General features: G+C 40.8%; 1 long non-coding RNA gene across 3 annotated transcripts; it reads right to left on the bottom strand.

Moving 5' to 3' along the window:
- Positions 1-7,442: 7,442 nt before the first annotated feature.
- On the bottom strand, positions 7,443-29,306 carry LOC119141644. 3 transcript variants are annotated; one of them, XR_005102002.1, is made up of 5 exons: positions 29,183-29,306; positions 28,415-28,462; positions 26,864-26,926; positions 13,044-13,121; positions 7,443-9,136 (listed from the first exon to the last, which is right to left on the bottom strand). It is a non-coding gene; the product is annotated as an uncharacterized LOC119141644 (long non-coding RNA). The 3 variants fall into 3 exon arrangements; XR_005102003.1 differs by lacking the exon at positions 29,183-29,306 and adding an exon at positions 28,567-28,712; XR_005102001.1 differs by lacking the exon at positions 29,183-29,306 and having other exon boundaries at positions 28,415-28,710.
- Positions 29,307-60,948: the final 31,642 nt, after the last annotated feature.

Raw genomic sequence — 60,948 nt, 5'->3', positions numbered from 1 at the left:
TTTCCAAGTCGACCTCACCTCTCAAGCACATTTAGAACAGTGCAAAGCCCACTAAGGCAGTTGGGGAAGAATGAGTTTCAGAGAACCTGTGTTATGACTCCCTTCCCTGGGCCATAATCCTCAAGTCATTCCAAAATGATTCCCTGTCCAAATATTGCCCAAAAGCTGAGTAAGTGGGGTTTAGACTTACAGGTCCCAGAGCATCCCAGCAGAAGACGAGCTGTAGTTCATGTTGTTCGTTCACACCAGAGCAGTGCAGTCTCTGACGGGGGAACATCACAGTGCAGTCACCATGATAACAAAGGAAACCCATTAAAGATTACAGTGGTGGCCTCACTGAAAACACACGAAGACCTCTAATGTCTGGTCAGTAGCGGCCAAGCACCCCAGGAAGGAGAGAAAACTTGAGGTTTGTCTTTCAGCAGGCCAAGGCAGAGGGAAGAGCAGGGGCAGTCTATGCAGGCAGAGCCCCCCGAGGGAAGGTCACCTGCGATGACTGCAGTCATGCCCTCCTGCTCAGCACCTGTGGATCCATAAGGCATGGCCAGTGACACCATCCAGACTGAGAGCTGAGCTATGTAGTTTCAATCACTCAGCTGAAATCTGGGCTTCACAAGTACATCAAAAGATTTGGGTCAGCCCCATGAATCTGGTTTTGATCTTGTTTATCCAGTCTAGTAACTTCAGTGGAATTGTTCAGGATTTACAGTTGTATGTGATCAGATGGATGGCTGTTTCAACATCCCTGGTGCCTTGCTATGTAATTTAGGCACATAGTGATCTTGGATTCTCCTACATAATTTCTTGGAAATTAGGATAGATACCATTAATTATAGAAAAGGATTTGAATAAGGTCCCTGTTTTCTGTCACAGAGAGTGATTCCCTACCTTCCAGATCTTTGCCCATCTTGCTTTCATGGAGTGGAGTAATTGCACTCCTCTCAGTTGCCTTCAGAAAGCTTCTCCCCAGCTTCAGGACATTGTGTGCTATATTATCATGGATTATCAAACACACCTGGGGGCTGTGGTCAGTTATTTGACCCACACAACTGCTAGATATGGGCTCCTGTTGGCAAACCTTGCTTCTTGTGACCCTTTGGGCAGAGGGAAGTGGAGAGCCATAGCACTGGGCTTTGGTAAGATGGGAGGTGGGGTGTACAGCTGTGCACTCCTTTGCCAGTGCCTTGCTCCTCCCTTCTGACTTTAGATGTTCAGATCATTCAGTAAAAGGACAAACAGCAATTGAAACTCGGGGAAGGGTGCCCTGTTTTTTCCTCTGCTCTCATGTGTAATCTGGCAATGCTATAAGCTTTAACAGTTATAGCAAATTGCAAGTCTGCTAACTCAGGGCTCCCCACTGAAAAGAGCTTCCTCAAATTGCTGTATTTCAGAGTGAAAAGCATGAAATACAACTTTTCTCACTTTGTTGATCAAAGTGCACCTTTAAATAGTAGCAGTTTTGCACTTTACGTAACTGTTTCCTGCCATGGTTAGCTTTCCAGAATCCAACAGGAATGTTTCCTGCTGCTAAGTTAACTTACTGAGAACTTATGGCTATTTATTTACAAACACAATGTTCAGGCATCCTATTTATACCCTCCCCTCCTTTCATTTTTTGCAGTGTTTTTACCCCATGCAGCCTTGTCCTCACACAACCTTCCTGTGAGCAGCACTGCCAGCTTGGGTGGGCTACCAAGGAGACACCGAGAATTTGTTGGGCTTGAAAAGAAAGCATTAAATGGGCTGTGAATTTGTTGGAGGCTACAGGTGGTTTTGAATGGCCGACTGAAGTCTGTGCAGGAAACATTAGGGCTCCTGACCCTCCCAGGGGACCAGACAGGGCTCCAGAGTCACGCTGGTGACTCATGGGCAGAACCTCACCTCCAAGCAAATGCTAGTGAGGAAAAAAATGACCAAGCCAAAATGACTCACAGGGAAATGAAACCTCCAGAGACAAGGCTGCTTTGACAGTCTGCAAACACACTTAACTCCAGCAGCTATCAGTACAGTCAGCAACACAGCTGGTTGCGTAACCGGTGGGAAAGTAAATCTAGATGTAACTGTAAACCTGTGGCAGTCTGGTCCTAAGTGCAGCAGTCTCTAGGACTTGCTCTCCAGTAGTTTTGTTGTAGAAAGTTGGATGGTCAATGGTAAGTCTGAGTTGATGAGTACAGAGACTTTTGTTAGAAACTTAAAACATACTGAAATTTCCAGCTAAGCAATGCAGCTTTTGGAAAGGAGAGGTGTAGGTGTTGAAAGGAGAAATCATGACAGAAGGAGCTTTTTGTATTCTTATATTTGTTAATGGGAATTTCCTGAGATGAACTGAAGATTTGAGGCTGCAAAAAACACCTGAGAATACATGAAAAAGTGCATGAGAATCCTGCCTAGCACTTGCATCCTGAGGATGTGTCTTGGAAGAAAGAAGTCCCTACTGCTGTGACTTTGTGAAATTTTCAGGATCTGGTCTAAGTTATGTAAAGTAAATTTCCCAATAATACAATTATCTGTCTGGACAGATTCATGGGTTTAACTTTGGACACGTGCAATATGAATTTGAAACAGTGCTGTGCAAACAGGATACTCTTTCTTTGTATAAAACATCAGCTGTTGGGCCACATCTCTTCCTCTGGAATCAGCAGCTGGAAAATATTAGATGAGTCACAGGGAGTTGAGAGCTTTGAAAAGCAGTTGTGTGCGAAGTGACATACTGGATGAAGTCTTTAAACCCACAACTTAAAACACCAAATTGGAGCCTTTAGAGCAGGAATAGAATTAGGCTGCTCTGAAATGTTAACAAATTGACAAATGGGATCAAGCTAATATGCTCGGGCAACATCAGAAAGGGCAAAGTAGAAATGAATGCACAAAGAGCATAGGCATCCTTCTGCCGTTTTTTTGGTTTTTTTTAAAGCAGTGCTGATTTTGCAGTTACACTGCTTCCTGAGATGATTTACACCAGCCTACACAGCACTTTGAGCTCTGGCCATACCCTGACAGGCAGGTGGTAGCTCAGTGCTCTGGATGCACTTACAAAATGGCTCAGATGAATAGGTGCAGGCAGCCAGGACTGGCAGTATGCTAGTAGGTTACCTGAGGATTTTAGGTTATGTTTATGTAGCAATTAAACTATAAATGCAGGATGTATTTTCTTTGTTATTCTGCAGCATCAGTAGGCAGTATTTGAGTATCCAAATGTTGGACTCTTTCTTCAGGAGCATGTATACTATAGCATGTCTGCTTTGGTTTATTGTGTTCCTACACTTAGCCCAGTTACTGGAGACATGGGGTCTAACTGCGGTTGTGTGAATGTTCCCAGGCATGTCCACAGGCAGAGGCAGTACCAGGGTCTTGAGGTCCCAGCTGGGCTAAGCAGGCACAGCTTGAGGCATCAAGGCATGCCCCTGCTCCCCACACAGCTGGCCAAGAGTCTCACCTCCTGCTACATCTTTTCCCAGTGGGGCTGCCAGCCTGCCTCCTTGCCTGCAGCTCCCCACTCACAAAATGTGGGCAGAAAACTCATCAACAACTGTCCTCTATAGCTGTTTGCTTCCTGTGAGTTTTCAACAAGTTATTTCAGAGCTCTGCAACTGAGAAGGAAAATACCTATTGCAAACTAAGCATAACACTCATGTTTTGTCTCCGCAAACCATGCATTTCTTGAGCTCTAGCTCAGATAGGCACAACTTCTGAAATTCTTTTTTCCCCTTAACTGCTTGCTATATTCTCCTCATTTTTTTTTCTCCCATTCTTTCCTTTCTCTCAACTGGACTGTAAGTTACCCATCTATTTGTGACCATAACAGCAAAGCTCATGTAAGTTCCTGTATTTCAGTCTTTTACTTCACAAGAACTCCAATGAATCTGAGAAAACAGGGGTGTGAGGAACCACAAGAAAGGGTCTTGTGTCTTAGCACATAGAGCATAGCCCCCTTGCACTCAGTCTGCAGCATGAGTAAAAGGTGAGTGGGGAGTGCAAGTCTTGTGTGGATGGCTCTGGAAATGTACAGGGGCACACTGCGTTTGCCAGGAAAGATTTTGGGAAGCCATAAAAAGGCAGAAATTCCTAATTCTAGTCTATCATTAATTCATGATAGGATTGTCTGGCTTTGAGTTACAGGTAATACAAATAATAACAGATATTTGCCAAGATGTTCTGAAAGATCTCAGGTGAACATCGATGCCTACCCAAGCATATTCCTATCCTTCAACCTTTGAAAGTCTTTTCTGTATTTCTAGGATTACTTCAACCTCTTTTATGACAGTGAAGACTACTCTATCTCACTCTACACCCATGCAGAGCAGTTAATTAGCTTCACTTTGGACTAAACCAACCCGTTTCTGTCCGTCACTCCCCATCAGCCACGTTCTCTGCTATCGTTCACACTACATTTGCTGCATTCCCCTGGGCTCTTGCCACTGTGCACCAATCTACTCTGAGCTGCGGTGCTCAAGTAGGATGTCTTACTCTAGCTTTAGCCTTGCAATGCTGAGTAGTGCTCAGCTATTACCTCACTTAGTTTGCTGGTTGTACTCCAGGTTATTCCAGTATGATGTTTGCTCTTTTTTTTCCCCACAGGAACATGATGCTTTACATTTCCTTTTTGAGTTTGAACTTACCTGGAATACTGATAGGTTTTTTTCTTTTGTAATAAGGTAGTACAGCTTTGGTAATGGAAAATGAATTGGCGTCTATTTTGGGGTCTGGCATTAAAGTAATATTGATTTAAAACTTACTGTTCTTTTGCACAGGTTTTATATGCATGCAGACAGATTTTAGCTAACTTCCACTGAATAAACATATGAATAGAAATCAGGGTTTTTTAACTTACCTCCTTGGGATGTTTTTGGCAGCATAAACTCCAAGGTGTAAGGGTTAATGTTTTCTTAATTTGATAAATAACAATGCAGATTTTTTAGTACTGGAATTTAACTCATAACACATGCTGTTCTGCCCTACTTTTCATTTAAAATGTAATGCCTGGTGGTAACAATACCTAGTCCTTAATTACTGAATTTATCTGCATAACTTAAAATACTTTGTGAAAAGCAGTTATCCATTATTATTCCTAATTTGCAGAGTTAATCTTTGGCTTTTTCTTGTTTGATTTGCTGAGGATAAGGATTGATTTACCAGATACTCCACAACATGTTATTATAAGGATTGCAATTAGAACCAATATTTCTTGAATCAATCTGCTTGACCACAATGCTTTAAAAATACTCTTACTAGTCTTTCTGTTGCACAAATAATTATTTAACGAGGGGGTTAAAAAGGCAGCTCATCATTCTGTATTGCATCAACTGACTGTGAGACACATTCACTGCTTTTTTATCCCAATTGTTTTAATTGACTTCCCAGCTCCAGGAAGCCTCCACACCAACCTGAGACATGCCGACCTGCTCCATTCCCAACTCTTGCCTACCACCACCTCTCTGGATCGGCTTTATGCTGCTGACTCTCCAATCCAGCTCAAGGTATTTTTGGGCCATAAGCAAAATCAGCTGTTGTCATCTCAAGGATGAGATGAGTAGACCTTCTCTCACCTTTGCTCTCAATGTAGCAAAGTTCCGTTATGCTGTGGCTGTGCCGAGCATACAGCTGGGAGAGACTCCCAGCCTCCTCCCCCGGCTCCCCGACCCAAGCCCTGATGCAGGAGCACAAGTTACACTGCTCACCCCAACCTCTCATGTGCGTGAGGGGTTATCTGTGCACCAGGCACGAGCAAACATACGATGCGTGCAGCTAACGTCTCAGACAGTTGAACTGTATAGTTTCTTCAAAACATGCCTAGTAATGATGATCCACAGAGCATTACAGGGAAGACATGTATGAAATCCTAGGGGCATTCCTTAAAGTGGCCATACCATTGTATTTTTAGGTGTGGTCACTCTTAACTTTTCTCTTTTTTTTTTAGTCTTATGAAGCTGATGGTACATATGTGCCACAACCACTATTGGTAATGCGAAAGAGCATGTCATCTTTGCCTGTTTAGGAAGCCTCTATTAATCATAACGTATATGAAATAATCTTTGGCAAATTTCAGTCTCTAGAGTGTTAGTGTATTAAAAGTTGTTCTATACAGTAAAGAGTCCTTTGTGTTTATTATTAATAAAAAGTCCTGTTACTTGTGGTATTCAAGAATGACTTTTCAGTTTTTCCAGTTTGATCACAGACCCTAATTCATAAGATACTTATGTCTTTATTAAAACATGGCATGTTGCTGTGAAGATTAAAAACCGGTGCCAAAGGTCAAGCAGCCATTATTTCAGCAGCGGCAAGTTCCAAAGGAGTGTGTAACCCTTTTAAATATTTCAGCTAAAAAGCTTTTCTTGTGTAGCAAATTTAAATATTACTAACAATAGGACTGGGATTTAAAGGCCTTTTAATCACCTTTCATATCTCTTTTAGAAATGGTTTGCTTAATTCCCAAAGCCAGTGGACCACAGGCTAAAAAAATAAGATTAATTAATCAATTAATGATTGCTCTAATTCTGTTAACTCTTTCTCATCACTGACGTATCTATATAGATAGGTGGGTGTGGGTATGTATATATAATGTTTATATCTATGCACATATACTAGAGCTAGAGAAGATAAAACTGCTTTCTAACCAGAGAGCTGGCTCTAGCCCAAATTACACTGCTGTCTGTTGTGTCTCCGATGGTGAGATTGGTGGCCATTTGGATCAGGTACTCAGTTTTCTGTGATACAACCTAAGTCATGAAACCAAACTCAATCCCTGTGTAAATTTACTTGGTGGGATGTCAGGACATATGGAATTGCACTTGTTTGGTCTCATTACTGGAAAAAGTCAGGGGAATTTCAGACCTACTAGACACACACACATACACACACACATATATATATACACACACAATAGATATATATCTACCAGATATTAATTGGTAGATCACTGCTTGTGGTATTTTTTTTTTTTAATCCTCTTTCTGTTTTACACGCTAACATGAAATCAATATATATTTTAAAACTTAGAAACACGGATATTATTTTTTCCCCAGTAAAAGTATTTTTAGAGAGGACTGTGTCAGCGTTCTTTGAAATTATATTACACATGCTAGGAAAACAGCCTTTTAAGTTAATCAGAGGTAGATAATGAAATATACTGTATTTGCCATGCACAGCCCCAAGGTCTCCTCCTGGGATTACTAAAAATGGCATCAAATGTCGCATCTGACCCAGCCACTCAGCAGTCTTGAAAGCAAAGTACTCGACTACCATTGTCCAGCAGCTATCATTTTCCAGATCCAGGTCTGGCATTTAGGTTATCTCAATAGCTATTGTTTAGCAGACAACAAAAAGAATCACCTTTAACTTCACCAGATATTCCTGAAAAAACCTCAGAAGTCATGTAAAGAACAGGTGCTAACAAAGAGAAAAGGAGCCCTCCTCTTACAATAATAAGAAATAGACACCACAGCTACCCTTAGAGCTTGCATATTTATTGAACAAATCCTACTAAAATAGCTAAAATACATTGGGTACTTGTAGTGCATTATTAAAGATCACATCATTACAAAAGCCTGCATTTTCAGCAGTACACAACTGCAACTATACATAAATGCCACAACTGCTGAATATTACTTCTTGCTTTATATACAGCACAGTAGACATATCTAATCTATCGGAAAATAAAATGTACAAGAAGAGGGATACAGAAGGTGGGAAAAGGAAAGAAATCTAGGAACTGCGGTGCATGCATTTGTATTTAACAGTCAGAAGCTAAAACAGTTCAGAACAAGGCCTGCCCTGTAAAAGGAAGAGCTAAAAGACAGAATTATATAAAAAATTAAGGTGGGCTTTCAGACTGTGTCTAACACAACAACACTCCATGAGCAGATGATACTGTTTAATTTTGTGTTTTGTGTTGTTTTGTATTGATAGTAGTCTGGGAGCAAGAACAAAAATGTAAAGTCCACATGTTGACAGTACTGTGGAAATGTACTCTTTCCCCTTTAGAACTTCTCCTCCCAGAAATTTGCTGTGTTTTTTTTATTATATCCCCTATTTTATGGTTTTGAAGAAGACATTAAATTTGTCCCTTCTTTAAAAAAGGCTATTTAAAAAAAAGGCAAAAAGCAAAAGAGATTTTGAGAGGTTGGTGGAAAATTATTGCTCATCTTTCTCCATTAGGTGGATAGGAGTCAGAAAGGAGATTTTACGTAAATTACAGTTTTGTGATTGCTCCCACTATAACTGCATGTTTGTGAGTGGACCCTGATAGGGAATCAGTTCCTCACTTGTACACTATAAGTAGTTACTCACCTACCACACTGAATAAGAAAGCCACACTGAAGACACAAGTAAACAAGTCAGTCCAGTCTAAAGAACAACATTCAGAAAAACAAAGTACCAACACCTTCTCAGAACATGGAAAGAAAAAAATAACTCCATCAGAGCTACCTTGCCAAGGAGCATATTTAAAGTCCAAAATAGCACCATTCATCAGTGTCTCAAATCCCGTGGCAGCATCACAATCACTTACCACAAGGAAACCATGAGTTTCATACTACTTCTATACATCAAAAGAGTACATGGATAAAATATAGAGATATACAGACAATCAATGAAAATAAACCACTAGGCTTGCTACATCTAAATGAAAAAAAGGGGGACTCTCAGCCTCTGCAAGAAGCAGTTTGGGATGGTGGTAATGGAGAGAGCAGTTTACCGGTTGTGTGTGTGTGAGCAGTGGAGTTTGAGTAGTGGAATAAGACATTGCTGTGGTAGAACCAGGCCTGAGGGCCCACCTGTAATGTTTGTAAACATGGATTCACAGTGTGAAATTCTGAGAGCTTTCATTTGAGTCTGAATGCTAAAAAATATTTTTATGGTACACGTTTATCCACTGTTATTCTCTAAAGCAAGGCTCAGAGTCCCATAGTTTCTTCTTACACTTGATGATTTACACAGAAACAATTCCCGATACATGACACCATGACCTCATCAAACCCATACACCATATGTAATACAAATGGAAAAATTATGACTAAAAAGAGTAGAGGTAATCGATTTTGGTGAAATGGAGTCCATCGCCATTTACTGGAACCAGGCATGCCCCTTCTGCCTCACTTTTCTTCTTGCGATTTACTTCCTTCGAGATGGGGAGACTTCCCTGCAGAAAGGAAAAACGGTGTTAGCTGTGTATTAGCTGTGCTTTGGAGAAGTCTGTTCGGTGGGGTCCTCCCTGCTGTTATCCTATGTTTTCCACAGTGCCCTAGCTGAATTCAGAAGTAAACACCTACTAAACTTGTCTGGATCCACTATAAACACTAATGCCACAGAGAGCAAAGGATTGTTCAAAAACCAGGCAGCATCTGAGGAAGAGTCTTTGCTTGGGGATGAATGAGCGTCCCCCAGCAGACAAAACGCAAAATAAACAATCCTCCACAGCTGAAATGGGGAATCCAGATGCTTGTTGCAGCTGGAGAGATCCCAGTCATCCCAGAAAAGTTACAGGGGAAGAAGCCATGGAGTCACAACCCTTCCTGCAGTTTGCCACCAGCCGTACATCCTTACCCTATTCCTCAAAATTACTTTTCTCACTCCTGCCAAACCAAGCCATTTCTGTGCCCTTCATAATAGCTGGGACAGCTCAGGTGTAAAACTGTACCTGCACATGCTGTGTGTGCAGTAGTTCTGGCACACAAATTGGGCTGAAAAGGGGCAATTACCTGCTTTGCACACGTGAAGCGCAGAAGGCAAGCACAGTGTCCCAGTGTCATGAATGCAAAACTTGTGTCCACAAATTGACAGACAGCACCAAATGCCTCTGAAATGTAACTCAGTACCAACTCGGGTAACCAAAAAACAAATGTTAATTGTATTATCTAGCAATAATTAATTTGTTTGCTTGCTTTTTTTAAACCCCAAGCTTACTTGGCCTCCAACATAAAAAGTGTATCTTGGCTATGAAAGATCGTCTTATTATTAAGAGACCCTTTTACAGCTTAGACTGCTCACCGTTTAAACACCTTACAGCTTAAGCAGCTAGCATACACTAATAAGTGACTTTCTTATAGTACTTCATTGAAATGAGTACTCTGAAGACATTGTAGTGTGTTACCTGTCCCTGAACAAGTAAGGAGGTGGTGTGCCGTACCAGCCAGCTGCCTTAGACAGATTTTTTCACTGGCTGAAGTCTATGCCTATGCAGCAAAGTGTCCAAATACATGTTTCAGTTTAAGTCTCAGAAGGAAGCCTAAAGGCTGAGCACTAGCTTAAAGTACTTTATTCATGACATCTCACTGAGGGATCTTAAAGAATGTTTAGCTAGTAATAAATGTAAATCCTGGAAAAAATCTGTAGTTTCTCTGTTTAAGAAGTGTTTTATTGTTTTTATTGCTTAGGACGTGTTTGTTGTACAAGCAGAATGCTTTTAGCTTATTTAAGAAATTGAAGCTATCTTCTCCAAGTTGATTTTTTTCTGATGTGAGAGTTGTGAATTTCTGAATTAAACACATAGCAGTTGCACAACTGAAAGTGCAATTTTCAGCAGTTTTCCTTTCCTGGCTCCTCAAAGCCCTAATTTCCACTGGAATGTCCATATTTGCTATATTTACTTGTGCTGGGAAGGAAGCCACCCCATGGCTCTCCCACTGTCTTTATCATAGTTTACAGGATAAATTCTGCTTTCAGGTAGATTAATTCCCCTGGGGCTCTGCACTGCACACAGCCAGGAGCAGTTTTCAGGCTGGACAGGGTAAAATTCTTTCCTAGGGGCAAATGGTGCCATCTCCCTTTGGGGCATCAAAACAATGGAGAAACTGAGCACACTTCAGCCAGTACATGTGCAGAAGGGCTCTGCAAGCCAGGGGAAGAAACATACCTTGCCTTTGCTAGAGCCAAACTGGGGGTTTTGCAAAAGACAATTTCAGACTGACAAAATAACTTTTAAATTTCAGTGACTGCACAAACCTGCTTCCTCAGAGGACTCTAGAAAATTCCATCTTTGTGATAGTGTTTTTGCTTTTTAGTTGAGTAGATTTGCTACTTGTGTATCATTACAGGATATGAGAAGAAAACTAGAAACTCACACATGCTAACAGGCACACCACACAGACCAAAGGTCTGGGCAAATTTCCAAAAGCATTGTGTTGGGTAGTTCCTTTTCAGCTGTGAAAACAATCTCAGCCCTGAAATTCTGCCATACAATCATAAGATAAAAAGTCCCATATGACCCTTCTAGGTCTGGAAATAAATTGTCTTTAAGAAATGTATCCTTTTATATTTGTTGGTTGCATGAAAACAAAAAAGCACTTTTCTTTGAAATATCTTTCAAAAAATATATTAATTTTAATTTGTTCTTTCAGTAGTTCAAGCTGTTTAACATTGAGTACATAAAACTGTTGAGCTGAAGGACAGAGCACTTTCTGCAGTCTTCCTCAGCAATTTACCCTGATTAATTTTATAGGATAGATGAAAAACATTAGATTCCAAAGACACCCAGTTTCTGTTAAGGGTGGTACTCTGCTAGAAGGTGGATTGTGTGCAGCTAACAGTCAAGGTGCTTTTAAAGATCAATTGTGATATAAAATTTGGAGCTAGTTCTAAAACCTGGTCCTTTTAAGCATACACTAAATATATTTTGAAGAACTACATAAAGGCTACAAAAAATGCATTCTATTTAAAAAGCAGGAATGCAATCACTTCCGAGGAAAAAAACTATAATAATTTTTGACTAGCTGAGAAACAATTGTCCCTTTTGATAAACTTTTTTAAAGTTACATACAGCATAAAACCATGGCTATTCATAAATCCGATATAATGCAGCATTGTTACTACACTGCACGTAGCTCACAGCTTCATTCCTGTGTTTCAGGAGCAACTTTGTTTAATGATGAATGACAACTTACTAAAAGCTGCTAACAAAATTTGTAATAAAAATCATCTAGTTAACACACAGCTGATTCATAAAATTTGCCAATTCATTTAATATAAGTATGACCATATATATATATCTATATATCTCACATTCATCATAATCTGGCGTTGCTATCAGCCTACTCAGCTGAACTTTTGAAATACTTTGAATGTTAAGAATGGCAGTACTGCCATATATGTTAATTTAAAGACTGGCATGCTGGCACAGGAGTCTGCAAATAGCAGACTGCAAATAGCCCAGCCATAAATTTTAGAGGTTACTTTATAAAGAAATAGTGTGGAAAATACAGTGTTATCTAGATAGAATAGCAGAGTTTTGTTAACAGGGAGCTGGAGTCTAGATAAGAATTGAAACAATCAAAACAGTTTTCCATGTGCTCTCTACTTACCTATTTTTTTTTTTTTTTGCCAGATTTTGAGTCAGTAATGAAAGGGGATATGAAAATAAAACATGTACATTCTGTGGTTCTGAGTAACTGTTGTATTTTCCTACTCAAATTTCATATTGTTTCACATTTATGAAACCAGCAATGGTAACAGAATAAAATCTCACAAATCTTGTCTGACAAGCCACATCTGCATTTATGTTGGGGTACTGCTTGTCAAACTCAGATAAAAACTGCCATGCTTTGTATGCCTGTTACTCAAGCCAAGTAAAGCACAAACAAAAAACACAAAAGAAAAAGAAAAGCAACACCACCACCTTCCTCCTCCTGCATAATCATTGACTTCTTCATCTGCATTGCTAAGAGACAATTGCCAAAATCATGCATTCAAAACTCAGATGCTAAGCCTGTAAAATCAGGAGACAGGCTTAAGAAACAGAGCTCTTGAAAATTAGTATGTTTTCCTTCCAGTATGTAGCCAGCAAGAGTCCCTGTTTTCTGCAAGCCTGAAGGGTAAAAACATAATTTTAAAATGAAAGCTGAAATCTTCAGTTAACTGCCTGGGTCAAGGAGCCAAGGCTTTAAGAAAAACAGAATACCATGAGACTCGTGATGAAATCATGAGAGCTGGCTACTCTCTTGAAGCAGTCATAAAATAAAACCCATTGAACTTTCAATTTTTTTTTTTTCCCAGAAAACTCTCATCTTATTAAACTGTTTATTAGATGAAACAAATTACATGAGTAACTTTACCTTTGGAAATCCCCCATCTTCTTGGCTGGTTGGAAAAATCTTCTGGCTTACCCAAATGGTTAACCTTGGTTGATAAACCTGTAGTAACATAAATATATACAATTTCTTACTAACAAAGAGAGATTCATTGAATGCAATCAAGTGGTGTTCATGTGACAGACTACATTGCTAAACCCAAGAGTCTAACGTCAGTTGAGCTTGGCCCAGCGACCTAGCTGCCTTTTTTGCTCAGTACATATTTTTGACTACACACGACAACAAGATCTGTCCCTTGAGTATTTCAACTATATTGTTTATGGCATTTTATTATTATGCATTCAACAAGCTTTTTAAAAACAGCATAGCATGGATTTTTTTTGCAATGTCTGTAAGAAATCCTGTATAAGAGGATATCCATATTAATAAACTTACTGAAGATACTGTGAGACCACACATCCACTCTCTTCTGCCACAAGGCACGGGCAAAAGGCAATTTAATGAAGTTTATTGCCTTTATTGATGACTGCAGAGACAAGGGCAACACACCTTTGATAATCCTTTCACAATGAACTGTGAACTAGAATTTATTACTATCTAAGATCATTGACACAGCTTTAATTTTATGTTAGCACCCTGTATTTTAGACATTAAAGGAATTCCAACACATTATAAAGACATACCATAAAATAGCTGGCAGCAGGGTTTAACGGTTAAGGTGCTGGCCTATGACTGTGACAGGAAAATATTCCTATGGAAAATGCATCAGATCCAAAGCCAGCCACTGACTACAGCGGGAGGCTAGAGTGAATAAATGCCAGGCTAATGTATCTCGGTTACAGCGAATCTGAGCTGGAAACCTCCTGTGCTTCAGTTCCTCAACTTTGGGATGAAGATAAGAGCATTTCTTCGTCTCGCTCTCATTAAACACTGAAGTGGTGAGGTACAAGCTGCACACAACAGTGAAGATCTTATTTTCCTGCTGGGTCTGCCTCCTGGGCCTCTGGGGTTTTGTGAATTGAACTCTTTCCGCACAATGCCTGAATGTCAGATTGTCAATGTTTTGAGTTGAGTTTGTTTGCACTTTGGGAACCAAAACTTGCCCTGTCACTTAAACTCCTGGTGGGCAAGCTTTACGTACCTGCTTACTATGGTATTTATATTGAAACCTGAGGAAGGTTTTCATTTCTGTGGAGTTGCATGTTGGCTATTAGTCGTCACAACCAGACTAGATGTAGCTTGGAGAAATTACCAGAAGTTTCCTTGAATTATCTTTCCAAGAGAAAATTCTGAACTCTACTATAAAGTAGGAAACAGAGGAGGGAAATTTAAAACACAGAGCCTAAGGCAGTGCCTGCTCTGACACATTCTCCCATGATTTTCCGCAGTACAAACCACAGTGCTTTCTACTGTTTAAAGAATCAGATTTTATTTCATATTTTAGATTACTGTATATATGATCTCAGACAATCCAGTTGAGCTCTCTGGGTATGGCCAACATAGAATAACTAATGCACAGCGCAGGGTACTCTGTGAGTTCATCAGTTAATGTTCACATTAATAATTTCAGACACTGGAATGAAAGACACAAAATAACCCCTGAGCTCTCCTGTTGGTATTTATAATCACTGATTACCCATCCTGCAACTATGACTTGATTTTGCTGTGTAGTCATATTTTCTGTATGAAAACTCATGGTGGCAAACAGTGATAGCAGTTCAGCTCTACCACAGGACATGCATGTTCAAACCAGAAAAGTATACAAAAATGTGTATTTTCAGTTTTCCTATAGGAGGATGGAATAAACGTCAGAGTACAGTATTATTAATCATGATGAATATGAGTTTCTCTATTTTCCATGGAGTGTAAGATGTGTTCAGGTTAGCCTATAAGCCTTGTCATCTCTATTAATATTTTAACAGGAATAAAATAAGCACCTGCAGTTAAATGACAAAGAAAGGATCCTCAAATTCATAAGAACTTAAAGGGACTGCAGTTTGAGGGTAGGAGGGGTGGGAGGCAGGCATAAAAAGAGGTAAATTGTAAGATATACTCAACTATGCTCCAGAGTTTAAAACAAAAAAAAGCAAAATAAAAATCCACTAAAACCTACACTACCACCACCAAAAAACCCTACACACACAGAGAGCTACCTTCCACAGTAATTTTCTATGGGAAAAAACCTAATAATCCTGTTTTCTTAATATCTCTTCAAAAACAACTACTGTGGCCAATATTGGTAGATAACCACATGGACTAATCTACAGACAGTAACTGTTCTGCTGTAACTGTACCAAACTCCTGAATGGGCAGCCAAAGGACTTCAAGAATCTGCCTTGTGAGCAATGCTAAAAGGCTGGAGAATCATGGTTTGGATCCTGGATAAGTGGAGGAAGATTCAGGAATGGGAAAAATGATGCTGGTGTAGAAGAGTCTACTAAGGACTTACTACAATCCACCAGGAGGAAAAAGAAAAAAGAAAAAAAAAAGATGTCTGCTGTGCTATATGTTTTATAAAATACAGAAACTACTTAGATATTCAAATATAGTGATAACTAGGGTGTTAGAAAAACAGCAAGAACTTTTCATCAATTACAGCAGCTCAAAACAACTGGCATTAATGTTGCAAGATGAGCTATAGAGAGAGAAAAAGTGCAAAGCAATGCTCCATTACAGAGTACGATGTAAGGCTTACAACATTCCAGCTGTTAGCATGAAGAAAACATTTCTAGATAACTGCTTCCATTGATACACACTGTATTTTCATTTCTTAGTATTTCCTGTGTGACTATTATGCGAGTACAGGCTTGGCTTAAATAACCAATGTATGGGATTCAGAACAGAAATACTGAACTTTAGGATGGACTGATAACTAAAGTTACTGTGAGTCTATACAATGCATATAAATCATATGCTGACTCAAATTAATAGCCTTAGTATTTGATAAACCTTAGGAAAAAAATCAAGCCAGAAAACTTCATCCATAAATTATCAGTGGATTACCCCTAAACATCTGACTAACAGCATTACTACCCTTGGAAGTCTGCCTTCCTGGCAGAACATGTGATACACAAAACCATTCACTCTCACTTTGAGAAGTCAGGGGGAAAGAAACCTAGTGATCTGGGAAGTGCTCTCTGAGACAGTGTTCTACAACAACAAGCAATTCTGCCCGCCAAGTCAAGCCCTGCTTGAAATAGGAAATGATGATCTATGAAGAATATTTTCTCAATCCTTCAGCCTCCATCCTCTTGAAAAGATAAACATAATAAAAACTAAGATTAAAAATCAGGAAAAGCAAAAATGTTTTATTTACCAGCCCTTACAACATTCAGACTCCAGAACTACTTACTGCTACTTTTTTTTTTTTTTTTCTCAAAACCAGAGGGATTTCTAGAGTAGATTTTTCTTTTCTCCTCTGCCCAACAAACTGAGAAACTTTTTCGGTATTGCAAAAGATCTGTTTAACCAGCATTTCAAAATCTAATGCCTATTCTTCCATTGTAAGCCATGCCCTCTTTAAGGAACAGTAGGTGAGCACAAATATTTGTCCAGCTTTAAAACTGATAGCTGGACTAAATCTACTGTGTAAGTCACATTAAAATGCTAAAATTAATTTCATGCTACCCACTCTTCATTCCTACTCACTAAGAGCATCTTTCAAACATTCAGATGTATCCATCAAAAGGAAAAAAAAAAACCCAAACAGATTTAAGGCATGCTAAACTTAGCGAAATGAGCACACTCCTGTTAAGCATTCCCAAGGTTTTTACAGTTAAGAAACAAGCAAGAAAGGCCACAGGGTTTTTTTGGTTGGTTGGTGGATTGGTATGGTTTTTTTCTTTTGTTTTTTCTTCATGGGGACCACAAATCAATTCCTGTTCATCAAATCTCATTTGAGACTTACAGGAGTTGAATTTGACTGCAGTCTGGATTTCCAAACCACCAGCTTAAAGAAGAAGACCAAGTGCTCTGACTACATCATCAAGCACCTTTTCAGAAGTTTCAGATAATTTCTGTATCATATAAACCAGTTCTGTTGAGGGGGAGGAATGAAAAAGAAAGAAAAAAAAAAAAAGAAGAAGAAGAAATTATGACAAATACTCCAGAAATTCCTAATTCCACATAAAAGATGGTCTTCTCTCATAATTCTAAACTAGCCTACCTAAGAGAGGAAAAGGAAAAAGTAGAAGGGAAAGCTTTACCACACAGATTAACAGTCTAATAGCAGACACAAGATGGCCATGTGCTGAGGAAATGAGTAAAATGGTAGAGGTGTGTGTTGAAGAGAAGGAAAGGATGGGGCATGCTCTTCCCTGACTCAGCATGAAAACTGCGCTTGTGCAGCTGTGAGGACTGAGGGCCCTGTGGGCCAGGACTGGGAGAGGACATCTACCTACCATGCCTCCTCAGGAGACGGGCTGTACAGCTGGAAAGGAACGCCACTCCTTATTTCTGTACCTATATTGCTTTAGTTCGGGGATTTTTCACCATCATTGCTCTGTGTTGCAATGACATCAATCAATAGTATCGGGGTCATAGAGGAAAAGTTGTAGATGGTTTCCTTTGTGGCTGGTCTCAGCATCACCGAAACTGTCTAGCAGATTGTCTTTCTAAATTGAGTCCCAAAGCACTTTCTTTTGCAATAAAAATTATAACATAGTTGCATGCTAAGTTGAAACAGTTATAACTTTGCAGGTTTTTTTGAAGTTTCTTAGTTACCAGCTGGTTGGAGCTGTAGTGACCTTTCCCAGAACATTCTACCATGCGCTTCTCAATCGCCCAAATGCCTCCCACTGCAGTAAAAAGTTCTCTTTGTAACCAACAGCCTACCATCACAATCCAGATGCACAAACAGAACATCTTACCGCACCACTGATTGAACACCACATAAATAATTCTGTTAAAAAAACTAATTAATTTTAAAAAACACTGGAAGGATAGCTGGTGCTAGGATCAATGTATTTACTTAAGTGCAAGTGGTGAACTAATGCTCCCATCTGCAGTAGTTTATTTTTAACACTGTAAGAAGACCATTACAAAGGCATATAATATTCATGTCCACCATGTTCCAAACCTAGCACACAGGGTTTAATACATACAGCAACTGTCAGGTGAATGGTCGCTGCTTCTCAAGAGTTTAGCTGGGTCACAGTCTGCTATCCATCACCTTTGTCCTCTGAATCTTCTGGAGAGGGCAATGACAGGGCTACATCAACAGTGCTCATGGCTACTCCTTATTTCAAAGAGTCAGTGAAGTTTTGATGAACCTTTGCTGTATTCAAGAAGTTGTACTTGTGATCAAATGGGATGCTGCTGTTGCGATAGGCTGGCTCTGAAACTGGCTCAGTGAAGAATTTTCCCTATTGAAACATCAGAAAACCCAACTTGCCCAAGTTAAAATGCAACTTAATTACCTTTGCTTAATTCTTTAAAAATACTGTCAATGTGGTTCAGCAGGTGTGAGGCCTGCCAGTTTTGTGAACTTGATCATCACAAGTCTGAGCCTCTGGTTGAGGTACAGCTGGTAACCCCAATAACCTAACTCCACATTTTCAGTATACTGTCAGGGCAGACGGCTTCTGTATCATCAGTGCTGTGAATATTCAAAAATCGGGGGGGGGGGGGGGGGGGGGGGGGGGAATAATTTTCAATCCTTTAACTTGGTTAATGCCACACAGCAGATAAAGATAGATAAACGGTTTGAGAGAACTGTTGAAGAACTGTATGATCATTCTCCTCCTGGCTGGGATTGCTCCAGGTGGCCTACCTTTTTGGTGAGACTTGATCTGCCATTACAGTAATAATGAATACATGGCAGTATCTCAGCAGGACATGGCAGGACAACTGCACACCTGAACTTGCCTTTGACTTCTCTGCACCAGCATCATTTGCTGGCTCTGCCTTTTCATGGGGAAGATATTACTGCTGCTTTTTATTCCTCCCCATCTGATGACTCAAACTCACAGCCACATAGAGATGAAAAAGACTAAATGAGACAAGTATGCTTTTCCTTGCATCCCCCTCTTCATGCTGCACATGAATTAGCAACTTTATTCATTAGAATTTTTTCGCAGTTCTTGTTCATCACTTCTTCAATTTCTGTCAATTTCACAGAATAGGATGTCATCTGCTCCTTCCCTACACAACATAAGTAAGTGACCTTGGAAGCAGTTTTTCTAGATTTTAAGTACAAATTGTCTCCTATAAACCCATATTAATTCATTGTTTCTTTCATTGTTCTCAAAACATCTAGTTTCCAGGCTGCACTGAAGTGTCCGCCCCTCTGTAGTCTCCTACCTTGGCTCATCTGTATCAGCTTCTTCAAAGAATTTGCTCCTATCCTCACCCACACTATACAAGTTGCATCTTTTACATATGTACTTAGAGCATCCCATGACACATATAAGAAAATTAACTGAGTGACTGTGCAAAATTTGCTAAAACATGCTTTTAAGACTAATGGGTTCTACTGCTGCAGAGCCTTTTGCTGCAGGAAAGGATGCTGGTAGCTAACCACTTAGAGCGGGCACATTGTTCCAAGTCTCTTACATGACTACTGGCCTCCAAAACTGAGTGAGTATGGTGTTGAGGAGGGGGAAAACACAAGCTAATCTAGCTTGAGTATATAGTCACCACACTCTGGCCAAATTCTTTAGCTGATAAGAACACTCAACAGAAACTTGAGCTGTTTTCTGACATACGTGATTGAATGAGGTTAGTTATAGAAAACACTTCCTTTTTCCCTGGAGAGGAATCCTCCCCACACCTACCTAAGTGTAACGCAACTTTTAGACAGATCAGTTTGCACTTTTCTGCACTAGTAAGGATGAATCCAGCTTGTGTGCTACAAGTGCTCTCATGCTGCTTTTTTACTTCATTAATATGCAAAAAACATTGCAAAGCATTGTTAATATTTACCACACATATGAAGAGTAAGAGAAAAAGAAATCAAGTGGTACATTGTGAATGCTGTCATAAATGCTCACCCAACTTCTGACTGAATTCATTATTTTAACAAAGACACTCATTACCAGAGTATCACACTACTTGAAAGGAAAATAAATGCAATTATTCCAGAACAATAATAAACAAATGTATATTATATGGAAAGCTCCATTAACCCATATAATGGCTGCAAACTACTTTATTCCACCAGTAAATTTCTGTGCATGAACTCTGAAACTAAAACATTACAGAAATTGAAATAACCAAACGATGCCTCCAGAAAACCAAACTCAGAACCCAGTGCAACCCAGCACCTTTTCCGCTTCATTTCGTTTGCCTCTGCAGTACAATGGTAGCTTTTGTTGTTTTACTTAACATGCACACACAGAAAAACAACAGTTACAAGCCTGAAAATTAAAATAGTATTTGAGTTTTCAGTCAATTACAAAGGAGTTTGTAATTTGCTCTTCAGTGCAATAAGGTAATGAAAAGTTTAATTAATAACTATTTGTATCTACACCTAATGGTAACTGCAGAGCAAGATGCAGAACCAAGCCTCTTGTTACAAAGTCAGGTGAACGTACAGCATGGCAGCAAAATTCAGTACCAAAAAGGCCCCACAGTTAATTTCTTCAGTAGTTTCATACCCAATAGCGACAAATTACTGGATCAACAGACGTGGAAGAAAAGCAGCATGCTCACAGACTGACCGAAAAGTCCATTTAGCCCAGTCTCGCCCTCCATTGAGTTTTGCTCTTAAGGGAAAGACCAACAAGAACAGTGGTCAGTAGGCAGACCCTGAAGAGAGAATAGCGACAGCCCAAAACAGTGCTTCTCCTGTGTGCTCTCCCAGTTCTCTCCTTCCAATTTTGGGATATACAAAATGTTTACACCAAGCTGACTCTGCAAAAGTGTTTCATTTTTAAAGTTCATACAGTTTTTCTAAATGAATGGCCTGAATACTGTAACTTACAGAAGACTTAACACACTGCTTCGGACTAAAACGGTTTTGTTTGTTAAGTTTTGTTTACATTTCTCACACATACCAGAAAGATGACCAGAAATCCAACAACCGATGTTCTCCAAGTGGTGGCAAGCTCACTGCCTCTGCCGACTGCTTTCCTGCAGAGCCCAAACACAAAAGCCTTTCCTCTCATGAGATGCCAACCTCTTGCCCAACCAGCATATTTCAGACAAGTATTAAAAGCCCCAGTGGTACACTTGGAAATGGGAGACAAATCCACATTGTACAGCCAGTACTTACCTCATTAGAAGAGATGCAATGGCCACAGCTGATGATAGTATAACAGGTGCTTGAAAGCATTATGGTACATTTACCTGCAGTCACCATATTACCAGCATCTAGTATCATTTAATGTAGCTTAACTGCTACTCCAAATACAAAACCACAAACTATCATGTAAGTTCTGTCGGCTCAAAGCAATAAAAATCCATCGGTTCTGGGACTTATCTGATGAGGAGTCACACAGGAAAAGAACTTTCCCTGCCAAGTATTGTTTCTAGGTTTTGTTCATGTTACCTTATACAATTACTTAGCTGAGAAAGTAAGGGTAAGGACATTTACCAATGTTTCCACAGGATTTTCTTCTGCCAGCAGGAATAGAATTGTTTAAACTCATATTCTTTCATGATGGAGATTTATCACAGATATAGTCATGTTCAAACAAAGAAGGAAGATAAAGAAGGATGATTTGTTCCCTTCTCTAACTTAAATCTTTTTGAGTAGCTCTATGATGCCAATGCATGTCTTCTAAACATGAGTGCTGTAAGAATTCAGGAGTTCTTTCTGATAATATACATATTAAGCCAAGGCTTATACCACCTCCACTGAGAACACACAAATTTACTTTAACTTTTTTCAACTTACTCCCACACAGGTATGCTACTCTAGTAGACAATAAGGTTAGTATTAACAAAATTAATCCAGAAACATTTCTTCCTGCAGGATGAGAAAACACTACCTGTTCTGAGGGTGGTGTAAGTTTTTTTGTTTGGTTTTTTTTTTTAATGCAGTATTTACAGAAAGAAACATCAGGGATCCTCCCAGGAACATCTACATAGGGATTCATTCAGTAGTGCTACTGTGAATTTGCCACACCAGCAGTCTAAATTGAATTTCATGTAGCACTCAATGATTCATAGTATTATTCTACACTAAACATTTGAAAAGAACATTTTTGCACCTTTCCAGATTGCACTGTCGACCAATATGGCTTCATGAGGTGAAAAGATATTTGAAATAAAAACAAAATACAAATATTTAAAAATATTTTTATTAAAATATCCTGTCCCAGACAATGATAACTACTGGGTTATGTTTATGAAGTTGTTTGAGGGCTATTTAATGTAGTCCCTCTGCCCTCTCTTTAGCCATACACACAAGGATCAGAACTCAGGTGTGGGGCAGCAGTATTCCCATGTGAAAAAAAGAAGAGATTGTTGGGGAAGCCTTTGGATCCCAAGACTTAAAAATCAATAAATCAATGTCATGACTGTAGTATTACAAGGTGTATATTAATTCTTATTGCTGACTTTCCAAGACACCACCATTTGTTAAAAAACATTCAGTGAAGATTTGTCCTGGACAAAGTATTACATAAACTTCCGATCTCATGTGTCCACACAGTTCTGTTCAGATAAAGTATGCTGGTGCATAGTCACAAAAATTTAGCATTCAAAGCATGCATGTTTGTGTCTGGGTAGAAACACATACATACAGAGCTTTTCTCTTTTACTGTGTATAAGAACTGTACCACAGAAATATCCACAGCATCTACATCTTGGGACAAAAATCACTTTTTCTGGAACCCCACTTCAAATTTCTCTAGTCATAATCAAGTAAAGGTGTTTTTTTGTGCAGTTGAACTGCTGACTTGACAGAAGTATGGCAAAAAGTGAGTTTGTATTTCTCTATCTTCTAAGCTGGAAAGGTTTTAATTCTCCTAAAGTTTTCAGGAATCAAGTGGCTTTGAGCAAACTGCACCCAATATATTCTTCATGCACAACACATAAGCATAATAAACAAGCACAATATGCACATTCAGGCGGCCAAAACTGCTTAGCTTTCATCCCTCTCAATTACTTGTCTTGACCAAATTCTGCCCATGGCTACACATGAACAGAAGAGGATCTGATATAGTCCTGCAGCTCCTATGCCATTCTGAACTGCATAAAGGAGAGCCCAGTTCCAGTACCAGACTTGGAAATAATCAACAAAGTATGAGTTTTCTCATGCCAGATCAGGAACTGCATTTGTCCACTGTCTGTCTAGTATTAGGCTGGATATAATGTCTCATCCTAATATCTAATTCTTCTTATTCCTCAGAGCACATAAAAGGTTCAAAATTATGCCTGCCTCTGCCAGAACAATCCCAGGCTCCGTTCTCCACAGATAATCCTGAAGTTATGAACAATTGTTCCAACTAAGGTGAAGTAATTTTATAGGCACAGGAAATTTCAGAACGTGTAAAGATATCTGCATATAACTCACTGGAAAAAGGCTATACTGTACAACACGTAGCCGAGAGATTTCACACCACTAGTGCTTAAGAAAGCCATCTAATTGTGGTAAATCAGAATTAAATGAATGAGCTGCTTTAGAATATCTTTTTTTTATTTTCAAGTATGTGAAAACTAAAGGCTGCCCAGGCAGATGGTGGAATTACCATCCCTGGAGGTGTTTATAAAATGCATAGATATGGTGCTTAGGGACATGGTTTGGTGATGGACTTGGCAGTCCTGGGTTAAGGTTGGCCTTGATCTCAAAGTTCTTTTCCAACCTAAATGATTCTATGATTCTACAAAAGCTTCAATACGAGTAGGAGAAAAGGACACCCCTGAGTGCTTCAGAAGCAAACAAATGCACCACTTTGTCCAGTGTCTAAAATGCCTGCTTGATTTTTCTTTAAAAACATTTACCATTAGAAAAAGCCTTTCCTGGTTTTGCTAGAAGTCTCTTCTGAGGTCACAGGAAACTGGTATTAAGACTTCCTTGCCCTCACTCTTCTGACAAGATCCTTTATTCCAATGACGGAATTACAGAGGCCAAGCATATTTTTTTCTTAACTAGCACTAAAATCTAAATTTGTATTTTATGACATGCAGCACTTCCCATGGAGGTGATGTGCAGAAATTCTAGGAATTGCAATAAAAAGAGCAATTAAAATCACTTCAGGATTTTATACACTGCACATAAATACAAAAGGTTCTTTCTTCCTTTAGGTGGTCACTTAAAGAAATACAATACACAAGGACAGATCCTCAAATGGCAGGTGTTCTTGTGTAAGATGGCTCAAAATGTCCATGAGTTAAAATTATAATAATAGAAAGTACATTTTTCTGCCTTTCAATTTCTCTTTAAATTATTGATGATGTTATTAAACAGCTCCAAGAAAGATTAATTAGCCAGGTATGAGGAAATCCTAATTCAAACACTAGGAAAAGGAGAAGCAGCATTGAAAACTAACCTTCTACGTTATTTGCTTTTACTTGTAAGCAATTTTAAGAACAGTTTTATGGCATAAGAACACGAACAAACTAACAAGGTAAGACAGTGAAGTTAAACCAGGAATTAATTTGTTCTCACTCAGCAAGTTTATTCTGTTCACTCTGAATTTTACTGTAAGCTTAACTAAATAATTAATGAACTTTCAGTTTAGCAAAGGAATAAGCAGGCTGTTTTCCCCTGTTTTCTAAGGTTTAGTTCAGCCTGGTGAAATGTAACAGCTAAACTTTCACTGACTGGTGACAGCAGGATAGAGCCTTTGCATATGCTGTTAGATTAAAAACAATGTAAGCACTTTTACAATCACATATTTCAGTGTAGAAAGTGTTGCTCTGTAAAGAATTCTTCCTGCAAATTAGAATGGCTAAGGAAACACTTGCAATAAATACAATATGCCAAAGCCAAGTGTGTCCACTACTGCAAGGAAAGTATGTCAGTGGTCTGACTTAAAATTACATTCATTGTTACTGTGCCAAAAATGAAAGAAAAGGAAAGAAAAGGTGGTGGTAGGGGATAAGACTGCCAAGTATCACATTTTAAGCAACCTTGCAAGCTGGGGCAAAACCTAGTCTTTCCTACACTGAAATTCTGATCAACAGTCATGAAAAAGTAGAATTAGGCCTTTTCATAACAAATAAAAGAACTTGTCAAAAACAGCCAAATGAGATTTTTTTATGTTACACTGCAGAACTAACAATAGGACTAGACAGGTGGGTAACTACATTTTATTTTTTTTTCTGCATTTCAAAAGTCCTAAGTTGTATTTTATATTCTGGCCTGGAGACTGGCTTTACAAAACTGATTTCATTGACTACTACTGGAACCTTGCTAGATTTATAGAACCATCTGCTGGTAAAAATCAGTGGCTCTTTTATGCCTAACTAAACTTAAAATAATCTTTTGTTCCATAGATAGGCATATATTGCACATAACAGCCTGCATTCCATCTAAAAATGTGGGCTGATTGTCACCTTGGTGTTGGTAGGAAAACAGTTGCCTTATCCAATATTCCACAGTTGTGTGAACAAAATGTATTTTAACATGATTTCCATTCACAGTTTAAGTGAATCATTTCCCTTTTAATTCCCCACCCCCAACTATTCATTTATACACAGATGAGCAAAGCACTTTGATGAAAGTAGGTTCCAGAATAGACTAAAACTCCAGAATTTGCAAGTTTATTTTTGCAGATAAAACAACAAGCCAAAAAAAAAAAAAGCCTTTATAACATTACATATTTGCTTATTTGAAACATCCTTTGATCATCCCTCCTCCCCCACATCAAAACAACCCCACAGAACCAGAGAAGGATACTTCATGCAATTATTTTAAACCAATCTTAATATGTCCCCGAGAACCTCACATTTTGGAGAATATTCTCTACTAATGTACACTCCATGCAATGCTACTTCAGACAAGCCACTGCCCCATACAAATTAACCAGTTTTTGACCACGGTATCATCACGTAGCCCCCAAAACACGTTTATGTCTGTACATGTATTCAGACATCCTTCAGTGATAACTGCATGGTCAATCAAGAACGCTATATGACTACACAGCACCTACACCAATTCTGCCTACTTATATACTTTTTTCTGTAAAAAAAAAAATTTCTTTGTTCTGCTGATTCTCAGACAATCCTTTTTAGAGAATGTCATATTTAGAGAATATTTAGACGTATACCATTTCACCCTTAAAATTAGGTGTTTGTCAGCAGTAATATCTCAGAATATAACAAATTTGCTTTAATCAGTAAAAATATAAATACAACTTGCACTGAAGGAAACAGGTTACTGTGGAACATTGTTCAACAAATACAGTCCAGCTAAGTGCCTCTAGGTTCAGTTAGGCTGAGGCCTAGCCATTTTTTCTGGAACAGATCTGTATCACAAAGAAAGGCTAACCTTCCAAAAAAAATTACCAAGTAAGAAAATCCAGTTTGCATCTTCCATAGTTCCCTGACAGACTAACATTAAATCTGCTTCACTTACTAAAAGCAATGACCTATTTCTTCTTTTTGGGAGGAAGGTGGCAGGGCTGAAGTTATTGGATATTGTTTTCTCTGCAAGTATTCCCACATGTGTTATGATGTATATTTTTCATAGTAACCTAAACACTTCTTGTTTCAATTAAATAAGCCTTACTGCACAAAGAGGGATTTCAGATTTTTATTCAAAAAATGCAAGAAAATCAAAGATCCAACATACGGAGGTTTTCAGAGTACATCAGTCATCATATGGCAATTCCCCACAGCCTCAAAAAGTATGTCTTATAAAGGTTGTATTTATAAATAAGTACTGGGTATGGGGAAAGAAGGTTTGTATTTATACAAAAAATTATTGATTCTTTGCTAAAGCAACCAATTCTTACCATTTTTAGATTCTGTTAAGTCTTGGGATTGCAGTTTCTCTCAAGTAGCACAAGGAGAACAATCTGAAAACAATTTAAAAAAATTAAAAATGAAAAAAAAAAGTAATTCCAACTGTCACAATATTTAATAGGGTTTTTTTTGCCAGCATAGCAGTGGCCATGTTATACATAACAGAGACATGTATAAGCTTCAGTGGCTAAGATTAAAGTCACGCAAATTATTCTAACCACATGTATGCTTATATATCATGCATGTCTGTACTTTAGTGGTCTGTAGGCTTAAATATAGGACAAAGGAATCCCTGGTACCAGGAACTGCAGAACCCCACACTATTCTTAGCACTTGGTACATCTGTGAAACTCGAGTACTATACCTAAGGGTTAACACACCTAAAAATCAGTTAAGACGATAAAAACCCCTATGCTTACTGTAAAGGTGGTCCATTGTTCCCAGGCATACTGCAAAGTGTGGGTTTTTTGCAATCAAGAAACAAGTAAAACAGTGTCAGGTTTTCACGATGTAATGGCCCAGAGAGTAGGTATTTTTGGAAATGGCACTGCATTACATAACCTCCAGCTTTTTCTCCCTCTCTATTCCACTACCCCCCCCCATTTTAAATAGGGAGAGATAAAAAAAGAGAGTAGGTCCTACCTCATTTAAACGGTACCTTAAATTACCACTCTCTTAACTGACTGAAACTGTAGCATACCTGCTTTATCAGTTTTCATATAGTGACCAAAATTAAAGTTCTCTTCTATCGATTATCTATTTCTTACCTATAGTGTATATGTATGAAATGTAATTAGGCATGAGTCATATGTTTACACACAGACACACACATACACGTTGGATTTAAAACTGCAAACTCGTATATCTATAAATGTACACAGAAACGTTTGGAAAAAAAGCACAACAGTAAATGTTCACCAAAATACGGTTGCTTTGGGGGTTTTTTTCTCTCAGAAGAACCACCCAAAATTTAACTGCTGCACATGCAAAAATGCAGAAGGCTGTTGCAGGAATGACTGCTTTCTAAAAATAAACGCCGGCAGCCTGAGAGGAATCCAGTGTCAGGGCGGAGAAGAGGGAGATTCGTTTTATAAGGGAGAAGAAAAGAGATGAAAACCCAATCCGAGAGCCTTGCATGCACGCTAAAAAAGCTAAATGCATTAGGTTAAAAAATGCATTTTGGTGTTTGTGGAGTGCAAAAGCAAGAAAAAGGAAACAGTTTTAGAAAACCATTTCTCATCTCCCTTTGCATGTGTGCAGAAAAAGCCCCAACCTAGAAATCCACCCTTAAAACATAAAGACAAAGAGTTAAATACATATACTGCACGTTTTCTCATCTTTAAGAAAGCCTGTTTGGAAATGTGCACCGAGAGGGGGAAAGGCAAGCTGCAGCAAAGTCCACCTAAGGACAAAGGGAAATTAAAAGAAACAAATTGAGAGAGAGAGAGAGAGAGAGAGAGAGAGAGACTGAGAGAGAGAGAGAGAGAGAGGATTAATTAAAAAAAATAAAATTCTGTTGGATTGGAATTGCATATACTTACAGACAAAAGCCCCCGCTCCCTGTTCCCTTTCTGTCCCTTCTACATGATCTGAAACACAAATGTGGATTTTAAAAGGGCAGCATGCTACAGAAGGGAATTTATAGTTGGGGGAGTGGAGAGAGGGTAGGGGGTGTGGGGAAGAATGACTGCACCTCTTCCAAAGTGCAGCCTTGGAGAAAAAAGAAAAAGGGGTGGGGGTGGCTGGGGGAAAGTCTCTCTCAGGCTGGATTTTGGTTGCCAGTACTGGTTATATTGAACAATGAGCTAATTCTGATGGTAGCTGGCTGCCCGCCAGCTCTCCCCCCTCCCCTCCCGTCCCCTCCTTACACATACACACTCCCCCTGCCTTGCCCGCCCGCTCCCGCCCGCCTCCCCCCGCCCGCTGCTGCAGCGCCAGACTGCTTAGTCTGCAATAATCCGCAGCCCCACGTCCCCCCGCTGTCTGGGAGCCAGGGCAGCGGCCGCTCCGCCGCCGGCCGCGCTCCGCCGGGGGCGGGGGGCAGCGCCGGGCCCCCCCGGCCGCCCGCGGCGCTGAGGGGAGCGGCGGGGCGGGCGGCAGCCGTGTGCCGCTCGCGCGCGGCCGTTGGAGTCCCCGCGCCGGGCCGCCCCTCGCGCGCGGGGCCCGGCACCCCCCGGCAGCAGCAGCGGCGCGGGCCGGGGCGGCGTCCAGGCGCGGAGCGGGGCCAAGGCGCTGCGCAGCGGCGGCGCCCGGCCAGCGGCGCGGAGCGGCGCGGAGGGGAGGGGGAGGGAGCGGGAGCAGCCACATACTGTAATAATAACCCTGCAGCGGCAGCAAAGGGCATCTGAGGAGAAGGGGAGGGAGACGGAGGCAGCCGCTTCGCCTCGCCTGCGGCTGTGCCTGTGCCCGCGCCCGTGCCCGCGCCCGTGCCCGTCTGGGAGGGAAGAAAATGGTGGGCGGGGAAGGAGGGGGCGCCGCGCCGTGACACGGGCGGGCGGGGGCCGCCGCGGGGAGCGGGCCCGGCCCCGGCGGCGAGGGCGGGCGCGGAGGGGGCCGGCGTCTCGCTCGCTGCCCCGGTGACCCGCTGGCTGCGGGAGCGCCGCCGTGCCGGCCGGTCCTGCGGCTCCGCCGGGTGCCGAGGGGGCGCGGGGCCGCCCGCGGCCGGGGCGCGGTGAGGGAGCGGCGGGCGCGGCCGGGCCCCGCGGCGGGGCTGGCTCCGGCGGGGGCGTCAGGCGGTGACACCGCGCGAGCGGAGCACGGGCTCGTCCCGCAGTGCAGGCGCACACCGGCACGGCAAGGATGGGCGCCCCGCCGGCCGCGTACCGGCAGGACGGGCAGAGGCACAGCCCGGCGGCGTCCCGCCAGCGCCGTGAGCCGGGCCGGGCGCAGCCTGCCAGGGAGGAGCCCGCGGGCCCCGCAGGAGCGATGTAAGTTCGCACGTTACCAGGAGCGGGCCCCGTTCGGAGCGCCGGGCGCAGGACGAGGGGCCCAGACCGCAGCGCAGCGTCGCGACACGGCCGGCTGCTGCAAAGGCACCGGAGGAAGCTGAGCGGTGTAGGCTCAGCGCATTGATGAAGAGTGCCTGCACAGTACCTCTCCCTAAAACGCTATACGGGGATATATATGGCCAAAAAGCTGAGAAACAAGTGGTAAGGAGCTGATGCCCTGTTACCCTGCAGCCTGGCTGGGTGCCTCCCTCAAGGTTAAAGTATCTGAGGCAAGGGTGATTAAAATGGTGTGAAATCATACATGCTGCAGCGTAACAGAAGACTCAGCCGACTCTTATTAGGTTAGGTCTTGAGCAACTAACCTTGTTTTTCAAATCCACTTTCATTTGACTCCCCATGAAACTGCATTTTTCTGTGCTTCACATAGCATTGCCATTTGTTGAGTGGAATCAGCTTGCTATCACGTCTCTGCACCTTCCTGAATAGTTACTACATCTCTGGGAATGCTTTGCCAGCCTGTCAGCTTAAGGAAGATTCGGCAGCTGGAAAGGGGGAAATGTGGGACACAAGCAGCCCCTGGTATTTAAATCCCTGGCAACCTATGACAGTAACTCTTATCTTCAGCATTAGGGTCAGATCATTATCCACAGAAATACATAGTTACTACCGCTTGCCTCTGTTTTGCCTGCCTCCACAGGTTGTCGCTGATCAACTGTTGAGACTGAAGCACATTAGAGTTTGTACATTGAAACTTTTGAGATAGTCATATTCTTTTGCTGAATAGCAAATGCTAGCTACCTAGTGGCACTCAGATAAGAGTAATGGGGTCCCTTTGGCCTTTTTGACCTGGGGAGTGTGTCCCCTACCTGGTGAAGTGTCAGAGATTCACCACTTACAAAGATTTGGCACTGGGGAATGAAACTACATACCAAAGACGTCACAAGGTGGAAAGCTTGCATTAACAAAGCCCCTAAGAAGCTGAAGTGGACAACCAACACTGAGGGGACAGGTAGGTTCTTTTAGGTATCTTTGGCAGAATGATGACAGCATGAAATCATAGTTACAATTCAAGCTTTATATTCTTAACAGAATATTATGACTAGTATAGCATTGAATTTATGATTTGAATGGCAAAAGGTTTCTCTAAGCAGAATCAACATAGTACAATCTACAAGTAGCATCAAACAGAATTTATAATACAACCTAACTTATAATTTCTCATCTCCTAGATTCTAACTTATGACTTCTAATCACCTGGACCCTCTGCAGATCAGGTCAGATCTTAATACCTGGTTTGCTGTATCAGTATAACAATTATAATCTAGACTCAAAAGTCATATAAAAGAATACATGTCAGTCTGTGGAGGAAGCAGAGGACGGTGGAGGTGTCCCTGGCTGCCAGAGGGACCCGGGTCTCGCTGTCCAGCAGCAGCTCAGCTCCAGGTTCCCGCTTAGGACTCATAACTGCTTGATTTTATAGACAGTGTTCTGGGTGGTTACGCCTCCTGGTCTGTGATGGGGCCATCACCACCACTGGCTTGGCCTGGGGCCTGGGGCCTTCAAGGCTGTTAGGGAAGGGGTAACATCTCTGGTGCCCAGGAGCCTTGAGGGAGGGGAAAAAGAAATCTGTTTGGTTTTTCTGCTTTGTTCACAGGACATTCAGGGCCTGATAATGAGGGAAAGCAAACGAATACGTGACCCCTTGGTCAGAAAGAATACCTGCTTGCCTTATAAAACAGTGTTGGTTATGCTAATGGCATTACCAGGGTTCAGGAGCAGGGAGTACTGGTCACAAATGCTGAAGTGGACTGAACATGCCAAAGCTGGTGTAAAGCATGCTGGATATTATGTGGCATTTTCTGAAAGGTTGTGAGGAGACAGACGAGCTCCCAGCTAGAGCTGTGGTGTCTTTCTGCCTCTCCTGCTGCCTCAAAACCCTGTGGGCCCAGCTATGTAGTCCTTTCTCCATATATACCCACCACCACTCTGCACCCCATTTAAGAACCTATCCACAGCCTAAAGTTCCTGTTGGAACAACCAAGAATGGTTGTGGACTTATGGAAACCTCCATCCAAGCCCTTAAAGCCTTCCTTTTCTTCCCAGTGACTTGGTTTCTTACCCCAGGTACGCAACATGGTTTGCTGCACTGTTTGTGGTTGACTGTGTCTGGAAAGTCCTACCTGTGTTTTTTGCCTGTGACAAGCCAAGTTGCTAGGATTTTTCAATAGCAAAAATCAAAGCTCAAAGTCTGCACTATCTAGTTCGGTTGTAGTGTCTTGAATTTCCTTTCCCTTAGCCAGCTTCCATTAGCAGCTCTGATGCAAACTGGGAAATGAAGGTTTAGCTGGTAAGAGGAGTAAGAGGGCAAAAGCCTGCGTGGGAGAATAGAAGGAGGCAGTCTGGCCCCACTGTGGGACAGGAGAGGTTCTGCCACCACTGGTTCTGGAAATGTAATTACATGTCCAAGATTTACAAGACCAAACCCTAACATGGAAGATGTTGATCCCAGAAAATGAGGTGGAAACTGAGAAAGGTTAACAGCCAAGTCAAGCAAACTGTTAATCTCTGGAAAACACTTTTCTGAAGTTATTATCATGGAATCATAGAATGGTTTGGGTTGGAAGGGAGCTTAAAGATCATCTATTTCCAGCCCCGCTGCCATGGGCAGGGACACCTTCCATTAGACCAGGTTGCTCAAAGTCCCATCCAGCCTGGCCTTCAACAGTCCCAGGGATGGGGCATCCACAGCTGCTCTGGGCGACATGTTCCATTCCAGTGCCTCACTGCCCTCGCAGTAAAGAATTTCTTCCTCATATCTAATCTAAATCTACCCTCTTTAAAGCTGTTCACACTTGTCCTATCACTACATGCCCTTGAAAAAAGTCCCTCTCTGGCTTTTTTATAGGCTGCCTTTAGGTACTGACTGGCTGCTATAAGGTCTCCTCAGAGCCTTCTCCAGGCTGAACAACCCCAACTCTCTCAGCCTGTCTCCATAGCAGAGGTGCTCCAGTCCCCTGATCATCTTTGTGGCCCTCCTCTGGACTCACTCCAGCAGGTCCATGACTTTCTTGTACTGGGGGCCCCAGAGCTGAATGCAGCACTCCAGGTGGGGTCTCATGAGAGCAGAGAGAGGGGGAGAATCACCTCCCTCAGCCTGCTGGCCATGTTTCTTGTGATGCAGCCCAGGGTACAGTTGGCTTTCTGGCCAGCAAGCGCACATTGCAATGTGCCACAAGGTCACATTGAGCTTTTCATCAACCAACACCCCCAAGTCTTTGTCCTCAGGACTGCTCCCAACCCATTCTCTGCTCACCCCATATCCATGTTTGGGATTGCCCCAACCCACATGCAGGATTAGTTAAGAAATACATGAAAAGAAACACATTTTTTGATCATGTCTTTGTTAAAGTGGTAAAGAGCATTAGGATGCTGAGAAACATCAGTAGGTGACCAGCCTATTAGGGGGAAACATAGCCCTTTCTAAAATGTTACATTGTGAGGAAGTGGAAAAGTTTCTGCACCTGCAGCTGGGACCTTCAACCCGACTGTGAGTCCAATGACAGCCTTCCCTCTTTTAGTCTCTAACCACTCATATAAAACTTCATTAGTACAAATGTGGCATTCAGGAAAACAGGTTTAACTCCAAGCCTGATTTTTATACCCTGTGGTTACCCAAACCAGCCTCATTTTGTTCTGCAGTCCATTATAGATGTGAAGGAGAAGTTTGTTCCTTTTGCTATCTCTCATCTGTGACCATTTGCTTTGATTGTTTTTCCCTTTATTTCTCTCTTTGGTCTGACTTATAAACCCTAAAATGGATAAAGCCCTGATCTACGAAAGCATTATGATTATACAAATAGCCTAAAATGAGCTTGCAAAGCACAACAGGCCCTTAAGGCTGAGGAGAAGGTAAAAGCAGCAGAACAAAGATTTGCTGTTCATAAATCAGCAGCTGGGAAACGCCATATGTTGCAAAGAATTGGCATAGAATAGTCACCAGAGAATCACTCTGAAGTTGTCCCTCCCAGTTCTGACAGGGAGCAGAGAAGCTGTGTCCTACACTATGGGCCACAGTTCCCACTCATCTTCTCACCTCCATCTTTCAGCCATCCAATTCCAGCATTGTGCACAACACACAAAACTAACAAGGCTCTGGTCTGGAAATGGGTCGGATTCAAGCCTGCCAGAGGCAGTGTAGTGCTGCCTGGTCATGTAATGAATTGGTTGTGGGTTGCCTGAAATAAGGCGAGAGGAAGGAACATGAGTTGTTTGGTTGTTTGGCAACTGGAGACAGGTCATGCATGTAACTCATTGTAAAGCCATCCAAACCCCCAAATTCAGTTATATTTGTTTGCAGCTTTTGTGAATACGCAGCTTCCGTTAGTAATATCTGCATCATTGCAGCACTTTTCATGGATGTATCCTAAAAGCACCATGTAACACCACAAAAAACTGAACATGCAGGCATAAAAATACACCATATGATGAGTTTTCATTTGTTGCAAATTCTTCTGCCTCTTGTGCTATTCCTACTCTTAAGTTCTATTGATCAATAAATTAACTCAAAGAAGGAAGTGGGTAATTGCATTGCTGCATTAAAAAAAAACTTCAACAGATTTTCATTGCCATAAATGGGACAATGTAGATTACAAGCTAGCTATAAGAAATTACATGCAATGTTTTTGTGGCAACTAGAGTGAAGCTGACTAGGGGAAGACTATCCATTAACTGACTTTTTAAGAAGACATAAACTCCAGCTTCTATTTCCAGTTTAGTTTTCTGGGGGCTGGGATGTAGAGGGTTTATTTTTTCCTGCTATCTTCAGATCTATGAGAATTTTGTTTTCATTTATTTTTATTACCAAACAAAATGAGCTATGCATAAATAACTGATGAAACCAAGTTATCTGGAAGATTTCCAATTAGGATTAGTTTGTCATTAAATAAACCAAATGTTAAGGATTTTTACTGGTGCTTCAACAGAGGACAGCTTGGATGGAAGAACTACACATCAGCTGCTATGTGAACATGTTCACTTTTAAAAAACTGAAGTTCCTCACACTTCCAGAATGGATTATTAGTTCACCTGGTGCAGCTTCTCTGCAATAATGACTGATCTTGAACACATGGCAGGAAAATGTAAAATATGCAAAATACTTCAAAAATACACCAAAGGAAGGAAAATTGTGGCAAAGCCTGTACAGTTAGATTAGTCCTCTGGAGTTCAGTGAAGCCACCTACATATATACAGTTAAGTACCCTGTTGAGGTTAAGCATATTGAAGTTAAAGTGAAATTCTAGAACAACTAAAATTCTAGGGAATTTTGCTACGGACTGGGATAAAGTGTTGTTTCCCTTAGACCAGTCAGAAATAATTTGAGAATGTTGTAGAAGAAAAGGCAGTATGATTTGTGGCTACAGAGAGAAAAAAATGTAAAAACGGAGCAAATTTCAGTCCTGGAACATGGTGAAGTGAACAGAGCTCCAAAAGCAACAATAAATGGTCAAAAAAGGGAAGAAAAAGATACCGATACTGAGTGTGCTCATTTCATTTCAGTCAATAGCAATGCATGATTTCTAGTTTTGCAGTCATGCACTTGCAAAACAGCAGCCACAGTACAGGCATGGGCCTAAGAGTTCAGTAAAGGTCCTGTTTTGCATTTGCCGAACAAGGAGCAGAAAAAAGGGGGCACAGTGGCTTGCTTGCCTAGTACTCTTCCCATGCATACACTCTTCCTGGATCCTAATTGAAGGATGCTCCCTTGAGACACATTGCCTCTGTGATCTGGTTAACTCCAGCAAGCCCTAGTCATGTTTAAATTACAGCAGTTGTCAGACTGTCTCTTGAAAATTGTGGCTACTTGTGCTATATGGGGGCGGGGAAAAGATGTCTTTTTTATATATCCTACCTGACAAGTCCATTGATTATCTCCTATTTCTTATGTTTGAGTAAAACAGAATAATGGTTCCCTAATCAGGGTTCACAATTCCCATAGGTTTTACAGGAAGTTAGGGTTTCTATTGTAGAGTCAGACACAAAATACAGAAATGGACAATTACCTGAATTAGTGAATCATCTAATAAAACCTAGAACCTGGTGGTCTGACTCATCTTTTCAGAGCATATGGATTATACTTCTGGGACACCTTGATTTATTTGTTATCAGCTCCATTCATAAAAATATTTGTACCAAAATTCTAAACACTTATAGAACAAGAGATTTATTCGTGGACAGCAGATTAAATTTTGAAGAAACTTTGCATATTAACCAAGAATTGCATGACTGAATGTTTAGAACTTGGCTTGATCTTGACCTCATTTTTTTCCTTAAATCACTAAGTCCTTCAGCTGTGCAGAGGGATTGCCAAAATATCCAAAGCAGTATCTTCATGTAGGGAGCATGGAATCTCCTGAGTTCAAAAGAAGAGCCTTAGTTATGGTCACTTTCAAGCAGATTGCTTGCTTTCTTTTATGACATTGCCATTTTAGTGACTAAATGTTACAGAGACACCATTAACTGAAGTTCTGTGGAGCTGGGTATATGTACCTTAACTGCCTAGTTTTCCTGTAAGGAAATGATGATAAATTACTTGAACAAGACAAAGACTCAGAAACTTGGAAAATAATTGACAGCTTGGGTTGGACTCATTGCAAACTCGGGTGCTTTACTGTGGAAAACAACGGCAAACCATGTAATTCTGATTGACTAGGAAGTACTAGTTCCAGCTAGGATAAAGGATTAGCATGTCCTTCCTGGAGAGGGAGATGGAGAGCAGGCAAGGAAGACAGCAGAGAAAGTTTTAGACATTATCAAACTTCAGAAGGAAGTTAAAATGCAAGTCATGGGGTTTGTTGTTAGTAAGTAGACAACTGAATTGCATCCAAAGCAGACAGCAGTTTGAACAGTGCCTGTGCGTGCTTCACTCAAACCAGCCTGAGGCGTTTCCTAGCTTACATTGACACTCTGTGAAGTCATGTGATATATATACTACAATGTTGCCATTGTTTAAGAGACATGCGTTGAAGGCCAACTCTGTAACTCTCATTTCTGAAGTAGCATTTATTCACACTGGTGGTTGCACAGAAGACAGTGTGTTAAATGCTCTTTCAAGTAACATTTCAGCAGATGAGCCTTTCTATTCAAGTCAATTAAATAAAAACAATATGCTTCGTTTAAATTCATGAGAATTCATTTAATTAAAAATGCAAACTACATTTTTTCTATTACGGACCATGCATTCAATTATGCTCAGCAATTCAGTGAAAACCTGCAAGATGACCTTAGTCAATATTTGATGAGTTTAAGCCCAATTTTAAGTTTAGCTATAAAGGTGAGTTTAAGATTCAATGTAATTTGACTGGAATGCAAGAACGGAGAATCAGTTGTTGGTTGTTCATTAATTCTTGAAAAGCAAGATTAGAAGAAAGTATTTTGATTCGAATCAATTCTGTCATCTTATTTTCAAGTATCTGGATTTTGATTTCTTTTTTTTCCTCACTACAGTGGAAGGAAATACATTCAATCAAGGAAATTTCATTCTAGATTAAGTACAAAAGCACTGAGGTTCACCACTGCAAATCAGGCTGACAGTTTTGAAAATCTGAGCACTCTGTATTACAACAACTTTATCATTATATTAGAAAACAATTAAATATCCTTGAAATTTCTGCACTGAGACCTGGAAAGCAGGGTCTGTAAAACTAATCATAAAAGCGAACACAGTTTGGGTCAGACACAAACATAAATATTTGTGCTTGGGGAATATATAAAGGGGGAAAAATCAGCCAATGTACCCAACAGTACATAGGGAATAAGTGAAATTGCTATAGCTCAGGGACCCCTTAATCCTGTATTGTAGGCCATAACATTTCCTTTAGAGTATTCAGGACTTGTGTCAAGAATATGTGAGACTGTGGAAGGGATGGGTATGGAATTAATTAAATTTTTCTGGCTAGCTTCATAGGCTTAAACCCAAAAATTAAATTTTCCTTTTAACGGTAATGAGTTATAAATTCCTCAATACAGAAAGAGATGGTCAGAATTTAATTGCCTCACAATTCTCCTTTTTTCATTTTTTTTTTCCAAAGAATTGCACTGTACTTTCTATCACAAGCTGTATCTCATTTACTTTTCTGCTCTTTCAGATGCCTGCAGGGTATATCTAGAACTTCACTTAAAGCTATATTGTTTTACTCTGCAAGGAAGAGTCATGACTGTTCACTGACAACACATCTCCCATTCATTTTGAAGAAAGTAAGCTTCAGTCCATTATCTTTCATCTAATAATTCTCTCTTTTTCTTGCTATTTCTTATAATAGCGACCAAAGAACCAGGCAGTAAAAGATTACAGTTAAAAGAAAAAGTTAAAAGATTCCTTTTAAAGTCATGAACAGAGCTCTGTGTGTGCATGTGTGATAAAAAGAAATTATGCATTTTTAACAAAAAAAAAAAAGAAAATTCCTAATGACAAAGTCTTCCTAGATTTATCAGATGAGATCAGTTACGCCATATTTTATACTGATTAATGAAAATCCAATTCTGGCACTGGAGAGGTAATTACCACACCTGGCACCTGCCAAATATCCTATGTAGAATATCAGACATGCTTAATTTTAACTGCATACTGTTTTTATCAAGGATAATCATGGTTAGTTCTTACAACTGGTGCTTCCTCCTCTTGAACAGCTGCAACTTAAGTATTTAAACTGTGTGTAGGAGATGGAGGGCTGGGGGCAGAAGGTCATTGTATGTGTAGGTAGTCGTACATGAGAATCCAGAATGTAGTCACCTCTGCAGATGGCAATGCTAACTTGCTATCAATATCTTAACAATGCATTTCAAGTGGCTTTTGGTGGAAGCTTTCTTGGTTTGTATTTGGCACTACTTAAAAGGAGCTTTGTTCATGATGGTCCTTTTGGTGTTGTCTTTTTTAACTCAGCAAGTGTACTCTGCCATCACATAGAGCTGTTCTAGAAGCCAATCTAATATTCTGTGGAATAGTACTTGACAAGCAGTAGGAAAGATTGAGGTTAAATGCTAGATGTTAATGATTTTAGATTTCCTCCTCTGGCCCTACTCAATCACTCATGCATAGCATATCTGACAAGTGTCCTGTCTTCATGAATGCTCTATGATCCTATCACAGAGTTTGCATCATTTGCAAAAACGTAGAGTCAGAGCAGAACCCTCTCCAGAAGCAATAGTGAAGGGTTCCAGAATTTTAAAGTTCTACTGAGTGTTATTTCTATGAAGAACTAATTTTTATTATTAACTAATGTGTTTCTTATGCATTTGAAAACTATAAGCCCTTTAAAAAAAACAAAACTTTAAAAATATTAGACTTTCTCCCAAATAAGAAACATACTTCCTTTCAAAGTCCTAAATCTCAAAAACATCTTGTCAAATTAATTTCCAACTTTTCTTGGGGAAATGCATCTTGGGTCAGAGACTGCACATGAGAAAAAATGAACAATGGAATTTTTTTAAAGGTGGCACAGTCAACATCAGGCTTGCCATGAAAAACAATTACTAATCTCTGCTGAGAGGTTAACTGCAGAATTTTCAGTCCAGCTGTGGACTCCATGAAGCTGTGTTCCCCTTCAGTTTGGTTTTGTAAATGGGTAGTTTTAATCATAATTTATAGTCTAAAAGACCAAGGCAGAGCCATGCAGATGCAAGCTGGCAATTAAGAGTGGAAGTTTTCTTGTCATGGATTTCCCTGTGGTACCCAAAGGCTTGCTCTTGATTTCTGTGCTGCTGCCGAAGGGACACAGGCAGCACACAGGGTCTTGAAGCAGTGGAGACGTGCCAGAAGCAATGGGCATGGCTGCCATCAGCCTCTCCTTGAAGGCCTGTGCAGACCCAGACAAGCTTCTCTGCTAAAAGGCCATCATGGGAACAGCTGGTTAGACTTAAGAGCAATTTTCACAAGTGAAGTAACTGGTGGAGACAACAGTGGGAGGGTCTGGAGTTATACATGTACTAAATTACTTGATTTGTAAAGTCAATGAACACATCCCATCCTTCTTCACTTCATTTTCTGTCTTTGAAAACTGGTGCACATCTTTATTCATTTGTGCCTGATGAAGGATTTAAGATCCTGATTCTATTTAACAGCTGGGCACTTTTCTAAATGGGCACATTTCTAAAACAGACATGACTGACACTCACTTCAAGGTCTATTTACATTTACTGGAGAGGTGAACTGTTATCTTGCATATGGTAACTTGATACGGTTGTTTGACTGAGACTACAAGTTTGGCTGACGAAGCAAATAAAGTTGATGCAATGACTGCTGTTTGGCATTTGACTTGGCGCTCATAATGTTTTGATTAAAAAGTGAGAGAAATTCAAAATCCCCATGGTTTGGATGAAACCCCAGCTAACTGTAATTGTGCACAAATAAATGCCTGTGTACTGAAAGGTGATGTGGCTATTGGCCTTTCACTGCTTAACAGAGATTTTGTGTCTAGAAGAGCTGCTATTGAAGTTTGCAGGGTCTGGTGCATATTGCAGGGGAAGCATCAGCCAAGCAGAGTGGTCCGTGCTGCAAATCATCAGTACCCAGTGATATATCTTTAGTTGACAAAGAGATACAGGATTAAGCCACTTTGATGGCAGTCACTGCCCTGTCTAAACCGTAGTCAGGAGAGTCTCAAGGAAGGTGCTGGCATCCAAGCAGCTGGAGAGCATTCTTTTTAAATATTAGTGTGGGTCGATTTGAAAGACTTCACCTCCGAGGGCTTAGCTGCTGACAGACCTGGTTTACACAGAGAAGCTCACCATCTACTCTTAAAATGCCTGTTGGAAGCATAAAACTTGCAGTACAGCTGACCAAGGTGGTGGTGGTGGGATTCCAAATTCACCATGCCTACCAGAACACAGCAAGTGCTGAAGGGAAGAGAAGGCAGCTTTCCACTAGGCTGTTCTGTCATGTTGATGAGAAGAAATCTAAGGAAATCTGGAGGAGGGGGGAAAGAAGCCCTGCTTACCTCTCCTTACATGACTGGTAAGGCCACTCTCCCCCATAGCAGACCGGCTAACCAAACCTCGTCCCAGCATCTGGTGTGCAAGTTGCTTTGCTATAGCCCAGGAATCTAGTTACGAATGTAAATGTGGCACTCATTCAGTCAGGTCCTATAGCCTGTGTAATATAAGAGGTTCATATCGTTGACCATAATAGTTCTTTCTGCTCCTATTTATTTGTCTCCTTTAAACCAATTTTTCTATCATCTTTCTTCTGTCCCTAGGGCACCAACTGATTCCATGAATGACCATTTATTTATTTTAGGACCTTGGAATGCCGTATATAATCTTGGACACTCTATAACTTAATACTGAGCTGGCTACTTAGTGAGGACCCTGTCATATCTTTTTGTTATTTGCTGATTTTCATTTGTTTCCCCTCTCTTTTAAAATTTGATCTCCAGCTGTCAAAAAAGACCCCCAATATCTGATGAGCTCTTTCTTGACACTACAATGCAGAAGTATGAGAAACAATGTGAAGAGTAAACTATTAATATCATATTGAAAAGTGTTTACATGTTTATTTCTAAACACAGTAGTGCTCTTAATTTTTCTCTGTAATTATATCAGTAATGCAGTTTATTTTGAGAGTGCAGTTCTGGCACTGTGCTCATGCTCTACTGTAGTAATGTCCCTTAGAGTAGCGTGTTTTGCTTTTTGTTGTCTAACTTACTGCATTTTCATTATTTTCTTCAAAGAAAGCATGTGGTAACAGAACTTGCTGCTGAAATACTTTGAAAAGTATTTCCAACTGATCAAGCTGATCTTTTGATAGAATACTGGCACAATAGAATTGAATCTGAAGAATTCTGGCTCAGTGCCTTTACTGGGATAAAGAATGGGTGGTGACTGCTGAAGTGAATAAGCAAAGCTGGGGTTTGAAGGGTTACATTCGGTCACATTTACTCATAGTATCATGTAATATTACATTGTTCTGTAATATTATACTGTTTAACATGCTCATTAATTAGCTGGGTGGTGGGGCAGAGTGTACCCCCAGCAAGCTTGCAGGTGACGCCAAGCAGGGAGGAGGGGCTGAGGGTCCTGCTGGCACCCAGAGGGAGCTGGGCAGGCTGGATGTATGGGCTGACTGGAACCTCGTGCAGTTCAGCAAGGGGAAGCACAAAGTCCTGCAGATGGGCAGGAACAACCCCCGGCACCAGTACGCGCTGGGGGCTGCCCAACTGGAAAGCAGCTCAGCAGAAAAGGCCCTGGGGGTCCTGGTGGGCACCAAGGTGAACACAGGCCAGCAGTGTGGCCTTGCTGCAAAGAAGACCAAGAGTGTCCTGGGCTGCACAAGGAGGAGGGTTGCCAGCAGGTAGAGGAGGTCATCCTGCTGCGCTACTCAGCACTGGTGAGGCCACACCTGGAGCGCTGGGTCCAGAGCTGGGCTCCCCAGCACAAGGCAGACATGGACCTGCGGGAGAGAGTCCCACGAAGGACCACAAAGGTGACAAAGGGACCGGAGCGTCTCTCTATGAGAAAGGCTGAGAGAGCTGGTGCTGTTCAGCCTGGAGAAGAGAAGGCTCAGGGGGACCTCACCAGTGTATATAAATACCTGCAGGGAGGGTGCGAAGACACAGCCAGGCTCTTTTCAGTGGTGCCCAGTGCCAGGGCCAGAGGCAATGGGCACCCAGGAAACACTGGAGGTCCCCTCTGAACACTAGGAAACACTTTTTGACTGCAGATTGCTGAAGGGGGCTGTGGGGTCTCCATTGTTGGAGGTATCCCTTCTGTGATTTTGTGATATATTACGCCAAGGCAGAATGTAAGGATTATATTGAAGAGCTGCTACTGAATATTTTGAGTTGTTTCAATACCTTTTATATGATTAAAGGTTTCTGTGTTAATTTAATTGGATAATTTTCTATCTGACCTGAAAAGCAGTGTAGATAGTGACTCTATTTATCCACATGATATCTGGCACTTCTGATTTGATACAGGTCTGCAAATCAGTACAGACTAGTAAGAATGTACAAGTCTCCCTTTGCTTGACCTATGAGAAATTAACTGTACATCTGCATTTTGTCAGGTTTGTATCTAAGGCCAAAGTGCCACATTTTAAAGGAAATTTTGTGCTTCTGGGAAAAAAGAGAAAGTTTGAAAGGCAAGGAGGGTGAAGAGAGAGAAGGAAGAATAAATCAACCAAGCAGTGAAGTCCAGTATTTAACCATAGGTTATGGAGATCTTCAGTAGATTACTCTTCTTGAATCTAGCCAGACTATTATCTGACATAAAGTTAACAACTGTGTGTGAAAGTCTTGGTGGATCAGCTTAGTTCATAATTGATATTATTTCACTCAGTACTTGCAATCAGGAGTAAATGGCATTCTCATTTTCTGACACAGTAAGAAGATGGTGGACGGAAAAGCAATGCAGACAAACTGAGAAATCCCTTCAGGTCAGTGGTGTGATACTCCATCAAGAGTATGGAGGGACATGTAACCACGTGCCTTTTGGTTTTGTATTGTCTTTCATAGTGGATCCTGACTGTCTCATTACGCCCTTCTGCTACTCCACTGTGTACTAGGAAATGTTATATTATCACAGTAAGGGCATTGCTTCCAAACTTTAAATTAAACAGAGAATGCATACGATTGCATATTTTCCTTTCACTTTTACTGCTGATACTTGTTTTTAAAGAAGTGCTTTCCATCAATGTTCAGATTGTGCTGCTTTTCCTGTGGTGAAGTCATGATCTTGATTTTACATCATCATAGTCTGTTGCCTTGGAAATGGCTAATGGTAAAGTTCAGATTTTGTACTCCCACACAACAGCAATTTGAAGATAGATTGTATGGATTAAAATCTCATTTTCTTCATTTAACAGCCATGTTTTCTCCATTAAACCTTTTTAAGATGACCAAGAAAAATAGTGTTAAGACATAGATTTATAAGGAGCATTCAGACCTCAAACCTATCACAACATAAAAATTATCATTTAATTACTTTAGTTCCCAAGTTAAAACTGAGTTGCAATTTGTGTATTTTCTAAGTTCAGCTTGAAAGTAGTAACAGTATAGTTATGGTTTTTTGAGAGTCAGGTTCTTTCTAGGATTGCTCAGAGATTCTGGGTAATATTTTTCAAATTGCTTGGCAAAATTCTATTTAAAAAAAAAACAAAAAAACTCCATGCATTTTTATTTGAAACATTCTGTATCTAAGAAAATAGTGTGAAAAAAGAAACAGTAAAGAGTATCTTAATACTTTTATTTTTAAACAAACTAACCAAACTGTTAACTTTTCCATCTGATTTTTGTCCTTACAGTTGTAATCATATAGATTAAGACCTCACAAGAGCACTTTTTTCCCAAAATACAGCACAATTCATACCGATTAAGCACAGACCGATTTGTCACAAATGCACCCGTCATATTCCTCATTTAATCTGGATTTAAATATATGACTGTGGGAAAAGTACTGAGTAGCTTGGCCTACAGTACTTTTATTATGGTGACAGTCTTGTCTGGCAGCTTGATTCACCAACAGTGGAACTTAGTGGAGCTTTCAATCAAGCCTTTAGTCTCATCTTCAGGAAAAGAATTCAAGGTCTCTGCTTTCCAACTGCCTGAAAATGACAGGTGTTCAGCTGCAAGCTGCTTAGCTCAAATCCACTCTCTATAAAATGGAAGACGTGCAACCCGATAGCTAGGGTGATGTATATCTGCCCAGCTAATGAAGGGCTGATTATTCTTATCTCAGAGCAGTCTGCAGACCCAGGATTTTACTAGAATAATAACTATAGCTTGAATTTGAAGGTAACCATGGTGACTCTAGATGCCTCACTCTATTTATGAGCCAAGACTGCCTTATCCATAAATGGCCACCTTAGTGCACTTCCACAGCTCTGTCTCATTGGAATGCAATCTATTCTGCCATTAATTAGATTTTGAAAAGAACTGAAGGCTTTGGACAATGTTTACCACAGCAGTTCACCTCTTGCCTGGAATGGACTTCTGAGTTTCTCCACTTCTTAGATTCAGTGGCCTGTATGTCCTTCTAGATGTTATAACTCACAAATCTGAATTTCTGTAAGATCTGAATTTCTGCAAGTTTTGATTCCTTCATTCCTTGCATACGCGTTTCTTGCCTGTAAGGTGAGGAGCAAGGGGTGTTTGCTCTTGTCCTAGAAGAAAAATATTCACAAGCAGACTGTGTATTCATAACAGAATTGTCATGCCATGCACACTGCTTTACTTCATATCTGGATGGCACCTTCATGTGTCCATCAGGGCATGGTGTGAGGCACTTCTAATTAAACATTGTCGTGGTTTAACCCTGGCCTGGCGACCAGGCACCACGCAGCTGCTCGGTCACTCTCTGCCCCCCAGTGGGATGGGGGAGAGAATCGGAAGAGTAAAAATGAGAAAACTCATGGGTTGAGATAAACACATTTTAATGGATAAAGCAAAAGCCACACACACAAGCAAGGCAAAATAAGGAATTCATTCACCGCTTCCCACGGGCAGGCAGGTGCTCAGCCATCCCCAGGGAAGCCGGGCTCCGTCACGTGTAACGGTTACCTGGGAACACAAATGCCATCACCCTGAACATCCCCCCCCTTCCTGCTTCTTCCTGCAGCTAATATACTCAACATGATGCCACATGGTATGTAATGTGCCCCTGCCCAGCCCAGGTGATCTGCCCTGGCCATGTCCCTCTCACAATCTCCCACCCCACTCCAGCCCTCTTGCTGGCAGGGCCTGAGAAACTGAAAAGTCTTTGACCCAGTACACACACTACCCAGCAATAACCAAAAACATCAGTTTGTCATCAACACCGCTCCCACACCAAATCAAAAATATTTTTTTAGCATTGCACCAGCTGCTAAGAAGAAAATTAACTCTATTCCAGCCAAAACCAGGAGAAACATTTTATCTTACCAGCCTGGCAGAGAGAGGAGATCCATTTGCTGATAGCAGGTGATCCTTTCATGGCTGTGAAATTGTGGCAACCTCTGGTTATTCTTATATCAGATCACATAATTGAAAAATAATTCAGGCTGGAAGGGACCTCAAGAGGTCTCTAGTCCATCTTTCTGCTCAAAGCAGGGTCAACCATCTGAGGTCAGAAAGGATTGCTCAGGGCATTGTCCAGCTGGGGCTTGAAACCATCCCAGGACAGACACTGCAAAACCTCTCTGGGCAAGATCTGCCACTGCTTGACTGTCCTCATGGGGAAAAGTTCTTTCTTCAATCTGAACTGCTCGTTTCAACTCATGCCAGCTGTCTCTCATCTTCTTCCCATGCACCACTGGGAAGAACCTGGCTCCATCTTCCTATTTGATTGTTTACATGGCCCTAAGACGTCATATACATTTTATAATGGGCAAAGGAAAACAACCGTGTCAGAATCATAGTTCCAGAGTGGTAGCAGCAGGAGAACTCACACTTCTATCAGCTGATAAAATGAAAAAATATTTTGTCAAGCAGTATTACAGCATGCCATAAATTTTACTACTAGGCTTTTACTAACTCATGTTATCTGAAGACGATGTGGTCTGTAAGCTTCTCAATCATTTTTAGTCAACTTCAGGACTTTCAGTTATTTGTGTTGTTTCAAGACTGTGGACTGTGGACTTCAGCAACAAACCCATCACACTGCTGAAGAGACAGACACTAGTTTTCAAGACAGAAGAGTTATCAAGTATCAAGACTGATAATTTTGGATCTCCTTTAGACAAAAAATGAAAAATCAAACCCTGCTAGATAGCATTAGCCATCTCTAAGCAGGTGGAAGAGAAAGGCAATTTTCAGAGTTGTTTCCACAGGTTAAATACATTTTCTGAAAAACTCACTGTTGTGACTTGAAAGAGTAAGCAGCTACTAATGGGAGAGCTCACCTTCAGAATGAGCCAAGATCAGAGTTGCAGAGACAGAGAGAGCAGAAGACAGGAGGCTGTTTGCATCTAAGGATGGCATTTTCACCCCGGCAGGGAAGTGCTGCTTGCAGCTGCTCTGCTTGGCACTATCTGGGGTGGCAAGTGGCAAACTGGAGAAGTTGTAGCCAGAGATGTGCTAGGAACGAACATGAGTTTCTGAAACAACCTCTGCCACAGAAGTGGTGAGAGTAAAGGGCATCACCAACATTTAATACAGGATTTGATACGTTTCTAAAAGAAATTACCTGTTGTGATCCCTGTTACAGCAAAAGGCTAGACTCAATAACTTTGTAGGTTCATTTATCTGCCGTTTTCCTCTGCTCCTTTTTCTCCCAGTTTCTCTCTTAATTCCTTGTCTTAAACTTTTCAGGAAACTGGAACACTGTTGATTTCTCTGTTTCTTATTATCAACTGACAGAGATATTTAAGGGCAGGATGGAAAAGCATGAGAGAGTGGGAAAGCGTCCTGTAGAAAATGGGAAGGATGCCACAGCTGGCAAGTGTTATTTCTGAGGCATCCACTACAACACGGCCTGCCTGCCTTCCAGAGCTGAAAGAGAAGTTTTCACAATTTATCAGTCTCTGCTACTCTCTGGTTTGCTCTTTACAGAATGCAAAAATAGGACAGGGAAGCCTCACAGGTTACAGATTGGACTCAAATGGCCAAGAGGTGGTGGTGAACAGAAGGTTGAAAACATTTCCAGCTGTGCACTGGAGTGAAAGACAAAAATCATGCACTGAGTAGACTTTTTCCAGAAAAATCAATGAAAAGATATATAAGAGTTTCTGTGTAAAACAGGGTACTTGAGTTTTTAGGGAGCATAAAAAGTCTCAACCATAATTGATGATTTATATGAAGCCACTCTACATATGTGTAAGTATATATTATACTTGTGTTTCCTTGAAGTAAATTTCTGTTTCTTTTCCTCTTCTCTGAGAACTAATCAGGTCTAAGTGAAACAATGAAGAAAATCTCAAGTGTTTATTACATACCATTTCTGGCAGCAGTATTGGTGTTGGGGTAAACCAACCAGTACTGTAGGAATACACAGCAACTATGGTACCTTCCCCAGGTGTACACATGAAGGTACTTAGTAAAACTGTGGACCTTTTCAGTTAGTGAGTCATGTATGTTTCACCTTGAACCTAATTCAAAACTCATTTAAGCCAGCCAAATTCTTGCCTTCAATAACTTGGGGCGAGATGTAGCAATCATTGCATTCTATGTACCTGAGAGAGCTCTTCTCTTACAGAATTGCAAGCAAAATAAACTGATTTCCAAAACAGGTTATCGAAGCAGATGAAAAACCTACTGGAAAATAGTGCAGGCTGAGGAAAATAATGATTCCTTTATCAATGATATTTTTGAAGTAAGGCTTTGTAAGAACTTTGCAGAAATTATGTAGAAACTTTTGTAATTGTGTTATGAGAAGCTAATCAAAATTTATTGCTTCTACTTCCACTTCTGCTGATAAAAGTTTCAAATCAATTTAGAAAGTTTAGGCCGTACTAAATTAGAATCTGAATCTTAGAAGCCTAAGAAGGATCATTTAAAAGGCTATAAATTCTAGTGAAGGTAAGTCAGACACACTGACAAACCAGAAGTACTTTGGTAAATGCACATATACTGAGAAATATACATATAAATATATTAACAACGAAGTGTACCTAAAACACTACTGTATTGTTCAAATTTAGTATCATGCTGAAATCAGGTGCATGCATAAGGACCTAGCAATTTTTATGAGTTTAGAAAACTCTTAGTATAGGTCAAAACTGAGGCCTTTACATAGATGTTGTTTTTCGTGTTGCACAAAATAAGCTTGTGAACAGCTTCAAAAATCACAGAGTCTGTGGGGCCTTGAAAATAAGGTTTTGATGTATACTGTAAATACATAGTCCAGAAGTCCGGCCCCATTGTTCACTATTCATAATGATGGAGATAATCGTTGAACAGGAGCATTTATGGGAAAAGACAGTGGTAGATCTCGCCATGTTTAAGAAGCTCATTGTTGTGTAGTCAGTGGGTACATCCTCAGAAACAGCAAAATGCCCACATAAGTTATGAAGTTACTAACCTGGGTATTTACAGTTCAGTGGGAATGCTGACAATGATTTATTTAACATACTCCTGAGGACAATGTCCTTAACATCCAAGTTTGACCAACCCTGTAGCAGTGCATCTGAGCAGGAGTGCCAAGTCTCAGTTCCCTCTGTACCTATCCAGTTTTGAGATGCAGGCCACACCAGCAAGTTTTAGCCACCTAACTACAAGGCACCAGGAAAACATACATACCTCATTAACAGTGCTGTGCCAACCGGAGGATTTTACAGATTCAGTTATCCTGTCGCAAAAGTTTTTTCGGTGATAAAAGTTGTGCTTCTTAGGGACCTAGCGGAGGGTATACTGGCAAGAATACTGCCTTTGCTACAATCAGCTACAGTACTTTGTACACATCTCACTCTACCTGAAAACCTTCTTAAAGGTACCAGAAATAGCAAACTTTTGACCCAGGTTAAGACTTAATATGAGAAATGGGTGGAAACAGTAATTCTAATGGTACACATTTCATCCCAGTCAGCAACCAAACATTAATGAAACTAGATCTGTAGTTGAGAAAATACTGATATTTTATGCATATGTACTAATAAGCACCTTCACTCCCTTTGCTAATTTTTAATCTTTTAGTCCCAAAACATTTGTAGATACAATTACAAATGAATGGTCTAGCCCAATCCATATGTCAGTCTGTTCCCTGAAATTTTCAGGTGATTTATAACCCCTATGATTCCCCTTTTGAAGTGAAACTTCCAGTAACGATCAGCTTATTCATCTCCTTTTGAAGTAAACAGCATTAAGGTCAAGCATACACCTCAGTAAGAGAAGTTTAAGATGGCTGAGCGTCTATGTGTTTGCTCCTGAAATCTGTAAGCCACATCTGCCTGTCTCTGAAGCAGGGAAAAGTTCTACGCTGTAGATGAAATATTTGGGACTAAGACTAAATGTGTTAATACCTGTTTCAACTTGTTCTATTAGGAAAATATTTTCTCCATGTCTTACATCTCACAGGCTCGTGTACATTAATGCATACGTTAAAATATACAGCTTAGCTATGTCCAACAGTCTGATATAAAAATTAGGCAAAAGGGATAAAGAGAAAAGGAACTTATGAGCATGCCATAATGCCATCTGAAATGCTACTTCTTTCCTTTATTACCTCTGAGCACAAGTCTGTTGTGATATTTTTCTCTTCAATGAAGCATATTTCAGGAATTTCAGATGAAAGTAAAAAAAAAAACTGTATAGGAAACATGCCATGTGAAGGTTGTGCTTGGTTTCCTTTACAACCAACAAGGTTTTATAATGGACCCCACACCACTATGCATGGGGCTAGACGCAGCGTGAGCCATGGAGGGGCTGCAGCAGTTGCTGTGTCCCCATGCACCACCACAGTGAGGGTGGCTAGGGAGCGAGAGCTGGTGTGACATGATGCTGCTTTGAGGCCACTTTCCCTTCCCCTTGGCAGCCTGCAAATGGATTGCAGTACCTTGACTTCTTCCATGAGAAATGAGCAGTGGTTTTTATCTTTGTATTATGGAACACAGGGAAAAGGAGGAAGATTTTTCATTTGAATCTTTGCTGCAGTGAGCAGAATGTTGTGCTTTCTCGTGGAGCCTGCCCCAGCAATTCCCTAGCACTGCTGTTCCAGTCAGAAACAATGTAAAAACTGGAAAGGGCTTTTGGGCCCATCTGACAACGCAAAACTACCACCTCTTAAGCTGAAACTTCAGCATAGACTTCAAATGTTAAAGTAAAAGCAGCATGTGATACAAGGTTATGCTTTACAGCAAACAAACTGACATAATGTAAACTTGGTTGTCACCTTTGCATTCAGGAGCAGTTTTGAGGCTGCTATTTCAAAACTCAGATTTTTCACCTTTGTTATGAAATAGAAAGGTCTAGTCCTTAACCAACTGTATCACTTGCTATTTATGGCTCTTCTGCTAATAGTTCACACAGAGTTGCTGTTTCTCATACTGCACATTCACCCTGAAATCCCCACAATATTGTGAAGAAAGTATGAATCTCCTGCTACCTCCTTTTCAGCTACAAGGTCTTATTTGTTCATCACTATGGCAACTGCTGCCCCAGCCCAGCTTAATAAGGTGCTTGTCTAGACAGCATTAAACATATCTGCACTTACGTGTGTCTGGCTTTAACAGCCAGGTGTGCAGAAGGTGCAGTGGAAGGAAGAGAGGCAACAGAAAAGGAGAAAGTAAAAGAAGAGTCAAAGCATTTCAGAAGCCACCACACTTTACGTAAGACTTTTTAATTCTGGAGACCTTTCCTGGGATGCAGTGTTAAAACATGTTCCTCACTCAGGACACACAGATTTATAGGTGTACATGAAAGAATGGCAAACTGGCTTCTAACTGACCTGAGTAAGGGCCACCACTGTCTGTGGGCTCTTCTAGGAGCAGAAGTACCTCTCAGGGACAGGTCCATTTCATGGTTCCTGTGGAGAGAAGTGCGGTACATCTGGGACTGATTAAGGTCAGCAGGTCCTAGCAAGGACCTAGCAGGTCCTAGCAAGGACCTGCGGAAGGTCTTAGTTCTGATTCGAATCTGCTGATTGGATCTTCAGGAAACTAGAATAAAGCATTCCAGTACCATCCACCTCCCTGTCGCAGGAGGCCCCTGTGGAAGAAGTTTCCTCACAGGCAGTGAAGCAATTAAGCCTGTGTAGAGCAAGACAGCCACACAAATTCAGCTGTGTGCAGTCTGTGTAAGCAGAATTTATTCACCAAAATATGGCAATTCAGTCACTTTCTGCAAGTATGCACCCATCTCAGCAAGTACCTTTCATGATAAAAGAAACCCACATTTTCAGCGTTAACTTCACAGTGAATGAGGGCACAGCCTGATGATAAGCTAGATTTGATTTAGACTTGATTTTCTGGTCTTCTCCCTCCCAGAAAATACCTCAAATAGCATGCTACAGCATGTTTGGGGATGCTGAACTGCCAGTGGGTATTTTTTGGAACTGTCCTTACTTCAGTAAGTAAACACAAACTAGAGCAGGTCCAGCCGACATCCAGACATTGACCAGCCTAAGCCTCCCCACAACCGATGTCTTAGCAGTCATCCTTCCACCTCTCCTGTTCCCACTGTGCATAAAACAAGCAAATACTCACAGAGCCACAAAAAATGCATGTTGAGATGTTCTTCTGTAAGGCAGAGGGCAAAATACCCCTGACAGAGGCAAGAGTTGAAGTAGCTTTCCCACCACTGGAAGTGGGAAGCAAGACCATCAATCTAACCCTTCATTCTTATTCATTATTTTCTGCAAGAGGCTGAAAAATGTAACACTTCTTTCCAATCTAAACCAAGCAAACATATTAAGTGGCAAGAACAGTGAGAAGGTAGGGGAGAACAGCAATAAAAAAGGAGGGAGTCAGTCTTAATTTTTGCAGAACTAAAAAGCACCTAATTATTCATACTGTTTAGCCAATGACCCTTGTACTCCTAGGTCAACAAGATATAATTTTGTTCCTCACACATGACAGGTAAATACCATGAATGCATTCCTATGATGAATACCCAAAATATGAAAGGTGTATGACACTAGGACCTGTGTGTAACACTTAGTACTGTCCTCGGAGACACCCTGTGAAGTGAAGCAGTTTCCAGGCAGAGGTGTCTGCGGGACTGAACACCTGGATTTTTAATCATTATCTGTTAACTAGGGATTTTTTTAATCTTGAACACCTAATTGTGCCCTTATTGTAAGTTAAAGGTAGCAGAAAAGTACACACAAAACTGGCCAACATGCAAACTCTATATTGCAGTCACAATTAATGAGGACACCAACAGACAAAAAAAATGCTCTCTCTGATACTTACTTTTTTTTTTTTTTTTTTTTTTTTTTTACCAAGAGAAAAAATTGTTGTGGTGTATCTTGGCAGGCATCAGCTTTTCGGCTGGCACTAGGTGACAGGAAAACACGAAGTGTCCAGAATCAATTCAGGGATGATGCCTGCTGGCAAACAGGCTCCTCACAGGAAAAGCCAGAGACGGCGTTGCAGCTGCTTGTGATGCCAACACACTGTGTGTTGTGGGGCTCACTGGTAGCCAGAACTGTTCAAAAAGTGAGCATCTCCCTTTGAAGAGAAGACCGTTAAGATTGTTGGTAGAGATACATATTCAGCACACTCCCAATGACACTTTGTCTCAACAGTTACTGAATCCAAGAGGAAACACTCTTCTGGTGGAAACACTAGCCACTGGCTCTCACTTCTGAGTCCTTCTTATTTGACACACTGCACAGGACAAGATGATGCAGCTTGCACTTCTTGAAACACATTGGGTAGGTTGAGGGCAAAGATTGAAAGGGCCAGTTTTTAACAAAAACAGCTCTAGGTGGTCATGTGCTCAGTTATCTGGCTAGGCCCACTGCAGTGTAGCCACTTGTCCCTTTTACAGCTACCCCAAACTCATGTTCACAGGATCTTACCCTGTGTTCATATGTTGCATGCCAGTATCCCACTCCAACATCTGCAGAGTTATGCCATACCCTTCCATGTGCTAGGATCAATATCATTCACATTGAAGCATTTGATCATTCCAGAAAGGAATATTCTTGTAACATGTTCATTCATTCCATGAATATGAGGAAATGGTAAACAAAACACCTACACATATTTTATAGTTCGAAAGTTTCACTACAGTCTTTCTTGCTAAATACACTATCTTGAAAAATAAGTACTTTTCACTTGTATTCACTATGCTACAGTGTGCACCATGGTATGGTTTTTGCTGCTGTGTATAGTTACATTACATCAACATTTCCTACCCAAAAGATCCCCGCTATTTTCACACTGTAACAGCACCATGCCAGCCTAGGTGTCACTAGGTGGAGGGAGCATTGACCAACTGTTTATTACACAGTGCTAATAAATCTAAGGGCTTCATGTTAGGAAAATCTCTTATCTACTTAATGGTCTACCAAAGCCTGAAAATAGGAGTGTCCACCTGCTATAAGTCACTGTAATACAGCCAGATTAATTACATGTAGCTGTCTGAAAATGCTTTAATTCTCTGAAACCCAATGTTATTTTGCTTTAGGGTTGCAATTAAGCCCAAGACAAGTTTAATGAGAGCAGTAGCATATACTGAGGTACTGTTGCTAGGCATCTGTGTGCAGGGTCGTATCAATTTAGTCCCAGCTGTTACAGCAGACAATTGGCACAATACCTTCTGCTTAAACTTCTTGAGTTTCCTTTGTTTGAACGCTCTTGAGAGAACAAAATATCTTCATGAGATGTCAAGTGCCTAAGATGAAGCATTACTTGCAAGCACTTAATATTCACTGTCAGGAAGCCAGACTGCCAATGAATGCCAATAATTGATATGATGTAGAAAGAATTGTATATGACTAAGGATTCAATCTCAGTGTTAGTATTGCCCCTAGGAAAATCACCATCTGTGTTCAATAAAGGTTGTAATTCACTGATAGAATATGATTTTTGTGTGAATGAAGCCTCATGTTTAATGCTCAGCATCACTTCCTTTTCTGAGGCAAACTGAACTATCAGGATACTTCCCAATCTTGCAGAAACTACAGATGAAGAGGCATAAATCAAATACCAGAAGAATGATGTCTATTATACATACTTATTCTCCAGAAAGTTTATTGTTTTTCTAACTAGAAATTATGACCAGATTTCCAAAGGTGACTTGGCCTTCTGTACTGACTGGATTTAAGTATTGTCTTTAGAATATTTGGGACATGTACTGCTGAACTAGGCTGATAAAGGAGTTTTAGATAGTGTTTGTATTTAATAGTAATTAATCAGTATCTTTTTGTTTCATATAATGCGAAATGTGAATTTCAATAGCTGCTGTTCTCTGTGAGTCATAATACAGCCACTACTATAACTATATATTTGATTGCATAGTAAGGTAAATGCAATTAGATCACTGCAGTCTTTAAAAAGGATATTACATTTGCTGAAAACATATAAGCAGACAATTTACAGTTTATAACAGGAAAATCAAACTCCTATGAAAAATTTCTTATTAGAAATTGTCAAAATCAAACACATTGCAAAGTTCTACAGCAAATCTTTGATTCACTGTTGTGACTGCTAAAAAAGTCAATGTCCTCAAAACTTTATAACTTACCAGGTGACACCGGGAAAAAAAACCAAATAAACAACACACTGCTTTAAATCTTCTGTCTGTAAAAATTGATCATTTATATATTTGCAGTATAATTTTCTTTTCAAGGTCCTTGCTTGAGTGGACGGAATTTTGTAACATTGGAATTTTCAAGCTAGCGTCTTATTTGGCATTGCAGCTTTTCTTGCATACCGTTGTACATTGGCTATTTTTATTCTTCTTGGTGCACTTACTACTGCTTTCATGTTGCCAAACCCTGTCTAAGAAGAATCACCAAAATGGCATCTAGTCTTAAGTAGCCTAATGAAAGGAAGAAGGGAGTTCTGGATGCTTGAAAATTTCTCTGTGTAGTTTTTATTGACAAAATTGTCCCCATAAAAGTCACAGGCAACACCACTTTTAACAGCATAAGGGGAGTTCATTTCAGTGGGACAAGGATTTGGCTCATCTGTATGTTTTTACTGACAAACTTGAGCATATGCACAAAGTATTTAAAGAAGGTTTTGGAGACTTAGATCTTATTTCTGTAAACTTTTTACAGTTGCTTATCTATGTGTCTGTTGTGCTTAGCTTGAAAAAACAGTTCTCAGTGGGAAACTTAGTCACGCAAACTATAAAAACATAAATGTCATGTATTTGGTATAGATGCTACTTGATTACAACTAAGAAGTAACAGAAATATTATCTATTTCTGCTGTAACATACAGAGCTGCAAATCTTCCACAGTGCAAATCCTGTGGTGAGATTCTTGTTCAAAGTGACAATCCTGGGAAAGAGAGGGAGTGCTGGGCAAATGCAACTGAAAGCAGAAACCAGATTTTGCTTATTTAGCTACAGCTGTCACTGTATCATGTTATGGATTTGCATGGTGAACTTTACATACAAAACAACACATTGGCTGTAGCTGTCTATACCTAGTCTGAAGGATGCCAAGGGCTGTGACAAATACAATTCCAGGCTGTGCTACAATGCCATAGATGTCGCATGCTGGAACAGGAATATGTGGTGTTCTCACCTGCAAGCCAATTTATGATTCAGCCTTATTTATATTAAATAAAATACATGAAACGCACAAACAGAAGAAAATCTGCTCCATGTAGGCCAACGGCCATATAAGCCATCTGCAGTCTTCAGCCTCCAGGGACACCATGGTCTGTGGGAAAGCCAAAAACAGGCCTTCCCATCCTGCTGTCTTCTCATGCTTCTATTGCAATTTCCTCTGGGGAACAAGGTGCTGAAGTTCAAACATTCCTCCAACAGCAGAACCCATAGGCTGAACAACCCTTCTGGTGTGGTTCTTACCAGGGTAGAATGAGCACACAGGGTAGAATCTGGCTTTTATACTTTTATTTTAATTTTAGTAGCAATATTAATAAAGCAGCTTGCCCTCATTCCAGTTCAGTGATAGCCTTGTTATACAATGTACTTTAATGTACAGTAGTATTTATTTGCTATCATAGTGGGAGACAAAATCATATTTCAACATAGAATCCGGTAATTTATCTCTCTCTGACTTAGGAACATGAATGTTACATCTAAAATGTGGAATTTGCTGAATGCATACTGGACTTTTAACAGGAAAATATTTTTTTTAATTGGTATTTGAAATCTGGTGTGATAGGTCTCTTTCTGTTCATCAAGGTTTGTCTCTGTGGCATCAGTAGCTGCTTGGTCTTTCAGCATAGTACTTACAGAAAGAAGCGGGAAATGCCAAAGGGAAGAAACACTGAACCTTGAGTATAGATGGTGTAAAATATTGAGTAATAGCTGCTGGATCTGACTGACTTTCAGAAATGGAATCATAAGCGTTCCCAGTTTCTCTTGGGTCAGAGCTGTTTTACAGGGTAGCATTCCATTTTCAGTGTTCACTGAGAAGCTGAAGACATTCCCTGAGAAACATGAAGATTCACTGTTTCACTAAACTGATCTTCCCTGGTGGAAAATAAAGTATCCTTAAAACCAAAAATTAAGAAGATATGTTCCTGAGGAGTAAGATCTAATCAGTAGAGTTATTGCAGACCGTCAAGTAATTAATCCTGAACTGGCTTTAATTTTAATACAGAAATACCTTACTCTTTAGCCTATCTGTCTAGGAAGGGGTTTGAGTCTTTGTCAAATCAGATCTGAACCTCCTTAACAAGTAACCACAGAACACAGTATATCAGAATACAGACAGATTTATAATTTCAAGAACATCTAAAACCATTGTAATGGGAAGAAATTAAGCTAGCAGAGACCCTCTTTCTCTGATGTATTAGCAGAACCAGCCAGAGATGCAATCACCAGGATCTCAGTGTTCCCAAAAAGACTAACACCAACACACCTTCAGATTTGCATCCAAAAAAATAGTGCAAATTGAGTGCCTTGCCCACATATGCTGCAGAGAGAGTTCTAAGAATTAAACCACCCTTTTCCTTATTAAGCTTGCCCTGAGGGCACAGAAAATGTGGTTTATCCATTAGCTTCATTCATGTGCTCTTGTCATAGGATCACAGAATGGTTTGGGTTGGGAGGGACCTTAAAGATCATCTAGTTCCAACCTCCTGCCATGGGCAGCGACGACCTCCACTAGACCAGGCTGCTGAAAGCCACATCCAGCCTGGCCTTGAATATTTCCAGGGATGGGGCATCCAAAACTTCTCGAGGCAACCTGTTCCCACAGTCTTCCCACCCTCATTGTAAAAAATGTCTTCCTTATATGTAATCTAAGTGTACCCTCTACCAGCTTATAGCTGCCACCCCTTGCCCTACCATTACAGGCCCTGGTAAAACATCTCTTTCCATATTTCTTATAAGCCCCCTTTAAGCATTCAAAGGGCACAACATTGTGTTCCCAGACCCTCCTCCAGGCTGAACAAAGTCAACTCTTCCAGCCTCCCTTCATAGCAGAGGTGCTCCAGCTCTCTGACTATCGTTGTGGCCCTCTTCTGGAGCTGCTTTAACAGGTCCGTGTCCTTCTTTTACTGAGGGCCCCAGAGCTGGACACAGTAATCCAGGTGGGGTGTCACAAGAGTGGAGGGGGAGAAATGTTACTAAGAAAAATGCTGCTCCACAGCCCACCAGCACCCTGCACCCCTAATAACACCACTTTATCAGTATTCAGGCCTGATTGAATATTATTGTATATTGGTGAAAGCCACTATTTTATATGCATGATAATTAAACGCACCAGGAATCTTTAGACATGAGTGTAGGGTGTGAGGGAGAACAAATGAGCTAGGAAAGGTCTCCATGCAAGACTCAGCAGGCAGCATCCTGCTCTCCCAGCCCATTCTGCCTCTGCTGCAAAAGGCTTCTGTGCATCTGATTTCCAGAAAGGGCATATGCAAAATTTCACTGAACTGTTGATACGGAGGAAACAGTGGATGAAATTAATACAATACAGCAGTGCATGCTGACAAGTATTTGCACCTTATTTGCTCATGCAAAAGAAACAACTGGATTCATAACTCAACTCATACAAAGTGTCAAAGACCTAGGCTACTGTAAGCAAGCAACTGTATTGGCAGCTTTCATGGAGTACCCTGTCTCTGCCCTGGAAGCTGCAGTCTCTTTCATGTCCCCAGAAATTATAGTCCTGACCCTCCACAGGGAGATTTGCACAGCCTGAGAGAACTATGCCTAGAGATGAAGTCCTACATGCCTTTTTCAAAGACCAGTTGCAGGGCTTCCTGCAGCCAAAATTGCTATTGGAATAATTTTGCTCACTTGAAACCTTAGCTGAGTGTTAATTCACTCATTGGAAATCTGCCCTCTAAAGTCTAGCAGGCAGGAGATCAGATTGTCTGTGGCGTCTAGCTCCCACTGTCTTTTGGCAGAATCGGGTAGCTGACAGGGAGTTAATAACAGCACCTTCAATCTCTTTCTAGTTGAGGCCCCAGATGTGGGTTAGACCACAGGAGATGCCTTCCAGCTGCTGCATTGGAAAAAAAATCTGACTTTGCCTGCTTCCCTCCCTGCACTTTTGGTTCAAGAGAGAAAAGTCATACCGGATCTATGACCTCTGGACCCACTGGGACTCCTAACACAGAAATGTATCCAAGCACATCTTTACTGAAATACTTGGATGTCTAAGGAAAAGATGACTTCCACCCAACCAGAAGACTTACAGGGGTCTTCAGGGACACTTTGCTGACATCCAGTACTGTGAAACCACCTGCAAATTTCAGGCAGTGGGTGTGACTGTAAAATTATATTCTGGTGATAGACTGCAATGAAAAGTCCTAAAAATGAACAATAAGACACAGCAAAAAATGTTTTTGATCTTGTTAGACCTAGGCTAGACCCTTACTCAGGACCTGAATGTAAGGCTCATACATAGCACAATAAAGACCTATGTTACACCCCTCTGTTCAAATCTTCTCTGTGGTGTGGAGAGTATTTTTTTGAATAAGGGTCAAATAAAGACGTTTTTGCCATTGAATTTGCCTTCCAGCAGGTACAAATGCATCATTCACTGTTCTATGTGCAGCAGTTGTACTGGGGATTAGTCTTATTGTGCTTCACCATCACTTGCTGCAAATAAGAGATTGGCAGAGTTGTCTCTGCCAGGCCTCTTGCTCCTCACTCTCTTGAGAGAGCAGATCACAAGAGGTCATCTACCTTTTGAAGACCATTGTCCCTGAGCTGTTGTCAAATACCTACTTCTACAGCTTACTGCACATGGTGCCATACAATAACTGTGCAAGTAGGCAAAACAAGGAGTGCAACACCAGTTATTTTCTTAAACTATTCTAGTGAGGTAGTTAGGGTTTTTTTCCTCACAGCTCATAAAAAGTATCTGAGGAGAAAGGGAGCAGTGGTCCGTAAAATGTGTTGCCAGTCCATGCCCTTATCTGCCATACTAGCATGGTACTGCCTGATGTAGTATTCGGTGGAAACCTATTTCTCTGCAAAGAGTTTTAGATTACAGTGGGATTGCTGCCAGAGCAGAATGTCAGCTTAGGTGACAGAGCCTTGAATCCAGCATTGCTGTCATGAATCCTTGCTGGAAGATGCTCCATTAGGCTTTAAAGTTTGAGGCACTGCAGAACTGCCTTTCTCACCTTCAGTGAGATTCAATCATTCATTACTTTGTATGTTGCACTTCTTTGATCATGGATCTCAGTAAAAAATTTATGAGCAAATCCACACATCCATAAGAAAGTCCCTCACATTCTCCTCTTGAAATTAATTCTATAACCCTGCATAAAATATGTTGGCAATGAGATCTTCTGCAAAGGAGTTCTGGATCATTTCATTATTATTGGAAATATAGTCAAGGGAAGGAAAGCCCATCTGGAGTGTATTTTTGCCAACCTTCCATCATATGGTGACACACAATTGGTGACATCCATGTTCTTCCTTAATTCTGATATTTCTTTCCTCCTTTCCCTCCATTAAATTACATCCCAAAGAAGAATCAATGTCCGAATTTCTGTAAGAGAGTTGTATTTAACATCAGCTTTTAATTTCCTAACAACTGGGGGGACTCTGCTTTTGGATCTTAAGAAACAATGTAGCTTTCAGGAGCACAAGACTAGTGGGAAGTGGTGAAGGTACAAATGCTTACCCCTGTTTTTGCTAAACAAAAACCAGTCTTCACTTTCTCAGACCAGGTCAGAAAGCTAGACTTACCAGATATCATGCATTTTTAAATTTTATTTTTGAATAAAGCTTTTTATCATAAGCTTGAGCTAATACAGTAATTTGTAGAGCCGACTGTGTCTCGGTTAGTTGGCAAACAGAGGTCAGAACATGTCAGTTCAGCCAGTGGTACAGAAACAGCCTACATATTTTTAAGGCAGGTAAAGGTAGTGATTATGAAACCTGTTGTCTTCTAGCTATCCCATCAGAAGGGGCAGTGTACCTCTCACTCCCCAGGCAGAAATATGAGTGAGCAGCTTCCACATCAATATACTTCAGCTCTGATTTAGCAAATGCTTCCCAGGTGTTTAGTTTTCATTCTATACTAACGATACCATCAACGTGACTCTGAGTTACTGCCAAACTTTTGTTTAGTGCCAACCAGACCTGCATGATCCAAGGGGAGTCCGGGGT

Source organism: Falco rusticolus, chromosome Z, assembly GCF_015220075.1.
Source record: "Falco rusticolus isolate bFalRus1 chromosome Z, bFalRus1.pri, whole genome shotgun sequence".
NCBI classification, from domain to species: Eukaryota; Metazoa; Chordata; class Aves; order Falconiformes; family Falconidae; genus Falco; species Falco rusticolus.
This window is presented reverse-complemented; position numbering and strand designations above follow the sequence as displayed.